The sequence below is a fragment of the Cavia porcellus genome, unplaced genomic scaffold (assembly GCF_034190915.1).
Source record: "Cavia porcellus strain 051 isolate PalLab524CR breed Dunkin Hartley unplaced genomic scaffold, mCavPor4.1 scaffold_8, whole genome shotgun sequence".
Lineage (NCBI taxonomy): Eukaryota > Metazoa > Chordata > Mammalia > Rodentia > Caviidae > Cavia > Cavia porcellus.
The window spans coordinates 83,419,819-83,491,907 of record NW_026947491.1 but is presented as its reverse complement, the minus strand read 5'-3'; the positions used below and the strand labels follow the sequence as shown (position 1 = coordinate 83,491,907).

Below are 72,089 nucleotides of genomic sequence, written 5' to 3'. Positions count from 1 at the left end.
TGGGATTGTTTTGGACGGAGATCAGAGCTAAGCACATCTTTGGGCAGCCTTGCTCATAATAGCGGCACACAGAGCAAACAGGCTTTTCTCGCTCATCAGCTCTCCATTCCGGTCAGGCCGGAGGTAAAAAGTCTCCCAGTGCTGCTTTTCAGTGTGGAAGCAAACATTACTGCAGAGCACTTTATCTTCTGATTTTATTTTTTCCTGGAACAATTCTGTACTAAGAAAAGTCTGCTTTCCAAGAAACACAATAATAGCTTGAGAACGCTTGCAGTATGTGGTGCTCAAAGAAAACGAAGGGATAAACAAAGCCAGGAATGAGCTCTCTTGGCCTAGTTTAAGGTGAAGCATTTGTTGACTGCGCTGCCTAATTGTCTTATGTGGATCAGTAGCCCACTTAGCAGAAATTTTGTTTACATAATGGTCTGCTTAAGACAAGGGCTATTAAGACTAACATTAAAGCTGTGCTCCTTGCTAAACGTGCCTGATTATCCCTATTCCCTCTGGCTGAGTCCAGGCCATGGAGAAAGCCATGATGAAGACACAGAGGGTATCTGCTCACAATGAGACTTTACCACAATATAAACTAGAATCTATGCCGGGGTACAAAACAGTCATCACTCATTAATTCAACAGTGGCTGATTGGCTGCTTAGTATAGGTGTTAGCCAGTTTTCCATCTTTATAACTAGGACCTGAGACAGATGAACTTACAAAGAGAAAAGGTTCACTCTGGCTCATAGTTCCAGGGGTGTTAGTCCATGGTAAACTGGCCTCATAGGCCCGGCCTGTGATGAGCAGCACATCCTGGCAGAATCAGAGAGTGTGTGATGGAGCAAAACCACTCACTTCGTATCTGGAAAGTGGAAAAGAAAAAAAGGGGGATGGGGAAGGGTTCCCATCTTTATCGTCAAAGGCACGGCCCATGACCAAATTTGTGGTAGGCCTCACTTCTTAAAGTTTCCTTCACCTCCCAGGAGACCAAGCTGGAGGCCAAGCCTTTAACACAGGATTGTTCGGGGAATATTTGTTTGGGGAACATTCTGGATCTAAATTATAACAGTATGTGCCAGAAACTAGTGTCAGCCCTGTGTGAAAGACACACGCTTCTTCCTTACAGTGTTGGCTGTTATGTGAGAAGACAGTGTGAAAAAATAATCATGCACATCAATATAAAACCACAGTCACAGTAAGTATAGGGCATCATTATGGTTTATATCTCTGTAGATGTCACCCAAGGGTCTCCTGCACTCGTAGGAAGTCCTTTTAGAAGGACTTTTGGAAGGACTGGATTGTGGGGACCTACAGATGAATGTTAAGGGGAAGCGTAGACTGGATGCATGGACTGCATGCGTTTAACTCCCTCCTCTGTCTCTGCTTCCTGCCACCATATTGGAAGCTGCTTTGCTCTGCCCAGGCCCTTCCATCAAGCTGCTTCTGCCATGGACACAGTCAGCTATGGAAACTTCAAACTGTGAGCCAGAATAAACCTCCTTTAAGCTGCAATGTCATATTCTTTGCCCTAGCAAGGAGCAAAGTGACTAAACCAGGCATCACAACAGAGCTGTGAAAGCCTACAGTAAGGGCTCCACCTCAGTGTTGCTGGTGTTTAGATCAGAAGGATGAGCCACAGTTATGAGGAAAGGAGGGAAAGGAATACGCTTTAGCCAGAGAGAAGAAGAGCATACACTCAGGGCTGAAGTTCAGAGGTAAAGGAGAAGGGGAAAGCGTGCAGAGCGACTCTGGACAAGTGACCAGGACCATGCAGATCCTTCGGTTTGACTTTTCATGCTAAGAACAATTTCAACTATCAACGCTCTACAGCTTGGCAGTTCTACAAATAGGTATTTACCAATAGAAACAAACATTCTGTCCATAAAACACTTGAATGTAAATGTTCAAAGCAGCCTTAAAATAACCCTAAACTGAATCCAAATTCAAATGTCCATCAACAGGAGAATATATAAATTAATTGCATATATTCATATAATATTTACACTCAATAATTAAAAAGAAAAAACTATTATAATGCATTTACTATCACAGAAGAATCTTTACAACATTACATTAAGTAAAATTTGTCCGTTCTGTGGGACTGTAATTGCATGAGACCCACAAAAGACAAATTAATTTATGATAGTAAAAATCACAAGGGGCTGCCTCTAGGGATGTGGAAGAGGCAGAGAATGATAAGAAAGGAGGATCAATAAAATTTTTGAGCAGTGGAGCACTCTATAACTTGTTTGTTATGGTCATTTCAGTAGGTATCCCAATTGTTGAGATCCATCAAATAGTACCGAATATCTGTACAGTTTATTACTGGTATATGCTATATCAAAGCCTTACAAAAGCAAAATATACGTATGCAAGTGTTGTAAGTACAAAGGCATCAGATTTGCAAGAGGATCCCTACTTGTGATGTGGAGAAAGACTGGAAGGGGTTACACAGACTTCTGGGAGGATGGCAGAGTGATAAACAGCAGAGAAAAAGGCTCTCCAAGATGTGGCGTCCAGGCTAAAAGAAAGCAATGTGAGGAAGCAAACTAGTATGGAAGTGGATCCTCAGAACCTAGAAGGATCTGGAGTGCTGAAGCCCATGGGAAGAGGGAAGAGAGAGACACTTCCTCTCTGAGCCTTGACCCGCTGTGTAGGAGGGTTGACTAGAACCTGCAGATGCACAGGAACCACCAGTGGCACAGAGCCCTCCACAGAGAAACACATCAGTGGAACTGATCAATGGACACAGTCTGCAGTGGCTGGTGAATTATCCGATTTCAGCGTCCCCTAGGAGAGGGCCATTGGTTGGTAGCCATCTTGGAGAAGGGTGGACAGAGTTTGAATTTAGAACAGCTGTTGGCTGGCTCCATCTAGTGGCTGCCAGTGTCAGGCTGAGGCTTCCAAGTTCAAATATGTATGAGGTCAAGGAACCAAGTTCAACGGACAGGCAGCCAAAACTGGTTTTCCACATACTGATGAAAACTAGGCCCATATCCTTCACCATGCACTAAACTAAAATTGACATGGATCAAAGATCTAAATATTAAAACAGAGACCATAAATCTGCTGGAAATAGAAAAGGTAGAATTCTTGAAGACATAGTTATAGGCAAAGACTTTATCGAAAAAAAAAAAAACCTGATTGCACAGTAAATATCACAAAGAATCCACACCTGGGTGAATCCCTGCCCATCAGCTTTCTACCATCAGAAGAACCTTGGTGAGCTGCTCGGGACGGGAGAAACCTAGCCCGTGGCCTCTCTGCCATCCTGGGAACCTTGGCCAGCAGGAACCCAGGTGCCTGGCCCATTTCCCTACACCATGGAATGAGCAGCTTGTGTGGGAAGCACCCAGGACTCATCAACCGTCTCATCTGGATAAACCCAGGTAAATCCACTCTAACAAGAGGAAGTACTTTGCATAGAAACCACTAACTTACCATTACTTCTGCTTTATAACTATAGACTTTGCTTCTATAGTCTAAAGTACAAAATCAATAGTTACCACAGTTTAGGGGCTGGGGATTTAGCTCAGCGACATAAGCATCTGCCTTGCAAGCAGGCAGTCGTGAGTTCCCTGGTACCAATAAAAGACAAAAAAAAAATAGTTACCACAGTTTATCAATTTCTAAATTGTTCTTGATGCTATCATTATTGCTAATTGTACTACAATAGTTAGGATGTCATATCTGCTGTAATCAGTTGCTCTCCCTTGTGTAACATATTATTGGGAAGCTCTAGGATAATAACCCCACCACAGCCCTACATCAAAATATGGGCCTGAGCCCAACAGAAACCAACAGAATTCCATCTTAGTTAATTAGGAAGGTTCTGTTCTACACAGAAAGTATCCTTGGAGAACAAACTTTTCCGAGAGAAGCCTTGATACCAGTGATATTGTTACCTACCACCAAAACTCACAAGGATCATCACAAAAAACAAAATAAAGATTTTTTGAAATAGAAAATGCTAAGATGAAGGAAAATGCAATTTCAGACCTCCAGCCCACCCAGAACAAGTCCAAGAGACATAAACATAATTGGAAGCCACACACCTGAAATGTCTGAATTGATACCACCTGAAGTAAAAACAACACCAAGAGGCTGTAGAGGAAATTAGACCAGAAATAATCTCTCAGGTAAAAAAAAAAAAATGACAAGCATAATAAAGAATCGCTGAGCATATCTAAAGATGACACAGATTTTTAAAAAGAGGAGCATAGGAAAATGATAGAAACCCTTTATACACATATAAAAATTAGAATGTGTGAAACTGATTCAAAGGAATATCCAGGAAATTAAAAATTTCATTGAAAGCTGGAAAAACTGCTTGAACAAAACTGAAGATACACTTTCAAACCTTGAAGACAGGATTGCAGCTAGCAATCACGAAAGGTGTTAAAATAACAAGGAACCAGGAAATAATAATTCAACAGATGCAAGATGATGCAAAGGAAAACAATATAAGACTGATACATGTTAACAAAAAAGCAGGAGTCAATACAAAAGACATAAAAAGACTATTTGCAGAAGTAACAGCAGAAAATTTCCCAAACATGGGAAAAGAATCTGACATACAAGTAAGTATGACATATGGAAATCCAATTAGCCATAACCAAAATAAATCTATACCCAGATATATAATAATCAAGATCCCAGAAATTTAGCACTAGAAGAAAATATTAAGAGCTGTTAGAGAAAAGAAACAGATCACCTATAAAGGAAAGCCCATCAGAATCATGGCAGACTTGTCAACATAAACTATCAAACCAAAACAGCTTGGAGTGAAGTATTTCAAGTCCTGAAAGAAAACAACTCCTAACTCAGATTGATGTACCCTGCAAAACTATCTTTCAAAATTAATGAAGAACTAAGATACTTCCATGACAAAGAACAACTGATGAAACTCATGCCCACTAAAGCAAACCCACAAAGAGTACTGAAAGATATTCTAGAAAGTGATAAAAGTGACCCCAGTTTCACTAACAACAGAAACCATCAAACAGAGCAAGCAATTAAACAGAGGAGAAATTTAGAGAACAGCAGGAAGATAATGTGCCAAACACAACTCAATACTTATCAGTAAAACCATTAAAGTCAATAGCTTGAAATCACCAATCAAAAGAAATAAAAGAGTGGCAAAGTAGATCAAGAAACAAAATCCAACAAGATGCTGTGCACAAGAAACACATTTAACTCAAAAGGAAAGCAAGGCAGGAGGCATCACAACTCCTGACTTGAAACTATACTTCAAAGCTACTGTGATAAAATCAGCATAGTACTGATCCAAAAAACAGACCTGTAAATCAGTGGGACAGAATAAAAGATGCAGATACAACTCCAAATACACTTGGCTGCCTTATCTTTATCAAAAGGCCAAACATGTTCACTAAAAGCAAAATATTTTCTTTAATAAATGGTCCTGGAAAAACTGGCTTTCCACATGCCAAAGACTAAAACTAGACCCATGCTTATCACCATGTCCTAAACTAAAGTCAAAATAGGTCATAGATCTAAATATTAAAACACAAACACTAAATCTATTGGAAGACAAGGTAGGTAGAAATCTTGACGACATAGGAGTAGGCCAAGAGTTCATGGAAAAAAAGTGTCATGGGAAGTACTTCAAAGAGTGAACAACTGGAATTTCATCTTATTAAAAAAAATTTTTGCACATCAAAAGAAATCACTATCAGACTGAAAAGAAAATCTATGAATTGAGAAAAAATTTTAAACAACTGCCCCTTGGACAAAGGACTTCCATCTAGAATATATCAAGAACTGAAAAAAATCAATGCCCCAAAATTCAAAGACCCAGTCCAAAAGTGGTCATCTGAGATGAATATACAATTCTCAGATGAAGAAATACAAATGGAAAATAAAGATACAGAGAAATTTTTAACATCATTGGCCATTTAAGAAATGCAGATTAAAACAACGCAGATTTCATCTCAACCCATAAAAAATGGTTATCATAAAAAAAATCATCCAATAATATAGATGCTAGCCAGCTGAGGGAAAAAGGAACCCTTTTCCTGTTTGGTGGGAGTGTAGACTCATGCCATCATTGTGGAAATCAGTGTGGAGATTTCTCAAAAAAACAGGATTAGAAGTCCCATTCGACCCAAATATTCCCCTTCGGGGCATTTTCCCAGAAGAATTGAAAACATCATACACGGGGCTGGGGATTTAGCTCAGTGGCATAAGCACCTGCCTTGCAAGCAGGAGGTCGTGAGTTCAATCCCTGGTACCGATAAAAAGGAAAAAGACAAAAAAAAAAAAAAAAAAAAAAAAAAAAAAAGAAAAGAAAACGTCATACACAGCAACAAGTGTACCTATGTTTATAGCAGCACAATTTTCATTAACTAAATCTTGGAAACAACCCAAATGCCTATCAACAGAAGAATCAATAAAAAAGAGGTGATATTTTTAAAAAATAGAGTACTACTCAGTTATAATGAAACACGAACTCAAGGCTTTTATAAATGGCAAATTGATGCAACCAGAGACCACACTCGCAAATGAAAAAAATCATACTCACATGTGTAAACATCATATTGTTTTCTAGTGTAAGAAACTGAAAGAGTAAATAAGATCCAAAAGTTACAATGGATATTGTGAAAGGAAAGGAACTGCTCAAAAGGAAAAAACAACTGGGATGGGAGAAAGGAGAAAAGAAGGAAGGAGAAATATACATATATATATGCTAGCTAAGACAATTGTGCTACTCATTCTGTCAGCTCATTGAAAGAAACCGTTAATGCTTGTGTTGTTTGATTAATTTTGCTTTCCTATCTCTGGTAATCTGAGCAACTATTTTGAAGACAACAATATGCAATATAATAACCATTGTTAGTTTTCCATCATCTGACTTCGAATATTGTTTTTAATGCTCTTTAAAATAAAAAAGCATCAAAAACTCACAATGAGATCTCACATTATTAAAAAGCTTTTGCATAGCAAAAGGAACCACCATGTGAAAAGATAATCCACAGTACTGGAAAAAATTTTGCCAGCTGTTCCTCAGACAGAAGACTAATATATAGAATGTACTTAAAAACTCAAAAAAAAAATCAGACTTGTCTCCCAAAGGTAAAGACCCAATCCAAAAATGGACATCTGAAATGAATAAACACGTCTCAGATGAAGTAGAAATGGTAAATAAATATATGAAAAATATTTAGTATCACTGGTCATTTCATAGATGTGAATGAGTTCCATCTCACTCCAGAAAGAATGGCTATTATCAAGAAATCAACCAACAACAAATGTCAGTGGGGCTGTGAGGGAAAAGGAACCCTTCTGCACTGTCCGTGGGAGTGTATACTGATGCAACCACTGTGGAAACCACTGCACAGATTCCTCAAAAATTAAAACTAGGGGATCCATTCAACCTAGCTGTTCCTCCTCTTGGAATCTTCCAAAAAGAATTAAAAGATGACTTCCAGGACAACATGGTGGACAGATAAGAGCTGCTATGGAGGCTCTCTGAAATGGCCAGCTTAGAATCCAGGAATGGTGCAGTGTGAGGAGTCCTAAGCAAGGGGAGATATACCCTGTTGACCCAAGAATGAACTAAGCTGAGAGAAACCAACTGGAAATGCAATCCTGGTGCTATAACAGGAACAGATAAAGTCTCAGCGCGGAAGCTGAAACCCATGCCTCTGGAAGCCGTGATTTGAATTTCCTGCCGCCGTTGCTGTGTCTGAATCGGCACAGCAGGGAGACGCGCGAAAGCTCTGAGAGCAGGAATCAGCAAAAGGAGTTGAGAGCAGAACTGGCAAGGAGGCCTGCATCGACCTGCGGTGAGTGAGAGGAACAGGGACCCTTCCATAGACAAGGAGGCTCCAACAGAGGACATTCTTGGACGGGGCAGACTAGCCAGAACAGGATGCTGCAGTGACTTTAGTCACATATTCCACTCTCAAGCAGGATTGGTGGGGAGCACTTGGCCTGGGTGGCGGTACACCCTAGCAGTGAAGCCTTCAGTAGGTTGACCTGGAGGGGCAGACCCAGCAGAGGCTGCCCAAGTCTGTGTCTCCCTAGTACACTGCAGTGGGTGGGAACATTTAGCTGGCAGATTCAAACAAACTGTAACCGACAAAGAAAAAAAACTGGGCCTCCTATATATGCTTGTATAGAAGGAAAAAAAGTATGGGAAGAGGGAGCAACAAAGGGTCCTCAGTCCCCAATCCTGAGAACACTGATCCAGGAAAGGTGAATGCAAAGGAGAATGAGGACAGAAAACATGCAATATCAGACACGGCACCAATAGACATAAAGCGATATCTCCGGAGCCTCATAGACGAGTTCAAAAGTATTTAATGAAATAAAGCAAGATGTAAGTAGAATAGCTAGAGAAATGTTAAGCACTGCCCAAGAAAAAACAGATGGTGGAATAGAAGCACAGAAAAAAAGGGGAGAATTGTTTGATGGAGAAAGTAGAGAAAACATAGAATACACCAAGCAGGTTCAAAGAGATTACCAGGAAACTAAAAACTTTATCAAAAGCTGGCATAACAGCTTGAAAGAACCTAAGGATAGATTATCTGAACTGGAGGTCAGATTTATAAGGTGGGAGCATGAAATGAAAAACTTCTTAAAAATAACAAGGAAGCAAACAGCAATAATACAAAGGCTAGAAGATGATAAGAGGATCTATAACTTAAGAATTAAGAACATAAAGAAGAAGTAGGGACACAAACAAATGGACTACAAAAACTATTCACAGAAATAATCCAAGAGAACTTCCCTAATTTAGCAAAAGGTAAAGATACTCAGATGTATGAGGCATATAAGACCCCAGCCACCTACAACCCAAACAGAGCTACATCCAAGCATAATCAAAATTCCAGAAATCCAATATAAGAACAGAATATTAAAAGCCGTCAGAGACAAGAAACAGATCACTTACAAGGGAACACCCATCAGAATTACAGCAGACTTCTCGGCACAAACCATCAAATCATGAAGAGCGTGGGGGAAAATAATTCAAGCTCTGAAAGATAATAACCTCCAGCCAAGATTGATATATCCTGCACAACTGTCCCTAGAAATTGACGGAAAAACAAGGTGCTTCCAGGATAAAGAGTAACTAGGGGAATTTGCAACCACCAATTCAACTCTACAGAGAATACTGCAGGATATTCTAAAAAAGAAAAATACCAAGATTCCAGAAACAGTGACAGAGAGGCCACGATGAATGGAGCAGAAAGTGAAATGAAGAAGACAAACTGACAACTAATGACAGGAAAAGAGCTCAACAGAAATGAGGCAGAGAAGGTTGGATGGTAGGAACAGCCATTTTGGAGAAAAGAAGACATCATAATAGCTAATGCTGATTTAATATCATCTTGTTTTGAAGTCCCATCAAGCTTTTGTTCTTCTGTCCCCATCAGTCTTAACATGTTGTATGTTATTGGATTCTATTATATGTGATAATATAAATAAAAACTTTTATAGACAAGGAGATTATACAGAAACCATTGTTCATTTTCTGTTAGTTGGTTCTCAATATCCTGTAATACTGCCATTCCCTTGAACGGTTTTACATTGTCTTGATATGTTCGATGCTACAGTATACAAAGTTATACTCAAAGATTTCAAGGAAAGAGACACTATGGTAACTACTTTTATGTCGGGATTATCTTGTGGTGAAACACTATTTTGTTTAAATGGTTATGTTTTGACCTGTGCTGTTTTGTTGTTATGCCCTCTTTTATCTCAATCTCCTTTTTTTATTATTTACTTTATTTTTATCCTTTTAAGGGAAAAATAAATTAAAAAATAGCAGGATATATTATAGTAACACACTTTGATTTCCTATTAACTTGATTTGAAACCCTGTATTGCTCTCACCATCTTGTTTTGACTGATTTCCCTCTATTCTGTTTTGCTTGATAGTACCAAGTTCAAAAGTATAGGCAACAACTGTGAAGACAATAAGATTCATTATGATGCCCATTCTGGTTGACTATTATCTTCTTTTGAAGTCCTGTAATATCTCCAATGTTTTGGTTTTATTGGTTTTGTTCTTTACTGTTTTGTTCAATTTTATTATAACTGATGATATAGGCAATTCTTTTTAAGCTAGCAAGAGGCATTATGGTAACCATTGTTGATCACCTTGTATTTTGTTTTTACATTATATATTATGGCCATCCTTTGGATTTGACTGACTCTGTTCTGTTATGTCACATTTGGTTTTACTCTCTTCAAAAAAAGGTAATAAGAACTGTGGGAGTAATAAAACCCAAAATGTGTAATTGTCATTGTACAAAAGAAAGGAAAAGAAGGTGCTCTAAAGGACATAACTATATATATGCATATATATTTAAATGTATAGGATAGATAACCATATTACTGAGTTTTGTTGGATCATTGATCAGAACTGTTTGCAGTCTCATTGTTTGAATGTCCACTTTATATGCTTTAATTTTGTAACTTGACCAACTATTTCTAAGATGACAATATGTAATCTATTAACTAGTGATTTCCTACTGTTTATTTTTTCTGAAATTCTGTATAAATTGTACCCTTTTTCTGTTTTTTTTCTTTTTCTCTTTAAATAAAATTTAAAAAAAAAACAATTAAAAGCTGAAATACAGACATATATGCACAGCCGTATATATAGTAACAGTTTGTAACAGCTAAATCTTGGAAATGGTTCAAATGCCCATCAACCATTGAGTGGAAAAAGATTTAGTTTCTTATACAATGAAGTACTACTCTGCCATACAGAAGGAAAACCTTGAGACATTTCTAACTAAATGGCCACACTCTGAGACACTCTTAAGTGAAATAAATTGGACACACATCTTCAAATATCACATGATTTCTGTCATACAAGAAACCAAAACTTAAAATAAGGACCAAAGTATCAAATACACATTGGGAAATGGGAAGAAAATTTTTAAATGAGAAGAGAAACCAGGGAGCGATAAGGAGGAAAGAAAAGAAAGAAAAAAATAGAAGGAAAAATGTAAACAAAGCTTTTGTAAATAAGAAGGGAAAGAGGGATTGAAAGTAGAGAAGAGGATGAGGAGAAAAGGAAGAATCAAGCTCTATCATGTCAGGTACAAACTTCCTATGATGAATGTTACCATTTTGCATGCCTAAAACGTACCAATAAAATTAAAAAGCAAAAACAAAAGAGGAAGGGCTAGTATAGCAGTGGGTTGGTGGCCCTTCTCCTTTGTGTGAATATTTAGGACATCAATAGACGTCTGCCCATCTTCCTTTTTAAATCCTTAGTATATGTGTTGATACATAATCATGGGGACCTGGAACACACACATGTCACATCTTGCTCATTTTTACTCATCTTTAATAAAGAAGACTCCGACTCTTCTCACCAACCTCCCTGTGAAGTATGCAAAACAGCCGTCCAAGGACCCCCAAGGGAATTGCACTACAGGAAAAAAAAAAAAAAGCTGGGGAGCCGGAGTTAACAGAATCAAGGAAGTCACAGACAAGAAAACAGATGCACATGTTTATTTTAAATATTTCGACTCTGTGAGATACTTCCTTAGGTTCTTTCCCCACAGCTACAGTTGTCTTCTGAAATTAAGCAATCTAGTGGGCTGGAACTGGTTGGTGCAATACAAAGTCAAAGATTTCCTTTTATCTGTACTTGGAATCAATACAACTAAAGTGAGATAAGCTAGTGTCGGGTTGTCTTAAAAAGTACGTGGGCCACGCTAGAGTGATAAAGAAGATTTGAGCATAGGAGAGCTGAGTTATAGAATTATGTGTAGAACCCTGAAGGGTTTATCCTAGGCACCCATGTTTTTGAGAAAAGAAAAAAAAAAAAAAACAAGAAAAACAGCAATAACTAAACCCTTTAGCTACATTTGCTCTTAGCTGACTTAAAAACCACAAATTTTGGAGGTGACGCAGCTGGGCAATACATGACTTGTCTCTCCCTAGTTTAGCTGCAGATAACATCGCTGACGTGTGAGTTAAGCTGATAATGGTTGCCTAGGTTACTTTTCCAGCATTTGAAGCCGCTTGTGCTGAAAACACTGTCCTCAGTTGGTTCTGCGGACGTCCAGTGGGTGACTGGAATGAGATTAAAAGGCTTCATCCTGTGCCTGTCCCTTTTGCTCACTGACCTCTGGGCTGCCTTTCACTCACCTCTGCACGTAGGCTTGTTGATAGTTTGAGAAATGTTTTGTCCAGAAGTAAAATGTTGTGTATGTTTAACTTGAACTAGACTTGCTTAGACTCTCTTTCTCTCTTTCTCCTTTAAAACTGAACAAAGCCACCTGCTGCCATGATCAGAGATGCCAGACCATGAAAATGGCAAGAAAAGGTGGCATCTGAGTACCTCAAAGATCTCCACCCACTCCCAAAAGAGAGATGAATCTTCTACCTCTTTATTTAACCTATCTTTTCCTTTTTCCTTTTTTTTTTTTTTTTTTTTTGTATTTTTGAGACAATGTCTCTGCATGCAGTTAAGGCTGATCTTGAGCTCACTTTGCAGCCCAGGTTGTTCTCAAACTCACAGTGATCCTCCTGCCTCGGCCCCCCAAGTGCTGGGATTACAGGTATGCACCAGCACTCCTGGCTTCCCCTCTTATTTCTAGCCGATATCTGTAACTCCTCAATCTTTCAGGGACCAAAAAGGTGATTTAAGAGCAAAGGTCCCACCCTCCTATTCTTTGGCCACTGAATAAAGCCTTCATTTTTCCCAACCTTTATCCCTTAGCATTGTTCTTTCCATGGGATGAGCTTCTGGACCTGATTTCTACAAAGCTGGAAAGGCACCTGCTTGTGGAAACTCTTTAAAAAATGTCACAAGGTCTGTGTTTTGTAGCTGGAAGGGATTCTCTGCTTTTCAGCGCACAGAGTTCACAGATGATGTTCAGAGCTAGTCACCAAATTGCCCTGGTGTATCCGTACTGGCGTTACATTGTCACTGTGCCAGTGCAGCTGATGGAGAGTTCTATAACTTGCTTTGTGTGCTACATTCATCGCTCCACTAAATCTTTATAAAACTCTGGCAAACAGCAATTGCTACTTCCTCTTCCAGAAGGATAAGTTGGGGCTCAGAGAGTGAAACCAAGAAAGTGAATTCTCGCCAGTCAATGTTTAAGTTTCTCCTCTTCTAAAGGAAACTACCGAGCGACCCACTCCAGGACCCCTCCTATCTCTCAGCAGCTATTTCTATTCCCCAGTGAAGTTTACTACTCTAAAAAGAGTAATAATAAATAAAGCAACTACTGGAGGGGCTGCTCCCAGCTATCTTGCAGTTGGAGGAGTGGCCTGACATGAAAGTTTGCTCTGAGCAATGGAAAGTGAGCAGAAGTGACAGGAGCTCCCACAGGGCCATGAAAAGCTAGCACACAGCTCTGCATTTTCCGCCTGCTCTCTCCCAGGCCTGCTGCCCACAGGGAGAAGCCTCGGCTCCTGAACAGCTCTGTGCAGCAGAGATGTTTTTCTCCACCATTCTGTCTGATCAGAGTTAGAATGCAATAGGACTGAAAAGTACATTTTATTTTGTCAAGGTGCCAGGGGGTTGGTGGTTCTCGTACGGTCACCTAATACAGGAAGGCCAAGGGACTCACGGAAAACCCCACAAATTAATTTATTTAATGTAAACTTATGGAGCACCTATGATGTGTGCCCAGTGCTGTGCTTGGCATTGGGTGTATAGCAGTGAATTAAGATGGCACTGGTTGAGGAGTGCACAAGGAGATAGATGGACATGACCAGCACCCATAGTGCAAACCCGAAGTTTGCTAACTCTAAACAGCTTCTATTTTCTGCTCCATGTTTCTTCTAAAATACTTAGAATGGAAATGCATAACGGTCCTGAAAGATTATTCCAAAAAATGTATCTTTCTTTGGCGCCACCATAAGAGTTATAGGATGGAGGCCATGCATGGGTCACAGGAGGACAACCAGACGCCAGCCTCTTCCTGTGAGTTGGCGCCATGCGCAGGCAAGGGGAGGGGGGACAACCAGTGCCAGCCCTCCCAGCTTGTGGGCTGAGAGACAAGAAGAGCAAGGTTTCCCCCCCACCCTGTAAGTGACTGGCTGACCTAGAGAAACACAGACTGCGTTGATATTGAAGTAAAATACAATTTAATGCTTGCAGCATTTAGTATGTTACTGACTTTACAGGTCTAAAGCTGTAATCTCATCATCTCCTGAGAGGATAACAATACACAGCATAACATCTGTAGGGCATCTCCTTCTGAAAGCAGTAGCCATAATTAATTCCCTATTATCTTGTTTTAAAGTCCTATATCATTTTCATTGTTTTGTTTGTTTTTGGTTTTATTTGTTTTGTCTTTTTTAACTTTGTTGTATCTGATGATGGCATGGGCAGCTATTTCAAAGATAACAAGATATATTATGGTAGCCATTTTGGATTTACTATCATCTTGTTTTAAAGTCCTGTATTGCATTCATTGTTTTGTTTTTATTGGTTCTATTCTGTTCTGTTTCTGTTTGCTTTTCCTGTGTCTGATAGTATGGGCAGCTATTGAAGACAACAAGAAGCATTATGGTAGTCATTGTTGATTTCCTATTATCTTGTTTTGAAGTCCTATATCACTTACACTATTTTGTTTTGATTGGCTTTATTCTATTTTATTTTGTTTGGTTTTATTCTTTTTAAAATAAAAGATCTTTTAAAGATATAGGATGGAAAAAAGGGGTAGGGATTATTAAGTTTTCTGTTTCCTAAGACCTAAGAAGGCCCAGTTATGGCAAAGTTCCCTTGATGGTTTAGCCTTACTCAAGGAGGACTGAAAAAACATTATTTTCATATATTCAATTTTCCAAGTTTTTAAGGATGCAACCCAAAACATATTTCCACCTATAGAGTCTGCCAAAAAAGTACATCAGGAAAATAAAAACTCATATAATTATTCTTAATACTAAATTTATTGAGACATAATGCAATTAATACAAGTTACCTTTGGCCTCTATAATTATAAGAGGTGTTCAAAGTATAAAAAGGCTATTTGCTTTCAGAGAGTTATCAGTATGGCGAACTGCCGAAATGTATATACATTTTTTTGTCAGACTCTGTATACTGTTGAAAATGGCACAAGTCCATTTCCCTGCTCTACTGAGCATTAGATAATCTTAACTCCTCCAGGTCTAAAATTTTATGAGCCTGTGGATCTTTTTCAGATAACTTGGATCCTGGTTAATTAGGGGCATTAATTCAACTGGACTCAAGGGTGCCTAGAGGATTGGCAAGGCGGCTTGGGCTGTGTCCATGAAGGTGTTGGCAGGAAAGATTGGCATGCGGTTCTGCACCCGAGGGGAAGACCTGCCCTGACCTGGGAGGTGCCATCCAATATGCCGGGGGCTGGATGGGATGGGAAATCAGAAGGGGGAAGCCCTCACCTTCTGGAGCAGGTACCTTTTTTGTAGCTGCTTTCTTCTGTGGGTATCAAACTCCAGATTCTTTAGACTTTGAATACAGACCTGTGCTAGAGTCTCTCCAGGAAGCTTCTAGATCTTCAACCTTGGACTGGAGATGCATCATTTGTCCTTTCTGTTCTGAGGCCTTTACCTTCTTGGACTGAGTAGTTGTTGGTTTCCTTGGTGTCTTCATTACTTTTCTTGTTGCTGATACAAAATACCTGAGACCCAGAGTTTTTAAAGGAAAGATTTATTTAGCTCACACTTTGTAGAAGTTTCTGCCCATAATCAGCCGGCTCCAAAGCAGGGTGGTATGGCAGACAGGCATCACAGAGGAGAAACAGTTTATGGTGGGCAGAAATCAGCAAAGCAACAAGGGGAGACCATGGCTCTTTCTGTCCCTTGTGCTTTATCCAGGCTACTTAGGGTGGGTGGCATTCACTCCTTTAATCCTAGTGCCCTTGATCCTAGTGTTGCACCATGAATCAATCCCACTGTCACTTACTCTCGATCCAGCCACCTCTGAAAAAGCCCCACCTATGGCTGCATGAGGCTTTGTGGGGGGCATCTAGACACAAGCATCAGTAGCATTCATAAAGTACTGAAATGTTGTCTGTTTGCACTGAAGTAGGTCATGGGTCCACTGCAGGAGCTCACGGATAGTCTGTCTTGGGTCTGAGCCATTGCTCTTGATATAGGCGTCAGAATACCACCGGGATCTCATACACTAGGGCGGGAATAGGGAGAATCCCCTCAGGAAGGTCTGCAATTGAATCTTTAAGAAGGAATAGACAAATAAAAAGTACAGAATGCAGTGATTAACACTGCTATCACCAGCACTGCACCAAAACCATAAATCTTTCAAAAAACAAAGCCATTAATCATCTTGAGTAGCCGTCCTTGATCTAAGTGATAATCTGGGTAAACATAAAGAGATGAGGGTTTCTTCTTTGCCTTAAGGCTAGGAAGAGTAAAAAGTGTGAGTCAGAACCGTCAAACCCATGAAAGTAATTCTCAGTTACATATGGTGCATGCTTGAGAAGTCACTTGGGAAATCATTTGGAACTAAAGGAAAAAAAATAGAAAATTACACATTTCTCTTCCCAACTATTCATTTCTTGTTGCTGGAGAGAAGGAAATATTTGACAAAGTGACAAGATAATGTAAATTCAGAGCAACAGTGGGATGGAAGAAGTGAGGGAAGAAATACTATTTAAACTGAGGTTATCCATCTGAAAGAGATCCCTGGGGGTTGCACAGATAGATGATCTAATATTAGGTACAAGTAGAAAAAAATTGTTTTGAACAACTGCTGCTTTTCTTAGGAAAAATGCAAGTCATTTGAGTCATTTTATTTCAGGCCATCTTGGGTAGGATGTTGGAAATTCGTATCAAAATGAATTTACCTTTTGTTGATGTAAATGAAGTTAGCTTTTGGCCACATAACTGAAAGGCAGATTTATTTGAAGTTGCTGGAGGACTGAGGTTGCTCTCCTGTGGTGAAATGGAACTGAAGCCCAAGTCAGATAAACTCAGGCCAAAAGGAAGCTGTCAGAAGGCTCATTTGATTTGGAGAGGACAAAGACCCTGCACACCCAGGCCTCCCGGAGGAGGAAGCAGAGATTCAAATGCTGGGGCTGGGGATTTAGCTCAGCAGCATAAGCGCCGGCCTTGCAAGCCTGTGGTCGTGAGTTTGATCCCTGGTGCCGGTAAAAATGCAAAAAAAAAAAAAAAAAAAAAAAAGAAACACCCAAATGCTACTGAGCTCACTGTCTTCAGTCTTGAAAGGGGATGAGGTTATGTACATTCAGGGAGAATCCTCCATGTTTTGCCACCTTTTAGACTGGCACTACCTAAAGGATTAACCTGCCTGTGTGCTGAATGAGAAGGAATTTGACCCAAGGTTTCAAGGTAACTAGGGCTACAAAATGAAGCTCAAATTTGTTCTGCTTTCAATTACCTACTAAGTATTTGTAGGCCCAACTGAAGCGTCACAGTTTTTAGCAAAAGATGCGCTTAAATTTCTGAGTGCCTTGGAAGAACACTTGTGAGTCTGAGGCCAGCCTGGACTACCTAATGAGAGCCTGTCTCAAGAAAAAAAAAAATTTGCAAGCAGGAAGTCCAATAATTTGTTGTCATTGCTGTTGTTGTTTGTTTGTTTTGGGGTGCTAGGGATCAAACTCATGACCTCACCACTTGCCAGGCAGACACTGTGCCACCTGGCTATGTCCTCCAACCTAAGGCCAATAATTTGAACAGAACTTCACCAAGAAAAGAAATATGAGTGACCATCAAGTACAAGAACAAAAACTCAACATAATTGGCCACTGGGAAAATTGAAAATAAAACTATGAGAGAGCACCACACAGCCACAGAAATAACTAAAACTGCAGGGCTGATGGTGCACACCTGTAGTCCCAGTACAGGAGGCTGAGGCAGGAGGATCACTGTGAGTTTGAGGCTATCCTGGACCATGTAGTGAGTTCAAGGTCAGTCTGAGCTACACAGTGAGACCCTGTCTCAAAAGAAAGAAAGAGAGAAAGAGAAAGAGAAAGAAAGAAAGAAAGAAATGATTATGCAGACAGTACATAACCTTTAATCTTATTTAAATGATAGAAAAATGTAATCAATAGTGATTACAGACTGGCCATTGTCTAGGGATAGGAGTTGTGGGAACTGATGGCAGAGAGGTATGAGAAACATTTTAGGATAATAAAAGTGTCCTGCATCTTAACTGGAGTGGTGGTTACATGGAAACCTATATTTATTGAATCTCTTCAAATGACACTATTAAACTGCGTGCATTTTATTTTCTATAAATTATATCTCAATAGTGTAGTTTAAAAAGCAACATTCAGCCTCTGCCTGCCAGGCACCGTCCCTGGAAGGCCCTTTTCTCTGTGCGCCCAGTGCAGGCAGAGAGAACCAGGAGATCTGCCTCTGCCACCAGAAGGCCCTTTCTTCTGTGCACCCAGTGCGGGTTGACAGACACATCCACCTCTGCCTGCTGTGCACCATCACCAAAAGCCACATCCTGCAGGTGGCCAGTGTGGGCAGAGAGAACCAGCAGATCTGCCTTCACCTTCAGGGAGCTGCCACCAGAAGGCTCCTTTCTGTAGGCAGCCAGAAGGAGCAGGGACACACAGCCAGGTAAGGCCTGTGCATCCGGAGGCCCTTGGTTCCTTCAGGCAGCCATCATCCACTAGCAGAACCAGACAAACACACCCCTGTGTGTCTGCCACCATCGTGGGAGTCCCAGTGTAGACACACAGGTAAGTAAAGCAGCCCTACCTCCATGCAACCCTGAGCATCAGTGAAGCCACAGGGTAGCTGCATACGTCTGGAGAAGCCTGCCTCACTCTCTGCTACCTCCCAGCAAATCTGGAATTAAAGGAACCCAGGTGGATGTTCCATCCCCCTACAGTGCTTAGGGGCAGCCAACACAAGAAGTGCCTGGAGCCCCACAACCAGCTTGTTGGGAAGAACCCAGGAAAATGTCAAGATGAAAGAGCAAAAGGCAAATTCAGACCTCTAGCCCACATCAAATAAGTCTAGGAGATACAGTCATGGAAGAAAACGGAAGTCACACACCTGAAATCTCTGAGAGGATAGCAACTGAGGTGAGGAAACAAGTTCATGAGATTGTAAAAGCAGTCAAATCAGAAGTAATGTCTCAGGTAAAAGAAGAAATCACAAACATACTGAAAGAGTTGTTCAGCAGGTCTAAAGAAGACAGAGACAATAAGGAGGAGCATAGGAAAATGAAGGAAACCTTGAATGAATGTAGTAAGGAATTACAATGCATGAGACAGATTCAAAGAGAGATGCAGGAAATCAAACATTCAACTGAAAGCTGGCAAAACTGCTTGAAAGAGACTGAAAATAGATAGGCTTTCTTTTTTTGTTTTTTTAAAATTTTATTTAAAGAGAGAACAAACAAAACAGAAAAAAGGTAGAAATAATACATAATTTCAAAGAAAAAATAAACAGTAAGAAATCACTAGTCGACAATTACATACTGTCCTATTACAAATAGTTGTTCAAGTTACAAAAGTGAAGCATATAAAGTGGACATTCAAACAGCAAGACTGCAAACAGTTCGAGCTTAGTAATATGGTTAACAATCCTATACACTTAAACATACATGCAGTTATCCATATCTTCATGTATGCTAATATTAAACAAATCAAAGCAGGCTAAAATCACTCTGAACAGAGAATAATAGTATTGCTGGATTTCACATCATGACACTACGGGATCAGCACTGGTATGGTAGTGTCTCTTTTTCTTCAAAGTATTTGTTCATTTCATCATGCGTTGTAAGATCAGTTCTCAAATTGTTTATAGGTTCTATGCATGCATAAGTCTCTACGCATATTTCCATCCTTTCTATATTAAAGGGAGAAACAAAACAAAGCAGGACAAAACAAAACATATTGGATAGATAGACTTTCAAACCTCGAAGATAGGATTGCAGCTAGTGATCATGAAAGGAAAGATCTCTTAAAAACCAACATGGAATCAGGAAAAAACAACCCAACAGCTGCAGGATGATGCAAAGAAGCATAACTTAGTGGGGCGTAGTGGCTCACGCCTGTAATCCCAGCACTTGGGAGGCTGAAGTGGGAGGATCTTTGGGAGTTCGAGACCAGCCTGGGCTACAAAGTGAGCTCAAGGCTAGCCTGAACTGCATAGCGAGACCCCATCTCAAAAAATACAAAAAAAAAAAAAGAAGCATAACTTAAAGAGTGATAGATGTAGGAGAACAAGCAGGGTCAACAAACATGAAATTAAAAGGATATTCACAGAAGTAATAGAAGAAAACTTCCCAAACATGGGAAATGGATCTGGCATGCAGATAAGTGAGGTATGTAGGAGTCCAACTAGCCATAAGCAAAGTAAATCTACACCCATATAATAATCAAGATCCCAGAAATTCAGCACAAGACTAGAATATTAAAAGCTATTAGAGAAAAGAGACAGATCACCTATCACCAATCAGAATCACAGCGGACTTATCAATACAAACATTTAGTCAAGAAGAGTTTGGAGTAAAGTGTTTCAAACCCCGAAAGAAAACAACTTCCAACCCAGAATTGATCTACCCTGCAAAACTATCTTTCAAAATTGATGGAAAAATAAGATACTTCCATGATAAAGAACAACTGAAGGAATTCATGACAACCAAACCAACCCTACAGAGAGTGCTAAAGGATATTCTAGAGAGAGATAAAGATGACCATGGTTTCAGGAACAGCAGGAGAGGAGGATCACCAAACAAGACAGGCAACTGAATGAAGGGAAAAAGTGGAGGGTCAACATCCGGAGGATAGCAGGGCAGACATAAACCAATGTATGCCAGTTGTAACCATTAATGTAGATGGCCTCAGGTCAGCAATAAAAAGAGACACAGGGAGAGTGGATCAGGAAACAAGATCCATCAGTACACTGTACACAAGAAACACATTTAACTGGAAAGGAAATTCATAGACTGAAAATCAAAGGAGAGAAAACAATTATATAATGTGACAGGAGACCCAAAAAAAAAAAGCAAGAGTAACTTGCCCATCAACCACAGAATGGATAAGAAATATATGGTATTTTCATGCAGTGGAAAGCTACCCAGCTATAAAGTAGAATAATCCAAGGCTCCTGTAGGTAAATGGACGTAACTGGAGATCATGTCTTATGGCCAAAACAGTTTGAACTCATACATGTGAACCCTCGTATAAGAAACAGAAGGAGTTAGTGGGATCCAAAAGCAAAACAGCTAACATGAGAGCAATGGGGAAGAAATACCTGGAGGGAAAAGTGGAAACTACTGTCAATTTCTTATTTTCTTATTTTGAACTCTTGAATTGTTTACACAATTTTGTTAGGTTTGGCTTTGTTCTGTCTTGTTTTGTTAGATTCTATGCTGTCAGATGGTAGGGGCAGCTATTTTTAATATAGTGGGATATATTATGGTAATCATGGTTTCCTATTATATTGCTTTGAAGTCATAATGCTTTCATTCGATTGGTTTTATTGTTTTGTTTTATTTTATTATGTGTGATCGTATGAATAGCTATTTTGAAGAAAACAAGACATTATGGTAGCCATTGCTGATTTACTATCCTCTTGCTTTGAAGTCCTACCATGCTTTTGTTCTTTTGTTTTGATTGGTTCTATCCTGTTGTGGTTTATTTTTTATTATGTGTGATGGTATAGACAAGTTTTTTGAGGAAAATAAGATATTATAGTACCCATTGTTCATTTCTTGTTATTTGGTTTTGAAGTCCTATAATGCTTTCATTCTCTTGAATGGTTGTATACTATGTTGTTATGTTTGATATTATTGTGTGTGAAGGTATGCTCAACAGTGTTAAAGAGAGACATTATGGTAGCTACTGCTGATGTCCGATTTTCTGGTTGTGAATTACTGTGTTACTTGCATTGTTCTGTTCTAATTTGCTTTGTTCTGCGCTTTTTTTGTTTTATTATCTTTAAAATAAAAAATGAACATATTAAAAAAAATTTTTTAAATAAAAAGCGACATTCCACAAAGCAACCATCCTAACTAATCTCCAGTAACTGCTTGTTTTCTGATCTTGAACAGTAGTACACAATTCATCAATTGACTACTAATTATCTTATTGTGGTCTCTAACTGTTAAGCAGGGCATGATGCCTGCATCTTTAATTGTTTGCCTTCTCCCAACCCATCCCCAGATAACTCTGCTGTGTGAGCAAGAAAACTGTTATGTGTGGTTTCAACCCATATGAAAGTTTTTGGTTACTGAGTTCATCAGGAAGAACTCATTCAGGCAGAGGTGGCTCATAAGTAAATTTCCTTCAAACATTGGGAAAGAAAACTCCAGTCTGGTTCCAGCTGGCAACCCACCACCCCATGTGTATCCAGCTCTGTGCTCAGCCACATGATGACCTAAACCCATGGACAAATCAATTAGGTGTCGGTGATTCCTATTGTGAAGGGAATGGCCATGGTATTTTCTGCTTCTCCCTGCAAGACAGAGTCTGTCCCCGTCACCCTCCTTGAATCCGAGCTGGCCTTGTGGAAGTGACACTGAGCTCGCTCCAGGATGAGGCCTCTAGAGACCTTGCAGCCCCCAAGCCTGAAGTCTTGGAAAGAGGAAGCCATGTCAATAAACCAGGTGTGGCTTGCGGAGAGAGGAGATGCACAGCCCCCTTTGGGACCCTAGCGGAGGGTTCCTCAGCCACCAGAAATACGGCAGATGCCCTCCAGAATAAGCCAGCCTCTTCGCCCTTGCTAATAGCCTCCTACACAAAGTTCCCTTAAAAGGCTGAACCTATCATCAAACCTTTAAAAGAAACGAAGATGAACCAGACAAGTAAAAATTTATTTTTTACTGGATGTAGTAATCATGAAATCAGGTAAAATAACTCTGAATGAATAACTAGAATGAGTAAGTAAATCATGCTGTGCTTTAGAAGTAAATGTTAGATTTAGGAACGATGCTCCTAAACATGCAGTGGGAGGCTGGAGCTGGTTCATACCCACTTGACAGATCCAATAGTTAAATTTTCAGGAATTTTGTGAGCCAACGGTTAAACTGTTGGTAACTTAAAATCAGCCACAGTTCTAGACATTTATACCATAGCAATTAGCAAACATGATTTAGAACCAGTTGTTGAACTTTTACCAGTGTATCACTGGGTACCTCTGTTGTTGGAGGCGAGTTTTATTGTATGTGCATGCATAAACACACATAAAAGATATGCTTCATGTTTAAGGAAGGCATTCTTTGGTTCTACCACAACCCATGACCTTGGGTGGCAAACCGATTGGTCTTTCTAGATCTCAGTTCTCATCCATGCTTAAAAATCATCCTTCAGACATCTTTCAGCTTTTATTTCCCATGATCTTATTTATGGTAATTATATCTGGATGAACAACTGAAAACTACCATGAAATCAATGCAAATTTCCACGCTATTGCCACATGTTTTGGGGTGATTTGGTCTCTTTCTAGAAGTGGCTTCTAGGTCCTTTTTGTCATGTATTCCTTTAGAAATGGCTCGACAATAAAAAGTATTCCCCCAAAAAAGCATTCTAGGTCCCTCTTGCCTCAAACAGTGAATTGGATAAGACAAGCAAAAATCAGTGTTAAAAACTGATGAAAAATAAGGGGTGTAGGGGTACACCCCTTCACTTGGGCCGAACAAAGAGAGGAAAGGATAAAACCAAGACTAAAAGTGCTTTCTGTGGGCCGCTGGGGGAGTCCCGATGGCAGGCTCCTGAGGTGTCTCATCTCTTTATGTTGTGTGCTTCTCACGGGAGCTCTCAAGAAGCTCCACATACGGGGCCCTGGGAGTTATTTGATGCTGTCCGTGGATCTTGTAACTGACAGGTGCCACTTGCTTCACCAGCCAACTTTGCCACATTTTTCCCTCCTGTGTCATTTCTGTCCTGAGCAAAGAATTGGTCAAGACAAGCATGACAAGAAGGAAGGTTTTACATTTATCTAATGTAGGAAAAGCATGCTCTGCAGAGCAAGTTTGGGCCAACTAAAGTAGGAAAATTACCTTCTGCAGGGTGAGAGCAGACCACCGTGCAAGAGAGAACATGGTGGCACAGAGCTCAAAGGCACCACTCCGTATCTGCCATTCCTCAGAGTGACATCAGGTCTAGTTTGTCCTACTGAAAACATACTCAAGTTCTCAAGAGAATTTAAAACAGCACTTTTGTTAATTCTGAGTTCAGGGACTGAGAAACTAGTCTACGCATAAGGCCCAGAGCTTTGCAATCACAGGCTACACCCACTTCCCCAGCCAGTCTGCCACACCGTAATCTCCTGCTTCAATACTGACCATGTGGCTCTAATACAAGATACTGACGTACACGTAAAACAGCAATGTACTGTGCTTTGGACTTTGGGTAAGGAAGAGGGGATAGAAAGGAAATCATCTGGGTAAGATATTTTGCCAGTTAGGAATGAGTTCTCATCGTCCAGCTGACAGTGCCTTGAATTCCTAGGTACTTCATAGTTTGCTGAAATGATGAACTGCCTGAAGAGAACATTAGAAAGATGATCTGTTCTTACTGAATTTGAAGAATCAAGTCTCTACTTGTGATTCCTGGACATAATTGTGAAACTCTGACTCACAGGAGTTCATTTATAAGCAACATTACAAGAATTTGAGTAATCGAATTGAGGAACAAGCTCAATTTCCTGCAGACAGGTAAGTGTGTATAAATATGAGGTTTCTTACTAAATTAGAACAAATGCTTCAGTGCAAAACTAGAAAGCACATGCAAAAAAAAAAAAAAAATGGGCCAGGGATTTAGCTCAGTGACATAAGCACTTGCCTGGCAAGTGTGAGGTCGTGAGTTTGATTTCCTGTACTGCAAAAAAAAAAAAAAAAAAAAAAAAATCACATTACACATCCTTTCTATTTCTTCCCAGCCACTCAACATATTCTTACTTTCAGAATATTAAAAACCACATTAAAAATAGTAGGGAGCTAATGGCTGAGCTCAATTGGGAAATATTTTCTTTGGCATTAGAATCCTTGCAAATTACTTTGGTATGAACATTAGCATGTTATTTTGAACTTTGGATGAAAAATAGCTCTTTTCCTAAAAACAGTAGAATCATTAACTTTTGCCCTTAGTAACTAAATTGGTTTGCGGGCTGACATTCAATTGGACTTATCTTTTGGAAAGTAAAAACTACACATCTACAACTGGAAAAAAATTCCCCGAGTAGGGTTTGCCTGAAATGCCTAGAGGCCATTCAAATTGAAGGGACACAAATCTTACTTTCTTCCCTTAAAATTAGTTGGAATGTAATTAAAGATGCCTCCTGGAATGTGTGGAAACCACATTTGCCATCTTGTCTGTTGATGTTATTTCCGTTCTGATGTTAGTAGCTGCTTAGCCTCAGGCAGGTAAAATCAGGGACAGACTGATGTAACACAGACTTTAATGAGCTGCTGAGACTACAGACCGTACACAGGAAAACATACACAGTTGGGACACTGAGAAAAGATGGCAGATAGATACCAACAGCTACAATGGCTCTCTGAGATAGCCAGCTTAAATTCCAGGAATGATGTGGTGTGGGGAGTCCTAAGCAGAGGGAGATATACTCTGCTGACCCAGGAACAAACTAAGCTGAGAGAAACCAATTGGAAATGCAATCCTGGTGCTATGATTGGAACACCTAAAAAACTCACAGCTTGAATACCCTGTGGCTGCCACACCTGAATTGGCACAGCTGGGATAGCCTGCTAGTTGCAACTCACTGGAGACACAAACGCTCTGAGAGCAGGAATCATCCGACTGAATTGAGAGCAGAGCTGGCAGGGAGCCCTACATCGACCTGTGGTGGGTGAGAGGGACGGGGACCCTCCCATAGTTAAAGAGGCTCCAACAGAGGACATTCTGAGACCGGGCAGACTGGCCAGAACAGGGTGCTGCAGTGACTTCAGGCACATATTCCCCTCTCAAGTGGGATTGGTGGGGAGGGCTTGACCTGGGTGACACCATGGGCTGAGGCCCAATAGGCTAGCCCAAAGCAAGTCCCTGCACCTGGCAGTGTACCCTAATGCAGTGAAGCCTTCAGTAGGTTGACCTGGAGGGGCGGGCCCAGCATAGGCTGCCTGGGTCTGTACCTCCTAGTACACTGCAGTGGGTGGGAACACCTAGCTGGTGTGATTCAAATAAACTGAAACTGACAAAGAAAGAAACTGGGCCTCCTGGGCGCCTGTATGGAAGGAACAAAAAATATGAGAAGAGGAGACAACAAGAAAGGGTCTTCGGTCCCCAATCCTGAGAACACTGATCCAGGAAAGGTAAATGCAAAGGAGAATGAGGACAGAAAACATGCAATATCAGGCATGGCATTAATAGACACAAAGCAATATCTTAGGGAGCTCATAGATGAGTTCAAAAGTGAAGTATTTAACTAAGTAAAGCAAGATATAAGTAGAATAGTTAAAGAAATGCTAAGCACCTCTCAAGAAAAAACAGATGGTAGAATGGAAGAACAAAAAAAGGGGGGGGGGAATTGCTTGATGGAGAAAATAGAGAAAACACAGAATACACGAAGCAGGTTCAAAGAGATTACCAAGAAACTAAAAACTCTATTGAAAGCTGGCACAACAGTTTGAAAGAAACTAAGGACAGATTATCTGAACTGGAGGACAGGTTTGCAATGTGGGAGCATGAAAGGAAAAACTTCTTAAAAATAACAAGGAAACAAGCAGTAACAATACAAAGGTTAAAAGATGATAAGAGGATCTATAACTTAAGAATTAAGAATGTAAAGGAAGAAGCAGGGATACAAACAAATGAACTGCAAAGGCTATTCACAGAAATAATCAAGGAGAACTTCCCAAATATAGGAAAAGGTAAAGATGCTCAGATGTATGAGTCATACAGAACTCCAGCCACCTACAATCCAAACAGAACTACACTCAGGCATATAATAATCAAAATTCCAGAAATCTAATATAAGAACAGACTATTAAAAGCTGTCAGAAACAAGAAACAGATCACTTACAAGGGAACACCCATCAGAATTACAGCAGACTTCTTGGCATAAACCATCAAATCACGAAGAGCATGGGGCGAAATAATCCAAGCTTTGAAAGACGATAACCTCCAGCCAAGACTGATATATCCTGCACAACTTTCCCTAGAAATTAATGGAGAAACAAAGTGCTTCCAGGATAAAGAGGAACTAGGGGAATTTGCAACCACCAATACAACGCTACAGAGAATACTGCAGGACATTCTAAAAGAGAAAAGTACCAGGATTCCAGAAATAGTGGCAGAGAGGCCACAATGAATGGAGCAGAAAGCAAAATGAAGAAGACAAACTGACAACTAATGACAGAAAAAGAGCTCAACGGAAATGAGGCAGAGAAGGTTGGATATAATTTCTAATATAGATGGTCTAAATACACTAACTTAAGGGAAAAAAGAGAGAATTGTAGTCAGAGTGGATCAAGAGATAGGGTCCACCAAGAGGCTCTTTATAGGAAATATAATTAGCCTGAAGAAGGTTATATGGACCAAAATCAAACATGAGAAAATGGAACTCAATGTGACAGGGAACCAGAGAATAATAGGGGTAACTAGACCAGTATTTATGGATAGGTTGAACAGACAGGCTTTAATAAATGATGAAATATAACTAGAAATCCAGCCCAAGAGTGAGAAAGTTCAGAAACACTTAGGTAAATAGCAGGTTGCCCCCTCAATACAAAACCGTGAGTGTTGGGGAGACCCAAAAACACACACTTCATTCTGGGGAGTAAAGAGGAGGAATAATCTTCAAAAAAAAAAAAACATCAGAAGATATAGCTAATAGTGTATCAGGAATTAAAACGCCTATTACTCACACCACTCTGCTTGGTTGGAACTTGCTCCATCCTAGTTTGTATACAAGCACTGGATCTGAGGGGCACAGACAGCTGTCCCAAAGATATCAGGACATAGTACAGTGGTCATCTTTAATTTCCTATTATGACTATTTAATTTAATTTCCATGTATGACTTACACTGATGTATCATGACTGATCTTAGTTAAATCTGACTTGTTTGATTGCTGCTTCTTATTGACAGATTTTATTCAAAACTGTAAGGTTGATAGTATCAAGTTGAGGAGTATAGACATATACTGAAAATGGCAATGATTCACTATGATATCCATTCTGATTTGATTACTACCTGTTTTTGTAGCTCTATACTATCTACAAAGTTGTATTTCTGTTAATCCTGTGATGTACTGATATGTTCAATTATACTTTATCTGATGATATAGCCAATTCTGTTGATGATAACAAGAAACAACACAGTGACCATGGTAGAACTCCTTATACAGCAGATTTGTATGTCTTTTTAGTTTTATATGTTTATAGGAAAAAGTTTAGTTCTGTCCTGCTTTGTTCTGTTTCTCCCTCTAATATAGAAAGGATAGAAATACACGTTAAGAATCATGCTTACGTAAAACCTATAAACAGTTTATGAGAACTGATCTGATGACACATGATGAAATGAACAAAAACTTTGAAGGAAAGAAAGTGGCACTGCAGTACCCAATCCTGATTCCGGAGTGTTATGAGGTGAAATCCAGCAATATTATTAATCTTTGTTCAGAAGGATTTCAATTTAATAAGTTGTGTTAGGTCTCAACATAAATGAAGATATGGATAAGTGTGTACGTGTCTAAGTGTATAGGATTGATAGCCATAATGCTTAGTTTTTGTTGGACAGTTGAACAGAATTGTTTGCAGTCTCCCTGGTGGAATTCCCATTTATATGTTCCACTTGTGTACCTTGAGCAACTATTTATAGGGGGACAATATGTATACATCAGCTAGTGATTTATTACTGTTTATTTCTTTTCTTTGACAGTATGTACTATTTCTGCCCGTTTTCTATTTTGTTTTGTCTTTCTTTAAATAAAAACACACACACACACACACACACACACACAGTCACAAACCTCTCCAGTTTGCAGAGCTACATCTGTGCTCTCCATTCCAAATCCCATTGAAGGAATCCTTAGGCTGACATCCTCTGTACTGGGGTGGTTTCTTCTACAGAACTATATTCAGATGCTACGGAGCAAAGACTGTGGCTTGTACCAGAGACACTGTGATACACATAATCAGACAGGGTCCTTAAACATCACACAATTATAGACAAGCAGGGGATGTGGACATTTATCAAATAATCAAGTGAAAAGATAACTAATCATTACCTTTCAGTGCTATGTAGAAACCTGCTGTGTTGCTTATGACAGAAACTGACCTTACCCCTCTAAAGAGGTGAAATTTTTTTTTTTTTTTTTGTATTTTTAGTGGTACCAGGGATGGCACTCACGACCACAGGCTTGCAAGGCAGGCGCTTATACCGCTGAGCTAAATCCCCAGCTCCAAGAGGTGAAATTTTAAGCTGTTACATAGATGGTGAAGCAGAGGAAGCACATCACAGTAAATTGCTACAAAGACAATAAAGGGGCCATGTACCTGTCAGAGACGACAGTTAAGCCACAACATGAAAGTTGTTACATTTCATATTTTTTAAGTGTGACATACACTAAAAGTGTCTGATCAAAATTTAAACATACTCCAGTCCCTGTCTACTACACTGATTTTTTTTGAAAGTTGATGTTTATACAAGCATAGAGAAAATGTTTTCATATTGTCACTAGAAGTATATAGTTTAAACTACAAATTTTATCCAGGCATCGGTGGCATACACCTGTAATCCAAGTATTTGGAGGTGGAGGCAGGAAGATCTCTACAGGTTCAGGGCCAGTGTCTTGGTTATTTTCTACTTGTCACTGAGACAAAATACCTGACGCCCAAAGCTGGGAAAGGAAAAGTTTATTTCTTACAGTTTTTGGAGGTTTCAGTCCATACTCAGTTGGCTCCGAAGCAGGGTAGCATGGCGGGCTGCAGTTCATGGCGGCTGCAAACAGCAAGGCAGAAACCTGCAAGAGAGAAACACACCTTCTCCCTGCCATTACATTGTATGCTGGCTCCACCCCTAGGTGGGTGGAGCACTGACACCACCAATCCAAACTCTAGACAATGAACCAATCACAGATGCACAGTGCAAACCCATGAGGCCTGGGGGCCACCGACATAAACCATGACAGCTAGCCTGGGTGAAATATTTTTCTCAAAAAAAAAAATAAAAAATAAAAACAAACTTTAGAAATGTATGTAGGATCTGGCGGTGGTGCCACATAACTGTAATACTGGCATTCTGGAAATCTAGGCCAGGAGTATCACAAGTATGAGCCCAACCTGGGAGTTAGGGAGACCCTATCTCAAAATAAAAAATAATTTTAAAAGATTTTCATCATTACATGCTTGCGGTATACAATTATATTCAGTGTGGGGAGATGGTTCATATACGTAACTCATCATAGTTCTTTTTTCATCCCTAAAAAACAATTTTTTTCCAGACAGGAGCTCACTAAATAGTTCAGGCTGTGCTTGAACTATGTAGCTCAGGCTGGCCTCAAACTCTCAGTGATCCTCCTGCCTCAGCCTGCTGACTACTAGAATCACAGGCGTACACTACCCGACCTGGTTGTCCATGAAAAAAATTTGCACAAGGGCTGAAAATACAGCTCAGTATAAAGACCCTGGGTTCAATCCCCAGGACCCTTGCACACATACGTACATACATACATGCATACACGCATGCATAAGAAATCATAAATGCTTTTTGATTCAACAGTTATACATGGCAGGAATTAATTTAAGAAAATATTCAGGAATGATCTATCAGGATGTTAGTAATAGCATTATTTACAACATGGAACAAACAGAAACAATGATAATGTCTAACAGCAGGAAGTTAATTAAATTATGACAATTCAGATTATAGAATAAGCATCCATTAAATCAGAGTATTTAACGATGTGGAAAAGATTCCTATTAAATGAAAAACACAAGTTACCAAACAGCATGCACAGCAAGCCCTATTTGATGCATTTATTTATTTAGCCATACTGGGGCTTAAACCCGGGACCTCATGCATGCTGGGCAAATGCTATACTACTGAGCTACATTCTCAGCCCTTTTATTTTTTATTTCCAAAATATATTCATGCAGAGAAACAAAACAAGGTACACAAAAATATTAATAACCTTCTCTTGGGTAGGGCAATTATTTTCCTATTTCATCTTTTTTAAAAGTAAGTGAACTACATTCATGGTTGGAAAACAATGTCATTAGAAAAACTAAGTAGCTCTGTAGGCATCAGTTCAGTAGGCATTAGGGTCTTAGTGAATGGTTATTTGTTCTTGGCCACCCACAAGTAGGAGCTCCTCATTAGGAGCTTTGTTTGATGGATAGATCAACAGGATGAAAATTGGTCTCCGACTATTCCAACATTTAATTTTACTACTGTCATTTCTCCTACTACCTACTCACAGCTAATGAATATCCAAATTCTCTGCTAATTAAATGCATTTAAATCACTGCCTTGGGGTGAGGGATGTAGAAATTGAACCCTGTGTGAGAGCGCCCTCTGGTGTCCCACCGGTAATACTTTTTTCAACTCCAGGGTGTTAACCTGACCTCCCCAATGGAGATTTCTCAGCTAGCTAACTTTATTCAAAAGAAAGGACCATTCTACTTATGCAATGTAAAAAACAAAAATTTAGTAGAGGAAATAAATGAATATTTCATTAAAATGTTGGTGATGGGGCTGGGGATTTAGCTCAGCGGCATAAGCCCCTGCCTTGCAAGCAGGCAGTCCTGAGTTCGATCCCCAGTACAGATAAAAAATAAATAAAATAAAATGTTGGTGATGGAACTAGGCGTGAATTTTTTTTCATTATTTAGTTTTTATTCACTACCATCAATTTAAGTCTGCAATCCAGCTAGACTGGGAGGGGAATAAGGAAAATATGGACGCTGCAGTGACAGTACAGAGACGATGGCGTACTGCGAGCACAAGGGGCAGCGAGGGTCTCCTTAAGCCAGGGAGGGATGGCCCGGTGGGCAGAACACAAGCAAGCCAAACACACACTACTGTCGTCCGCAGCCCAGAGGCGAGCTCAGCGCACATCTTGCGCTCCGGGACCCGAAGCTGTGCGCTCCTCCCTGAGCTTCACGACCTGCTGCACCTTCCCAAGGCCAGGTGCTTGCCGTGCAGCCAGACGGCCTGGACAGCGCAGGTGAGAACCTCTGAGCTGTTTGTGCGTGGTCCAGCACTCGCCATGGACAGGATGCCAGGACTCGTGTGCTTCCTGTGAAGTTCTCCTCATCGATTTCTCCCGGCAGATGGGCTTGTTGCCAGTGCCACTGCGGCGTTTGAAGTCACCACGGTGGCGCAGGCATCCTGGAATAGTTCTGTGAAAGCAAATCTTTCTCTGCAGCACTCAGAGCATGAAAGGTTTCCCCTGTCACTGGAGCTCTGTCTGTAAATAGCTCGAAGGAACGGTGGCAGGGACAAGCACTGGAACCGCTTCAGAGACGACGACTATTTCAGAAACTGGAATCCCAGCAAGTCCTTTGACCAAGCCCTGGCCCAGCCAAGGCCCCCTGCCGGAAGGTGAAATGCAGCCCCCACAAAGCGCCAGCCAGCCCAGCGTCAGCCGGAGGCCCTTGCCGCCTAGGCGCAGGCACTGGGCTGGACTTTGCAGTTCAGTCAAGCACAAGTCGGGTCCTGTGGCACAGTCGGACATGCCGTGCAGCTCCATGGCCTCACCTACACACCCAAGTGCAAGCCGGAGCTCCGTGTTGTTCCACCCACAAAAATACCGCCGCTCTCTGCAGGGGGCGAATAGAACCCCGGCAGGGACTAGGGACTGAGGAACCTTGCTTCCTGGCCGGAAGACGGTTTGCAGCTCTTCACGAAGATACAGTCGTCAAGCCCACCAGCTCCCACGCAAGCCCACGACAGGTTTGACGCCAGCACCCTGAGCACCTGCAAGCATCCCTTGCGCAGGACGTTCGTTTGGCAAGCTGGACGTGAAATACGACCTCCTGCTACAGCGGGAGGTCAGCACCGTGTACCTGGATAAACGGGCCACACAAGGCTCTCAGCCACGCTTGAGTGAGGAGGGGGCTGTCACTCGGCCACGCAGGCCCGCAGCAGCAAGGGCAGCGCTCTGGTGGGGACGAGGGGAACGAGCCGGCTGGTCCGGAAACGGGGTGGGGGTTTTGGCAGTGGTGGCTGCGTGGTCCTGCTGGGTGACCCAGAAGATGTACAGGAGTTGGGGCCAAAGGACAAGGAGGGCAAGAGGGGGTGTGCGCCCGGCTCGTGACAGAGGACAATGATGAGACAGACGACAGACGAGGGTGCTGGGGACGAAGGCTGTGCCCACGAGGAAGAGAACAGGTACTTGGCCTGTTCTCGAGTTTGTGTCCACACCAGTGTCTCCTGTCCACAGTCGCTCTCTGTAGCCAAATGCAGCTCTGGAAGACAAGTGCTTGCCCCAGAGCATTCCGTTATGTGTACGGTTGCGCAGGAGAAAGAGTACTGTTTTGGGGTATTTTTTTGGACAAAAGAATGAGCCTCCTTCCTCCCGTGAGATCTTTGAGAGGAGCATGTGGAGTCCAGCAGTGCAGGGAGCCCTGCCCTCACCAACGCCAAAGCCCTTTTCCATTGCCACAGGGCACAAGGCTCAGGGCCTCTCCTGCTCGGGGCCTTTCAGGGCCACTCTGCAGGCCCCGTGGAAAACACACCACGTTGTACCTTTCCCTCCTGCCCCTACCACCCTGCCGTTTATTATTAAAAATTAATCTTCGTATCACTAAAAAATTAAAACGATTTCAGCCTTCTGGGAGGCTGAGGCTGGAGGATCTCAAGTTCACACCTGGCCCAGGCAACTCATCAAGACCCTGTCTCAAAATAGAAAATAAAAAGTGGGCTGGGGATGTAGCTCAGTGTGAAGGATTTCAGTTCAACAACCCCCAGTACCTCAAAAATAAGTCAGTGTGATGGTGCAAGGGACAGGAGAAGCAGGGAGAAGTGATGTTTGTGACACAATATATTTAAGAAAACAAAAAATGAACAACACATGAAAACCAAAGCTCCTGGAACAACAGTGTTATACTTCCACTATGAGGTCAAAATTCATTCTCCACGCATTGACAGCTTACTGTGTGGCTTGGGCATCCTGGAGTTGAACAATCTGTTCAGATCTCTGTACCCAGAAGAAAAATTCCATCATTTTGTTTTTATTCTGTATCTTCATCTTTGTAAACTTTTGGGATATAAACCTGGAAAAAACCAACCAAAAAATAACCGAGAATTTTATCGGCAAGCCAGGTATGGTGGCTCATGCCTGTAATCCCAGCACTCAGGAGGCTGAGGCAGGAGGATTGTTGTGTTTGAGACCAGCCTGGGCTACAAAGTGAGCTCAAGGCCAGCCTGAACTGCATAGAGAGACCCTGTCTCAAAAAGACAAAAAGGAAAACAATAGAAAAATAATTTATCAACACACCTGGTTAATATTTCTGGCTATCAAGTTTTATCAAATCCATGTTGACCCTCTCATTAATATCAATGAACAGTAAATCACTTAAAAACATTCCTTTGGCTAACACAAGGCTGCCATTATACTTCCTTTATTTTTTCCTATTTGCTGTTCTCCACATTGTACTGGCCACATGGGCCATCAGGTAGATTGTCTTTACTAAAAGAACTGAATAATATATTGAGTAAGGACTTACTTTGTATATGTTTTTTGTTGTTACTTTTCTTAAGACAGAGTCTTGCTATGGAGTCCAGCTTGGTTTTACATATCGCAGCCTGGCCTGGATTCCCTACCAAAATTCAGAGCCCAGCCTCCCGATTTGCTAGGCAGAATCTAGATCATGCAGCCCTGAGAGCAAGGGTAATACTCCTTCAAGGGTTACTGTGCAATTTAGAAACTTATGGAAAGGGCCAGCAGATAGATACCAGAAACTGCTGAAAACGTGACGAAGTTAATTATTGCCTGGAACTAATGCAAGCACTGTAATATCTATTTCCTGGGTAGACTTCGTACGTTTATTCCTTATTTATTTATTTAGAGACCGGGTATCTATGTGGTTCAGGTCGGCCTTTAACTCACTATATAGCCCAGGCTGGCCTTGCATTAGCAGTGATCCTCCTGCCTCAGCCTCCCAAGTTTTCAGATTACAAGTGTGCATCACCATATTGTTTATAAATTTATTCTTAAAGGGAACTGAAAAATTCCTTCAGAAGAAGTACATTTTATCACTCACATTTATACTATAATGATGTTTGGCTGATGATACAGAATACCTAACCATACCAAACACGTGATAGACTTTAATATGTCAAAGGGAAAATAAAATGAAGCAGTTTCACTAAAAATAAATGTCAAATCAGACTTAATAAGGAAATACACACTTTAGTATTTGAAAAGACATTTTATTATTTTACTATCACCATGCAGTATTAGAATGCATTTTCTCCAAGGTACAGGATAACGTTTCTCTCTGATTGTCCCAAGAACCTCAATATCATCTGTCCTTTGGAGGATTCAGTTTCATACGACGTCTGTGATACCTTAAAAAAAGGAAAATACTTGCAGTATTATTTGAATAAGTTAACTACTCTTGATAAAAATCTTAAATGTTTATATTTTGTTGTTTTTATTAGAACTATTTGAAAAATCAATGAAATTTTATAAATATACTATTGAAAACCTCACATATTTCTTAACATTTGCCACATTCCTCCATCCTGGAAACTTCGGGGTTATGTGACGGGCAGTGAGCCCAGGACCTTTACATTCAGCTACATCCTCGGCACTTTTGAATATTTTTTTTCTGAGACAGGATCTCACCAAATTGCTAAAATCCTAGGACATTGTCGTCTTGGACTTTTGGCCCTCCTGCATCAGCCCGCCACAGTGCTGGGATTACACACATGGGACTACAATGGAATCACTGTTGTAGCTTGGCTTAACTGACGCCATCTCGAGCCCTGTATTTGACCCAGAAGAATGAAAAATTACCCTGGGTACCAATCCCATAAGAAAGGCAGAATGAGCTGTACCCACAAGAGAGAAAATTCAACCTGCTCAACAAAGAAGCAGGATACAGGTGTCAGCCAAAAATAATGTAGGGTTCCAGCTAACTTGTTTCCAACAGGGTGTCTTGTTTTGTGGTTTTCTGTTTTAAAAGCCCTGTAACTCTCCAGTTCATGGACACTTGTTTTGACTCTAAAACAAGGGTCTACAGGTGGTCACTGAGCTCAGCTAATAAAATTCCTAATTTATCAACGTGGCTTGCGTGGATTCCTATACTGTTCATGACACCACTTCATCACCACATTAAGCACTTTCAGCTCTTGACGATAATTTCAAAATAAACTAGATTACTGATTTTCAGTTAAAAACTAGTAATGGTAGCTGCATATGGTGTCACACAACTGTAATCTCAGCACTTTGGGAAGCTGAGACAGGAGGATTAGAAATTCAAGTCCAGCCCGGTCAATTTTCCAAGACCCTGTCTCAAAAAGAATACAAAGGGGTAGGAATGTAGTTCAGTGCAAATGTCCTGGGTTCAAGCCCCACCACCACAAAAAAACAGAAAAAAAAAAAAGATTTAATGATTTGTCTTTGTACTAAAGAAATATCACACCATAAAAAGGAATATGCACTATTAAAGTTTTAATTAATAAGGGATATTTTCCTCTGAACAGAAACCTCTTAAACCATAAATTCATGTTTTAGTAAAAAAGGAAAGCTGGGCACAGTGGGGCACGACTGTAAACAACAAGGCTGAGGCTGGAGAGTCTCAGGTCAAGGCCAGTCTGAACTACACAATGAGACCTTGTCGAAAAAACAAAGCAAAACCAAAAATAATTATAAGGTCCAACCTAAGCACGGGTGTGGTCAAATAAGAAGTATCACAATAGAATTAAACTAGAAATAAGTACAGATCATCTGGAAAATTTCAAAATATTTAGAAATTAATAACTACAAGTAATTGGTCAATAAAAACCAAACCAAACAACAAAAACAAAAAATTTCACAAGGGATAGTGAAAAGTATTTTGAACTGAACAAAATTTTTCTCAAATTTTTTTTTTTTTTTTTTTTTTGGTCTTTTTCATTTTTATCGGTACCGGAGATCGAACTCACAACTGCCTGCTTGCAAGGCAGGTGCTTATGCCGCTGACCTAAATTCCCCAGCCCCGAACTGAACACAACTTTAAAAACTAAAAATCTGTGAGATGCTACCAAAGTAGTGCTGACTGGAAATGTGTTAGCATTAAATGTTTTTTGGGGGTTTTTTTTGGTACTGAGGATCAAACTGATGATCTCACGCTTGCCAGGCAGGTGCTTACGCCAGTGAGCTAAAGTCCCGGCAGCGCTAAATGTTTAAAATAACTAAAAAACTAAAAGCTAAAGAAAGAACAAGAGGGGCTGGGGATTCAGCTCAGCAGCATAAGCGCCTGCCTTGCAAGCAGGCAGTTGTGAGTTCGATCCCTGGTACCGACAAAAAGGAAAAAGACCAAAAAAAAAAAAAAAAAAAGAAGAAGAAAGAAAGAAAGAACACAACTCAAATAGAAAACAGAACTAACAGAATCGGCCAGGCGTGGAGAGGCACACCTATCACCTATCACCCCAGCACCGGGCCAGCCTGGGCTACCCAGTGAGTTCAAGGCCAGGCTGAACTACCAGGGAGGCACTGTCTCAACAATGTAAAAGATAAAATAAAAACAAAAAACAGAATCAAACCCAAAAGTTTTTTCTTTGAAAAGATCAACAAAATTAACAATTACCAGGAATCAGAGAAGTAATATCATATTATAAAAATGTTAAAAAATGATAAGGAAATATCATAAATAATTACCTAAATGCAAATAAACTCAGTAATTTAGATGAAACACACAAATTCTTTGAGAGACACAAACTACTCAGGTGCCTTTAAGGAGAAACAAACGGAATAACTTTATTTGTCAACTAAAGTAATTAAATATGTAATTTAAAACTTTCTGACAAAGAAAATTCCAGACTCAAATGGCTTCCCTGGTGAATTCTGATTTAAGAAAGACCCAATACACTTTCTGTACACATTCCTCCAGAAAACTGGAGAGGAAGGTCTACTTCCAAACCATTTTATGATGCAAGCATTACCCAGAAACAAAAAACAAAGCCGTTATACAGCTGTGGCCCATTAGCCGCCATACACCAACATGTGACAATTCTACACACATTTTAGCAAACTGCATACAATATTAAAAGAATCAGACACCATGAGCAGAAATGGAAGACTGAATTAACATGGAAACATCACTTAAATATAATTCACCATCATAAAAAAGTAAAGAAGTGAGCCGTGATTGACAGCTAAGTTATTCACAAATACTATGGACAGTCAGACAGGACTGGGCGCTCGAGGATCAGGGCAGAAGACAAGTGTGGCTGGAGGCGCGTTGGCTGAACCTCAGGACAGAGAAATGCTTGCACCATCCATGACCCCTAAGGATGAGGAGCAGGCACTCATCACCGTGGGGGGCACCACAGCCTCCGGGGCCTCCCTTCAGGAAAGTCCTTGCTCCATGACTTGCCTGTTTGATCCCTATTTAACCAGTATTACCTAAGCAACTATACTTGTAATCTTATCGGTGGGCCATAGTTTGGTCCCACCTTGTCATTTTCCACTGGGTCAGTGTTACCTAAATTACTGTACTTGTAATCTAATTAGTTAACTAGAGTTTTGTCCTACCTTCTAACCACTGCACCTTGTGATTTTATTCTATCAAACTCCTTCGAGAAGTGGGATGCTCACCCCACTCAGGACTCTCTCCTGTCCCTCTTAGGCACAAAAGCTTTCTTTCTCTCAATAAATACTTCCTACTCTTAACCTCTGCTGTTCCTAGAATTCATTCTTCAATTTTAGAGAACAAGAACTTGGCAAATCAGACATCTAGCAGGTTAGGAATTAATTTCTCGTATATTCAGGTTATTTGGAGGTCTTATGTCATACACTGTATGTCAACAGGACCATCTAAGTAAGTGCAGAGGCAGCCATGGGGAACAACAAGAGATTCAAGAAGCCAAAGCATGCCTTTCCATGAGCCAGCCAGAGCTGGGAGACAAGAGCAATTCCCCCCAGCTCCCTGGTAAGCAACTGGCTGATTTGGAGGAACTCGGACTGAGATGATAGCAACTAAACTAAAAAATATAACTTAATGCTTGTATTGATTGACTTTGCAGGTAAAGTACCTAAAGCTGGTACTCTAATCTATTCGGAGGATAACAATATGTAGTATAGCAACTGTGGAGAATTTCCTTGTATCTTATTTTTGAAATCCAATGTTTTGTCCTGTTTTACTGTTTTGTTTTGTTTCTGTATCTGGGAACCTCAGCAACTATTTTGAAGGTAACAATATGTAATATAATGACGATTACTAAATTCCTATCATCTTGTTTTGAAAACCTATATAGCTGTTGTTTTTTGTTATTGCTGTCATCTTTTGGTTTGCTTCTTGATTTTTCTGTTTTTTTCTTTTTCTCTTTAAAATAAAATAAAATAAAATAAACAAGTGCAGGGAGAAAAAAATCCAACAAAATTCACCCATTCATGATTAAAAAAAAAAAAAGACAGTAGAGATTTCCTGAACCTGAAATAGAGCATCTACATAAAGCTTAATATATAGTAAATATCATTCTTTATGGTAAAAAGAATGATATTCACTCAGTGCACTCCCTCACTAAAACCAGGAAAAAGGCAACAATGTTTGCTCTGAACACTAATCAACCCTGTACTTCAGGTCCTAAGCAATAAAGCAAGAAAGAAAAACAAAAGGCAATTTAAAAAGAGGAACAGCAGCTGGCCCTGGTAGCACAAGCCTGTAATCCCAGAGCTTTGGAATGCTGTGGCAAGAGGATTGCAAGTTCACACTGAGCAAGCACAACTCTGTCTTACTGAGCCCCTGTCTCAAACTATACAATAAAGAAGTCTGAGATGTAGCTCAGTGTAAAGGCCTTGCATCAATCCAAATGCCACAAGACCAACCAACAAACCGAAATCCCTAAATGGGAAAGTACAGTATACCATTTTTCATGATACACTGAATGATCATTGTAAAGACATCATTTTTCCTGAAATTGACCTAAAGATGGAACATAATTCTCTTTCAAAAATAACAGCAGGCTTTTTACAGAAATTGAAAAACCTAACTAAAATGTATATGGAAACGTAGGCAACACAGGATTGCTAAGAAAAACTTAGCAAAGGTGGAGGATTTGCTTTACCTGATTTCAAGACTTGTTTAAAGACAGACACAAGATCAACACTGACTTTCAACAAAGATGCTAGGTTGACTCATGCAAAAGGGATAATGTTTTTAACCAGTGATCTTCAAACAAGATATACTATACCTGTGCAAAAAATAAAGTTCAACTTACACTTCACACCATACATAAAAAGCAGCCCAAATGAATTACAGACTTAAACATTAAAGCTAAAATTATAAATCTTACAGAAAAACTTCAGGAGAAAATTTAAGTGGTTTTGGGTTAGGCAAAGATTATTTAAGTGTAACAAAATCCCGACCTACAAAAGAATACATTGTGAATTAGACTTTGCCAAAATTAAAGCTTGTGAACTTCAAAAGCTATTTAGGAAATAGAAAAGCAAGCCACAGGCAAAAAGTGTTTACACAGCACATAGCTCATAAAGTCCTCTGATCTACTGTTGGGAGCAAAGCTGTCTGTACCTCCAGTATCTAGGATAAGGCCACTGCCTCTCATGAGAAGTGAGCAAAGCTCAGGGAGCTGATGCACACAGTGACTTGACCTTAGCTTGAGATAATATAGTTTTCTCTTGTTCCCACAATTTGCTGTTCTGCTAATAGATTAGTATTCTTCCTGTCCCAGATTCTATAAACTCTCCATAAATGTATTCATATGCTGATTGTATAAACAGATGTGTTGCAGGTGCTGGGAAGTTCACTTTCCCCCATCAGGAGAGAGGGCTTCACCTGACCTCAGCTTCTGTATTACTGATTCCTGTCCTTCTTCACCCACATCATCCTCCCCCCAAATTTCAAGAGTGTCACAGGATGGGACAATTGGTGCCTGAACGAGGACTTGGAGTACGAGGAGAACTTATCACTTAGGAGGTGAGGGGTCACCTTGGATTGCTGTGCAAGCAAAAAAATGCTCACAGGAATGACAGGAGAAGGGTTACTGACATCATCAGGTGTAAAACGTGAGTCCAATAGGCTCATGAAAGCCACAGTTGTACATAAGTATGCTTACTACATTATAAGATGCAAAACAGATCAAATGTAATTCAGGATATAAAGTTCATTCCTTATACATTAATATGCTTATAGCTTTGCTTAAAGTCAGAGAAATGCCAATTAAGACTACAGCTTGCTAGATTTCTAGAGTTTGTTCAGAGGAACTCTCATTGGTTTACAAAAAAAGAAATTGTGGGGCTGGGGATTTAGCTCAGTGGCCCAAGCAATGCCTGGTAAGTACAAGGTTGTAAATTCAATCCCTGGTACAAAAAACAAAAACTGTAAATTAACATACTTGGGAGAAGGTAGACAAACTGCTTACAACAAGGCTAAAGCAAAAACTAACCAGCACAAATCTACTTAGACCTCCACAGACTTTTAAAGGGTTATTTTACAAGGAGAAACCACTGCTTTCCACTTCTCTCCACTTCTCACAGACACCTGGGCGAGGGAGGGAACAGGGTCAGCAACAGGAGGCAGAAAACAGAGCTCCACCAAGCCTGGCCATGGTAAGGAAGGTGGGCGGAACCCACAAGCATGCTTTGGATTGTGTCAGCTGCAGCAGGCAACACAGGCTTCATGCTGGGATCACCCTTCTTACATTACAAAGGGCTGTGACATCTGAGGCAGCACGGCTGGCGACTGTTAGGGCAGGGGACTGTTAGGGCAGGGGACTGTTAGGGCCCAGGCAAAACAACTTAAGAGCAAGGTTTTGGGGTGGAGCCCCGGGTACCTGCAGAAGGATTCTACACAAGCGATATTATAAACCCAAATTATAGGAAATTTTATAGGGAGAACACTATTAGAATAAAAGGAAGGTCTAACTGTATGACAGAGGGTGTGGAGATGACCAGTATTCTTTTGAGGGAAGTTTGAAAAGAATAAAAACCAAAAAAAAAGAAAAGAAAAGAATAAAAACCTTTTAATTATAGATGGTTTTTTTTTTGGGGGGGGGTGCCAGGGATCAAACTCACAGCCTCACATTTGCCAAGCAGGCACAGCCCCAAGATGGAGGGTTTTTATGAGATCTCTGCTAACTGACCTAAAAAAATTCTGACTACTTATAATTACAAACTTCGAAAATTATTAAAGTTATTAATTTAATTTGGCCAAAATATGTATGTACTCTGATTTTACAATCAGGTTGTCTTACGTATTTTGTCTGTCTGTTCAATCCATAAACAGATTTTATTTGAGCTCAACAAATTTTTCTTCTTTTTTGCATTTTTGGATTTTTAAAGAATTTGTCTGATATGCTCCCACCAAAGTTGCCAGCTGGTCAAAATGATGTTAAGACAGGTTGTACAAATGTAATGCACACTGTTGTTTATGTATTATGACTTAGGGATCTGCCATTGTTCAAAAATAATGAGTTAAGTGTTTATGATCTCATTCTCATGAGTCATCAAAAATTGGTTATGATAATTAAACAAAAATTCCTTAGAGTGGGGAGAAACTGTTGGACAGAACTGTGACTGATGAATAAGGAAGCAGCTGCTTGGAAACATTATCTAGTCCTTGTTCATTAACGGGAAGCTCCAATAATCTTCATAGCCTTATGAAAGACACCCCAAATGATGTTGTTTAAAGTATATTACTGTAATGTGTTTACACTAATCATTAAAAGATTAAGTTTTTAGTATGAGATAATAAGGTTTTCTGATTTAACGGTGCTATACTACATACGTTAATAAAAAACAAAACTTTTCATATGGCTGACAACTGTTGCTAATCTCATGGTGTACTGAATGTATTTATGCCTCCAAAATATACAGGTCTTTTAAGATGTAAAACTGGGATTACTCATGATGATAAACCTTTTCTTTCAGATTTGGACATCTGCCTTTCTCCTGTGCTCCAGATATCTGTGATAAGAAATTCATGTCAAGCCAAAATGAGATCACCAGTCAATAATATTTTAGCAAAAAAGTAAGCAATATATATGTATGTGCCACTACATGTAGAAATTAAGCAGTCCAAACAATGTCACACACTTCAGTGACATCTCATTAAAGGACAAGTTAGGTAAAAAACTTCTTGGGTATCTGATAGATGATTACTTAAAAAGGATATTCCATGCCAATATGGGGATTTTAGTGTGTTACAAAAATATGATCATAATTGTCATGCTAGGATATTGTGTGAGGCTTTTGATCTCACTTTTTCTTTGTGAAACTATATAACTGTTGTCTGTTAACATTCTATAAGGATTCAACTACTAAACATCTATGGCTGATAAAAGATAATAGTTCTCTGGACTGGGGCTTTAGCTCAGTGATCTAAGTGTCTGCCTGCCAAGCGCAAGATCGTGAGTTCAATCCCCGGTACCAAAAGTAAATAAAATAAGTAAACAAACAAATAAAAAATAATAGTTCTTAAGCTATATTTTATCTTTCAAGGTTCAGGCCGGGGGTTTAGCTCAGTGGCATGAGTGCCTACTTGGCAAATGTGAGGCCATAAGTTCCATCCCGGTTCCAAAACAAACAAACAAAAGAAATCCATCTATATTTCAAGGTTGTTGATTTTCAGGTAAAAATTATTATAATTAAGCTGGCTGCTCCTATTGCAATGCTAATTTCATTAATCCTTTCCTCTTCAACAACTAAGGTTTGGAGATCAAACGATAACAAGATTGATAGGCTTAGAAGAAAACAGTCAATATTTTGGCCCTAGCCCTCAGAGGTCAAGGAGGACCCAGGATATGAAGAAACCTTTTCTGTGACATCCTACAACTCTGGTTAGCTTTCACAGAAAGCAACTTGGTCAAACAATGGCTGTGACTCATCCTGATGGCTGACACTGACATAAACTGAGAAGCAAATCCTGAGGAGACTTGACTGACCTTGATGGATAGCAAGAGGTTAAATTTTATTAACAGAGGTATCAATTTAAAATGGACATCCAGCAGAAAGGTATAATCAAGAGATATTTAAAACAATGTCATAATAATATGCTAACTACTGAAAGGGACTTCAATCACTAACTCCTTCTGGAAGTTTCTACTTATGCCAACAGTTAAACACCACCATGGGTCATTAATAATAAATCATAAGAAAAATCTATATACAAGCTCAGTAAACCCTTCAAATTCTTTACGTAAGATTAGCTAAAACTAGAGAGATTCATGACAATATCAGATTCCATCTATAGAAAAATCTAAGTGACAGTGGGTTAAAGTCACTATTCTAGTCCCATGAAAACAGTATATAGATTTGGCTTTCTCAAACCTGCTTACCATTTCTAATGTTCATGTTTTTATTACACAAGCTCTAATTTCTCAAAAATTTGTTCATTCTTGTGTAGAAGCTGCCACACTCCAAGTGCTCATATAGATAACACCAACAATAAATATGCTAGATTCCTTCTGCTGGGCTCCACTAGATTGACCCTGTAAAAAGAGCTGCTAACTGGTAAACTTTAACGGACTTCTGAGGGCCATTAGATTAGCTCTCTGGAGGGGGCCCTAACTGCAGTCTCCCTTCTCAGCTTGAAGCAGGTAAAATGGAAACTATGCATTTCCCCTAACCACAGTTAAGGATGGCTTTTCTTATTATAGACAGCTAAGATAGTTACATTTATTGCAGACAGTCAGACAGGGGTGGGCCTTCAGCACAAAGGACAATTATGACTAAAAACACACTCATCAAGGTCAGGCTTTAAGAAAAAGAACAATCTATTAAAAATCAATTAAGTAAACAAAAAGGGGCTTTTTCAAACAGGGAAGGTTATATCATAGCCTCCACTTCACAGATACAGAATAAAGGTTTTTCTTCTGCACAAAAGACTGAATTGTAGGCTGTTATATGGACCTTGCAAGATCATTGATCCACCCTGATTGACACATTTTGTAGTTCTGTTGCAGTTTTTTTCTTTTTTCTTTTATTTTATCCAAGAAATAAATGGATTTTTAAAGAAAGATTATTCATCCAGTCCACTAACCTATTCTCCAATAGTGCTTATGTCTGTGGTGTAGTGCACCATACTAAAATTGCCATTATATGCACTGGCCACAAAGACCCTTTTCATTTGTTTCATATTCTCCAAACTGTTACTCAGGCTCACCTTGTCCCCTGATTACCAGCATGTGTGCTCTCAATCCCAGCTGCCAGGTCTTTCACTAATGACAATGCACGGACAGACAAACTGCTGGTTAATGTGAATTTTACTCTCTCAGATATCATTCAACAGGCTTGTGCCTTCCATGCTACTTTTCATCAGTACGCTTCTGCCTTGGACACAGTTCCCTTTAACCCAGAAACAAGCTGGAAAGGTTGGCTGGGTCCAGGTTTCAGAGGACACTTCCCCAGGGTTACTGTTGCTTCCACCGGGACTAGTCAGGCGGCTAACGTGTCACTGCTCATTGCTCAGATGCTTTTGTACTCTTGATAGCCCGTGGGTGCTTATGGCTGAAAATGGCTCAAATTATTTGAGTACTGCTTTCTAAATGTTTTAAAACACTTTCCACATTTTCCTTACCATGAGACTTCACTATAATCCTTAAGATCAAAAAAAAAATCACTAGCTCAAACTTCAGCTACAAAACAGAAAAGTGAGAATCCTTCCCTATAAAAATTCACCGTAATAGACTTCATTTGGCACTAGATACTATTAACTTTTAAAATTTTACTCAGGATGGGACTACAGTAGCAGACAGACAATTCAATCAGGTAAAGGGAAGGAAGTTAGGAAGGGTCCTTTGAAGGGATCTTCACATTGGACAATGGTAGGGACCTGCCCCAGTACTCACATGGGGCCCAAGGATATGCCAGAGCTGTCTGGCTGTATCATGGTCCCAAACCCAGAAAAGGAGTTCGTTCCACCTTTCAAGAAGCTGATGCTCAGTCCTGCAGCAGTGATGCCTCAGAGACCATGTTGCAGTCAACAGAAGAGAATGGGGCCATACCCAACCTGGGGCCAATTAAAGAAATTGACACAGTGACTGGGCGTGGTGGCTCACACATGTAATCCCAGCACTGAGGCTGAGGTGGGAGGATCCGACCGTTGTGAGTTCCAGACCAGCCTGGGCTACAAAGTGAGCTGAAGGCCAGCCTGAACTGCACAGCGAGACCCTGTCTCAAAAAAAAAAAAAAAAAAAAGAAAAGAAAAGAAAAAGAAATTGACCCAGGATGCCCAAAAGATGGTAACCAAGAGGAGAAATACTAACAACCCTGTTATAGTTTTCTTGGCCATGCTTACCCTGGTCTCTCTGCAGGTAGGAAATTCCCATGTTATACCCTATTGGACATTCTTTCCTGATCTGTCCTTAGCTCATCTGTTTCCTTGGGAGGCTCCTGCTTCCATACCTCGTTTTACTAATCAACCCCAGCCTCTGGGTGGCTGCTCTGATGCTCATATTCTTCAAAACTATTCATCATTTAATTACACTGATCGAGCAGCTGCCCTTCCTCTTTGTCAGATCATCTTCCCTATGCTTATCTACTCTAGTTATAGAAAAAAACTGCCATTATTCATAATTCATCAGGAACAGACCATGATGAATTACTCCTCTTAAACAATTCTAGTGGGTCTCTAACAGCCACCAATTATTTATGTCCACTTACCTTGCGCCACACCACCATTTGATATGTGCCACTAGGTAAACTTGTGCCCTGGGTAGAATGCGGTACTCATCAAGTTAACAAGACTACCATTATAATGTGATTGTTATGGATTGGTCCTCACTATGTATAATGTTACAGGGCACTATCCTGTAGTCTGCACTTCATGTTTCTCAAAAATATCTCCAAAAGGATTTATGGCATTTGGCTGCTAGTTTCTCTCCCATTACTCTGTCTAGTGAGAGCCTCAAAGCATTAACCATGTAGGTACTAGAAAATATTGGTTCAGAGCCTACAACTATATCCTTATGTTCCTTTGGTGGGAACCATCAATATCATAAAGATGATTATTACGTTAGTTGCAACAATTATAATTTTACTTCCTGCATTACTACCTTAAATAAGGATAAAGATATTTTAATACCGTACTTCCCATCATTTGTTATGATTTCTATTGATATCTCTGCACCATGGTACAATGACTGAGATCTACAAGTCCTCAAAGAAACTGACAAGCAATAGACCTGCCCCAAGAGAATGGTGGGCTCATAATTTGGGAACTCTTTCTTCATCCTTCTTGCCGCTACTGTGGTGTCAACTGTAGCCCTCGCTTAGAGTGCACAAACTGCACTTTAATTTTTTTAAGAGCAGAATATATTTATTGAGAGAAAGAAAGCTTCTGTCTGAGAGAAGGAGAGACAGTAGGGGTCCCAAGTGGGTTGCTGCAGACCCCAAACTGCACATTTAATCAATCATCTGGCAAAAACCACAGCATATGCTTTAGAGAGCCAAAAAGATAGATTTAAAACTAGAAATACAAGTCAACGCCCTTGAGGCAACCATTTTAGATATAGGTAATAAAGTCAAAGCCTTTTGATATTGTTAAGGTCTACAATGCCTTGCTAAATTTAGCCACATATGAGTGACTGCTCTGCCACACCATTAAAACTCGGTGGAAATGAGGAAAAGTGGTGGCACACTTAAACACGACCAAGTCAGTGTTCTTACTACAGATTAAGTAGCTAAATCCATACTTGGACTGCTAGATGGATTTAATTCTTTTAATCTGGCATATCATGGAATCATAATATTGAGCACCATTATAGTTACTGTTGAATTAATAACTGTTAATTAGTCTTTTGCAGAATCTCCCAAAGACAAACTTTGCCCTTGCCTTAAGACAACATCATTGAAAGCTTCAACTACAAAACAGAAAAGGGCCAGACATTGGGAGCAAATCTCTTTATGTCTCCGGTATGTAGGACAAGGTCACTGCCTCTCGTGCATTTGGCAGGGCCCCATGAGAAGTGTGCAAAGCTCAGGGAGCTGATGCAGAGTGACTTGACCTTAGCTTAAGACAATACAGTTTTCTGTTGTTCCCACGATTTGCTGTTCTGCAATAGGTCAAATATTCTTCCTGTCCCAGATCCTAACAAGGCAGTGCCCTGAAGAACTGCCACCACAGCCAAGAATAAGAGAAAACACCTTCTCAAGAGAAACTAGGAAAGTAAATCGAGCTCCAGGACCCACAGGTCCACTGCTTTCAGAACTGTCCTCTACCAGCTGGTCCTTCAAAACCGCAGACCCTTCAAAACATGTTCCCATCCACATGAACGACACCACCTTCCTCCCAAAAATCCAGGCAGCAATGAGAGGCTCACCTCTTCCTTCTCTCTCCCTATTGCATTCCTACCAATAGTTAATTAGATTCCTAAACACCAACCCTCTTTTTATTTTCCTCCTTTTTATTCCCAGTGAAGATTCATTTTAGCTCTTCAACATTTTTAGCGCACTTTTATAAGTTTTATAAGTTTCCTAACAGAGTTCTTTAATCCCAATTTTTCCCTATCTTGCCTTGTCCCAAATATACAGCCTTCTTAACGATCTTCTAATGCACAAACATCAGTTCACTTCTAGAAACTCCTCAGCACAGAAGGCTTCACAGTACCCTTCCTACATCCCACTCATATCCTGGGCTCCATCTATCTGAATTCCACGCAGTTCTCCTTCATCTCACGTGCTGTCCCTTTTGCCTGCAGAGCTCTTCCTCATTCCCGGTCAGTATCTCTTCATCTTTGTTCAAGTGTCAGTCAGTCACACTTGAGTTTTCTTTCTTTCCTTTTTTTTGAGAGAGAGTCTCCCTATGTAGATCCTGCTGGCCTTGAACTCATCATACAGCCCAGGTTGGCCTTGAACTCATGGCAATCCTCCTGCTTCAGCCTCCCAAATGCTAGAATTATTGGCATGTGCCAGCACACCCAGCTAAGCTTAATCAATTACTCTACTACCTGCACTCCATGACAGCGATTGTGTTTTTGATCATCAGCACTTAGCAGAGCAGTTTAATGAAAATACATTCATTACTTCCATGAAAGTATCCTGCACAAATGTGCCAGCCCAGTAACAACTATGCAGTTACACAAGTGAGGAAGAGCAAAGTTTGCTCAAACAACAAAAAAGTGGCTGACAGTTTGATTTGGAAGAAGATAGATGTAAAAGAAAGATGATTCTGAGTCGGGAGTACAGCTCGGTGGAGACCACTTGCCTACCAGTGTAAGGTTTTCAGTTCAATCCTTAGCACCATTAAAAAAGAAAATCAAAACACAAAAATTAATTCTGACAGAGTACCTAAATAAATACATAACGGGGGGGGGGGACATATCTCAGTAGTACCCTGAGTTTTATTTTGAATACCAGGCGGGAAAAAAAAAACCCATAAAAACAAAAAACTTTTATGTAATACAATGTGAGCACTTACAAACAGGAGATTAATTTTAGTTTGTTTGTTTGTTTTACTTTAAAGAGAATAAAACAAAACAAAACAGAACAAAGTAGATTAGAGCAAAGCAATGCAAATAACACAGGATTTCAGAACAAGACCACAGAAAATCAACAGTAGCTACCATAATGTCTCTTATACTTGTAGTTTCTATAGGAACAAAGAATAATATATATTGTCCAGTTATTTGTTGAGCCCCAATTTTTGGGTGGAAATCTTTTTTTTTTTTTTTTTGAGACAGGATCTCACTATGTAACCCAAGCTAGCCTTGAACTCTTAGCAATCCTCCTGCTTCAGCCTCCCAAGTGTGTGGATTACTAGTGTGTGCCACCAAGCCGAATGTGAACCCCAATTTTTTTTTGCATTAATGGATAAATTGTTGAGGACAGAATCCATTATTCATCAGGAGGAACAAAAACAACACACTAAATGACAAACTATAAAGGAATTTTTAAAAGCTCTTGCAAAATTCATTGAAAGCATTAGTTAAATTTTCTCATTAAAATAAAGGAACTAGATTAGCCAGGGATATAGTTCAGTGGCACAAGCCACCTTCTTGGCAAGCGTGAGGTTGTGAGTTCAATTCCCAGTACCAAAAAAAAAAGGAAGATTGTATTCTAAATTTGTTGACAGAGGAAATAGGCCAAGCATGGTGGTGCATGCCTGTAAACTCAGAATTTGGGAGGCTAAGACAGGAGGATCATCACAAATTCCTACTGAGTTCAAGGCCAGCCTGTACTACATGGTGAGAGCCTGCCTCAGGATATCCCAGTACTCAGGAGGATGAGGCAGGAGGATTGCTGCACGTTTGAGGGCAGATTGGGTTACAAAGTGAGTTCAAAGCCAGCCTGAACTGCACAGCAAAACCCTATCTCAAAAAACAAAATAAAAATAAAAAATTCAGCCTGGCGTGGTGGCATATGCTGGTAATCCCAGCACTCAGGAGGCTGAGGCAGGAATCATTGCAAGTTAAAGACCAGCCTGGGCTACAAAGTAAGCTGAAATGAATGATGAGACCCTGTCTCAAAAAGACAAATAAATAAATAAATTTTAAAAAAATAAAAATTCATTGAAAGTGTTTGTTAAATTCTCTCATTAAAACAAAGGAAATAGACCAGGTATGGTGGCATACACCTGTACTCCCAGCACTTGGAAGGCTGCCACAGGAGGATCACCACAAGTTCGAGGCCAACCTGTGCTACCTAGTGAGTTCAAGGCCAACCTGAACTACACAGTGAGACCCTATCTCAAAAATCAATAATAATAATAATAAACAAAATAAAGGAAAAATAAACTGTTTCATTTTAACTACAGTATACACGGATTTAAAAGTATAAAGAAAAACAAGGAAAAAAGTATAATATAGTATGTGATCATGTACAGCTTCATTTCCCCAGGCAATACCATTTTAGATGTTGCTAATACAAGAAAAGTTTCCTTCAGCGTGTGTAGTGGACACTTGTTACAGTTTGTGTCTAGGTGGACCCCAAGCCTCATACAGTCCTGGAGGCAGCTGAATCTAGCGTTTGTGATTGGTTCGCTGTCTAGTGCTGAAATTAGCGGTGAGAATGGTGCACCCACCCAGGGCAGAGCTGACACACGGTATAAGGGAGGGAAGGAGGCGTGTTTTGTCCTTATTTGCCTTTTTTGCTCTTGCTGTTTGTGGCTGCCATGAACAGTTACCCCTCAGCCACACCACTTTGCCTTGGAGCCAACTGAGTATGGACTCAAACCTCAAAAAACTAAGCTAAATAAACTTTCTCTTCCCTAATTTTGGGCGTCAAGTATTTTTGTCTCAACAATGAGAGAAAAATAACCAAGACAGAACTGAAGACAGAAAATGAGACTTACTGTCCACGAGGATACCAACGATGCTTCGTTGTAAAGAACATTTTGCTAAGCTGTTCTATCATGGGTCCTTGCTCAAGGCATTCGTTTTCTTCTAATCTGGTTTTCAGCACTTGATCATGTGTTTCTTCAATATTTTGGACAGGATCTGGCTGAGGGATAGGCTACAAAATAATCAGCAACAAACAACATCAGAATACACAGATGTCAGCCAGCACGTGACTGAGTGGACAATAAAACGAGCACCACACTCAGTATTCTCCGGGTCCTGCGGGGGAGGTGAGTTATCACAGCAGTGCTTGCAGCTGTATGATTCAATAGAGTTAGAAACGCTTTTCTTCTCATAACAAATTTTTTATTTCTTTTGCAGTAAAATTCTTACTATTATTTCTCCCCAATAATAAAGTAGTCGTTACTTCAGTTTCTATCTCAAAAAGTCTAAATTAGGCCCATTATTATCATTTGACATAAAAGTTGACAATCTACCTGCACCATCAAGGTAAGATGCGATGAAAACCCTTGCACCAGGGGCTGGGGATTTAGCTCAGTGGCATAAGCACCTGCCTTGCAAGCAGGCAGTCGTGAGTTCGATCCCCGGTACCGATAAAAAGGAAAAAGACCAAAAAAGAAAACCCTTGCACTGGTTCAGTGTGGCAGTCTTATCTAGCACATACATAGGTCTGGGAGTGAGCCCCACAATATAAACAAACACATGAACAAACAAAAAAGTGCTAAAGAACATAACATTTCTTATATTCTATAGAAACAAAAAAAGCTTTCTGTTTTCACTCTGGGTGACCGAAATGCTATGGAATAATGCTTTATGGTAAATTTGAGTAATTTTCCCCCCAAAGACATTAATTGGTAAAAAACTTCACCTCTCCAAATATGTGATACAACAGTGGCTCATACAGCCTCTAAGAATCATTACCTTGAAGGGTCAAGTTACTTACTTTTTTGACAGAATCTTGCTATGCAGTTCAGGCTAGCCTTAGGCTCACTTTGTAACTCAGACTGGTCTTGAACTTGCAATGATCCTCCTGCCTCAGTTTCCCAAGTGCCAGAATTATAGGAGTGTGCCACTACACCAGGCTTTTTGTTTTGTTTCATTTGTTTTGTTTGAAACAGGGTCTTGCTATGCTGTTTAAGCTAGCTTTGACCTATATAGCCAAAGCTGTCCTCAAACTCACATCAATCCTCCTGCCTCAGCCTCCCAAATGCTGGAATTACAAGCACATATCACCACATCTGGTTTATTTTAAATATAAATAATATGTGCCAGATGTGATGGTACACACCTTTAATCCCAGCACTTGGGGAACTGAGGCAGGAGGATCACTGCAAGTTCGAGGCCAGCCCAAGTTACACATTGAGTTTAAGGCTAGCATAAACTACACAGTGAAAGACTGTATGTCTCAAATAAAATTAATGTATTAATAATAACATTCAATATTACAGTCATGATAATGAAAATAACATACCAATGATTATGTAACTGTAGCACTGCCTTGTTTTACAAATAACTGTACATAGTATAGTACAATGAAAACCTAACTTTACAACCAGATATGAAACATTCAAACATAGAAGGCTTCTTTATGTCTATACAGTCTTGCTGACAACTGCAATACCTGACCACTGTATTAAACATTATAATGTATCCACCATTTGTTCATGAAAAATGATGACTTCTTTAAACGGCAATGTATAAACTGGGTGTGGCACACACAGCTGTCAGCCTAGCACTTGGGTGTCAGAGGCAGAAGGGTGGCTATGAGTCCAAGGTACGCTGTTATAACCTGTGTCTAGATGCAGTCACAGCTGGGGCTTTTTCAGCGGCGGCTGAATCCACAGTGTGTGCCTAACTCACAGTGCAATGCTAGGACTGAGGGTGGATGATGACCAAATCAGCCGACGACTGGTTTCAGTATCCTGGATACAATATAAGGGACAGAAAGAAGCTTCTCTTCTCCCTACTCTGTGCCCACCATAAGTGTTTCTCCTCTGCAAGGCCTGCCTGCCATGCCACCCTGCCTTTCAGCCAACCTATTAGGAACTGAAACCTCTACAAGCTGTGAGAAACAAATCTTTTCCCTTTGGGTGATGAGTATTTTGTCTCATTAATGAGAAAAATAACAAAGACATAAGCCTAGGCTATTCATAAATTTGACTGTATACCAAGACCCTAACCCAAATAAAAGGCAATGCATATGCAAAAAGAGATGACACAATTAAACAAGCACTTCAGAAATGCAGAGTAACAGAGATGGGTAAGAAGTGCAAAGAGTCCTATCACAGACACAGCAATTCTACTAGGGGTCAGGAAGATGAGTTGTCAGTGGTATCACACACCTGTAATCCAACTACTCAGGGGGCTGAGGCAGGAGGATCATAAATTGGAGACAGGCCTAGGCAACTTAGTGAGATGATCTCAAAATAAAAACCAAAAAGGGCTAGGATGTACCTCAGTGGTATGCTGCTCTTCAGTTTGATTCCCTGAACCCACATTAAACAAAACTAAACAAAGTAATGGAATGTAGGCAAGATCACATGAGAGGTAATTTTTAAAAATAAACCTCAAGAAGATGATTTTTTTTTTCTTAGTTCTGGGAATTGAACTCAGGACCTTGTACTTGCCAGGCAGGCACTATGCCACTGAGCTACAGCCCCAGCCCAACAAGATAAAGGCCTTCCAAGTTGCATCAGTAAGGAAGGACCTAGTTGTATAGTACTCCCTCCTAGGGTAGGAGAGAATAAGGCAGAAGGTACGTACGTGCATGTGTGTCTGTGTGTGGTGCTGGGGATCAGGCTCAGGGCCTTCTGCACACTCTGCATGTGCACAACGTCTCTGCCCAGCCCAAGCAGGACAATGAAACGTCAGGAACACACACTCATTCTGATTCTGCCACTCAGCAGTTCTGTGGTCTTGAGCAAGTCACACTTCTCCCTTTCTATAAAATCACTGGAGAAGTATCTACCTCACAAGGGTCTGAAGATTAAGTAAAATGATGTAGACAGTACTAAGCTTTCCTGTCCCAGGGCAGTTTAGTAAGCGGTAGGTAGCTATTAACATTTCTTATAAAACTCTAAACAGGAAAAGTGATATAAATTATTTTTAAAAAGAAGAGCTCCTCAGAAATTTAAAGTAGTTATCTTAAAAGACCATCCCTTGATAAAGTGAAGTAATAGTATCTTTGTGCACTGCTATTGTATGCTGGCAGGCACTAAGGAAACATGGACTTTGAGCTGTGAAAGTTCAGAATCAAAATGGAGTCCCTTGCATCAAGCCCTAACAAAGAGTCCTAAGAGGAAGAGGAGGAAGAGGAAGTAGTGTAGTAACAAACACAGCCGGGAGGTTCTGAAACAGTGCGTCTCATGAGTATTTTGCCTGATACCCTGAACTAACACAAGACCCTGCCAGTGACTGCAATCCTGCACAAAAAGCGACACACATCATGTGAACACCTGCTCCCTTGTTGATCCCTGCAGTTGTTCCGCCTTTAGAAACGTCCCCTTGGCTCCACGTTCTGAGCATGCAGTTTACTATGGCAACCACATTCTCACTGCAATACTCTGCTATCTCAAACTATCTTTGGAGAATCTATCCCTAATGTTATTTAGGTTTGCTAAACCAGTTGCTAAAAATCAAATGTCTAAAACAATAAAAAGCAGGCATATTGGGGCTGGGAATTTAGCTCAGCTGCATAAGTGCCTGCCTTGCAAGCATGTGGGCGTGAGTTAGATCCCTGGTACTGATCAAAAAAAAGCAGGCATACTGGCACATGCCTATAATCCCAGCATTCTGGGTGGCTGAGGCAGGAGGACAAACAAATTTAAACCTTGCCCAGGCAATTTAGCAAGACCCTATCAAGATTAAAGAAAAAAAAAAATCCACAGAGCTGGGGATGTAGCTCAATGTGCGGGCCTAAACAAAATCTATCAAAAAGTCACTTTCAAGCATGATAAATGTCCACCATCTCTCCCTAGGCCAAAGCGGGCTTGACTCTTAATTTGGCACAGACTCTTTTTCTCTCAAATGTTTCCAGGTGCGAAGATAAAAGACACTGGAATTAATAGATTCTTTGAAGTCCAGACCAAAAGCCGCTGGCAGATTCAGAACTTTTTTCTCTGTAGTACTCCTTGATCAAACTTCAAAGAAAGGGTAGGTAAATGTTTCAGTACAATGAAACAAACAAACAAAACTGAACATCAACTTTGAATTAGAACTGTCACCTTGAATTTCTCTTTAAGAATTCAAGAACTTAACTTTTGAAATTTCCCACTAAATCAACTACTAAAAGACATACAATTTTCCCTTTATTTTTCTAAAGCATTTATTTTCTCCCTAGTGTAAATCCTTTATTTTCCTAAATGATAAACCCTAAATTTTAGAAAAACATTTTAGAATTTTAGTACTTTAATAAAATATAGGGGCTGGGGATTTAGCTCAGCGGCATAAGTACCTGCCTTGTAAGCAGGCGGTCGTGAGTTCGATACCCGGTACCGATAAAAATGAAAAAGACAAATAAATAAATAAATAAATAAATAAATAAAAAAAATATGCATGTGGGAGAAGGAAGATTTTTTTTTTTTCTTTTTGGTCTTTTTGACACAGAGTCTTTATGTAGTTCAGGCTGGCCTTGAGCTCACTTTGTAGCCTAGGCTGGTCTTGAACTTGCAATGATCCTCCTGCCTCAGCCTCGAGAGTGCTGGGATTATAGGCAGAGGAAGATTTTCTTGCAAGATATTTTAGATTCAACAATGCTGGAGAGTGTGCTAAGGAAGTGAGCCCAAAACTTTCAAGGAAGAATGGAAGGGTGGAAGAGAAATGACTAGGAGATGACAGCAACAGAAAAAGAAAGAAAGTGGATGATGTGGTTCATAACACAAGTTCCAAAGCTGGAAACTGTTAGACAGTAGGGAAATCACCTGAATATGACCTTAATGAACTAGTACATTCAACGTTAAAAGAAACTGGGAGAGAACACAGCAATTACTGAAAAAGACTGCCGAAGGCAATGTCCCCAAGGTACATAGTCGATCTCTATCAGAGCTGGAAGTGAAAGCAACACTCTGGAAAGGCTAAGGTTATGAGAGAATTTGTCTGTGATAGTAAGCTCTAAAATTGCAGTGGGAAAGTTTTGTTGCTGTTGTTGTTTTGTAAGTGGGAAACATTTGAGAGTTGGAACGGATAGAAAAGTCAGATTTGCAGATGTGAAAAGTCAAACGGGGAAAAGAGCCTGGAAATTCAAAATACAAGCTAACAGCTTTGGGCTTCTTGGAACAACCACTGTAACAGCGGACGGAGCACATAACCAAATATGCAAGAGAACAACAGAGACACAATGCAGAATGAGCTGGAGGGTTACAGCGCAAAGGCAGTGACTCAGGTCTGTTTTCGGAGACTTTACCCAAAGAAATGAAACAGAAGAGGTCCTTGGATTAGCACCTATGAGGGGGAGTAGGATATACAGCAGCAGGACAAAGTGCTGAAAACAGTAAACAGTGGACACAGAGCTCGGTGGTCGACACTTGCCTGGCAGGTGTGAGATCCGGGCTCAATCCCCAGTACCCCCAAAAAGAAGAAAATAGAATAAAAACTAGCCAAAGGACAGCAATCCAGCAAAATCAACAAGCACACTGGCCCTAGCGATTTGTAAAACTCGGTCCCACTACATGCATCGTTCTCTACTTGTCTTCTTCTCATAAAGCAAACCAGATATTACCAAGTATGGTAGACGAAGGCTTTGAGAAACAAGAGAAGGCATCTTAAATACAAAATAAGACAAAGATCAAACCAAAGTAACTGTTACAAAAACAAAATCTCTTCTAGCTGCTGCCTGAAAAAAAAGGAAAGAAAAATAAACTGGGCAGTTTAAAATGTACCTGTTTTGGCTCATTAGCTATAGCTAAATTACACAATAGTGCACCTGTCTAATCCTAGCACCTGGGAAGCTAAACAAGAGGATCACCACAAGTTCAAGGCCAGGCTAGGCTCCACAGTGAGTTCAAGGCCAGGTCAACATACACAATGACACACTGAGATCCTGTTTTAGAAAAAAAAAAGTTAAAAATTCACCAACTATTAAAGCATTATCAGAAAAATAAATAAATAAATAAATAAAAGGACGCTCAGAACCAAGAGTACAAAGTTTTAAAAGTATTCTGAAATACAAGTGTTTTCAGCTGGGTATGGAGGTTCACGCCTGTTATCTCAACGCTTGGGAAGCTGAGGCAGAAGGAGCACCATAAGGTCAAGGCCAGCCTGGGCTATGTAGTGAGTTCAAACCCAGCCTGAACTATACAGTGAAACTCTACTCAAAAAAAACAAAAACCAACAAACAAAAGTAAATAAAATAAAATACAAGCTTTTCATAATTTATTAGATTATAATATAGGAAGTATGGGATAATATACTTTATAGTTTGAAACAGTGATACCTCAGTTCACAAACTTAATTCTTCCCAAGATTCTGGTCGCAAATTGAATTGGTCACAAACCAAATTAAATTCAATGGTTAGGTTCACTGCTGACCTTATAGGGAAATTTGATTTGATTTGCAACCAAGTCCATTTAGCATCATAGAAAGAATTAAATCCATGAACCAAGGTATCACTGTACTAGATGCATCTAACCAGAAGCCTACCAAAAGTTTTAGACCAGAAATATGATGGCATAGCTATGTTTAAATGGTTCTGTTTTGTTTTTGTCTTTTTGAGATAGGGCTTCCCTGTGCAATTCAGGCTGGTTTTGAACTCACTTTGTAGCCCAGGTTGGCCCCGAACTCTCAGTGGTCCTCCTGCCTCAGTGTCCAGAGTGCTAGGATTACAGGAATGCACCACCATGCCCAGCATTTAGTTTACTCTATAAAAGAAGAAAACAAATAATGAAAGAAGGCAAGTCAAGTATGGTGGTGCATGGCACTCAATAAGGAAAGAGAATCATGACTTCAAGGTTAGCCTTGGCTACATAATGAGTTCAAGGCTGGCCTGAACTACACATATCAAGTCTGTAGTGAAAAAAGAAAGAAAAAAAGAAGAAAAGAAAGAAGAATTATAACAGTAAAGCAAGAAAAAAAAAAAAAGGAATCAGCATGGTGGCACTCACTTGTAATCTCAACACTTGTGAGGCTGAGCCAGGATTCTTGGGAGTTTAAAACAAGCCTGGGCTTCAAAGTGACTCAAGGATAGCCTGAACTGCATAGTGAGACCCTCTCAAAAAGACAAAAAAAAAAAAAGAGAGAGAGAGAGAGAGAGAGAAATAAGCAAGTAATTCCTTTCCCTTTATATACTGTGAGGAAATAAGAACATTTCTAAGAGCGAATTAAAAATTTTTATACGTACTCTTGTGTGTTCATATGGAATGTCCACAGAAGGGTGGTAGCACACGATTGTCCTGCCGTCAGACGTCAAAGCAAGCTCTACTTTGCTGGAAAACAATGTTTTAGACATAGAGTTATACTGCATTCAAAGTGGAATGATTATTCTTAGAGCTAAAATCGATTAATTACAAATTGCTAAGAAGAATATGCTATATTACTGGACTGGAAAGCCCTAAAACTAGTGATGGTAAACCTCTTAGAGATCAAGGGCCCAAACTGCAGCCCAAAACCCACTTATTTATCACAAAGTGCCAACACTGGCCCTGTGAGCGCTGCTATCTGACACTCAGCTGCTGGGGCAATGCTGGGGCAGCTCCGCATGCGTGCCAACAGAGAGGGGTCTGCATGCCCAGGGGGTGCCACAGGTTCACAACCACTGCCATAATATATCAGCCACAATATGTCAGCTTAACTACCACCACAACAAGTAACTAACGATTAGATTTTACCTAATGGAGGGTAAGGCATTACATTGTTTCACCATGTTTCACCACTGAATATCCAGTGAGGCATGGTGGCATGTATAAATCCAGTTATTTAAGAGGCTGATGCAAGGGGACAACAAGGTAGAGCCCAGCCACCACAACTCAGTGAGACCCTGTCTCAAAATAAATATAAAAAGGGCTGGGGATCTAGCTCAGTGGCACAGTGCTCCTGGGTTGGGAGGAAGGAAGGAAGGAAGGAAGGAAGGAAGGAAGGAAGGAAGGAAAGAAGGGAGGAAGGAAGGGAGGGAGGAAGGAAGGAAAGAAGGAAGGAAGGAGAAACAGAAAAAAGGAGGGAAGGAGGGAGAAAGAAAGGAAAGGAAAAGGAAGAGGAAAAGGGAGGAATGAAAGAGAAGAAATGAAAGGACTGATTCACTGTCATGATGACATCAATTTTTGTTTGGTCGTGTCAATAGGGCTTGAACCTAGTGCCAATCAACTCAGCTCTAGCCCTAGTCCTTTTTAAAGATCTTGTTGGGAGACAGGGTGCTCTAGCCTCCCAGAGTGCTAGGATTATGCAACATGACTACAACTTTTAACTATCAACTGGTTTTTGATGATGTTTTACATAATGCAAAACAATTACATAACTCAACTTTTCGAGTTTAAAAAATTACCTAGTCCAAACTGAATGCAGATACATCTGGGTGAATGGTTTGGGGATGACAATGCGCAGGGTGTGTGTACGCTGCCCTGACTGATGGGTTCTGAAATTTTGTTTTCTTCTCTTTGACATGAAATGGATTTTTAAAAAAAGAAAAGAAAAAATACATTTACTTAGACCAGTGTGTGGAGCACAGTATGCCCTCTATAAACACAGGTGATTATTTTTAACAATTAAAAAATAAAATCACTAGTCCAGCCAGGTGTGGTAACACACACCTGTGATCCTAGCACTTGGGAAACTGGGGCAGGAGGATCTCTGTGAGTTCAAGGCCAGCCTGAGCTACTTAATGAGATGAAGACCAGCCTCACTACATGGTGAGATACTGTCTCAAAAAACAAAACAAAATAAGTTACCTAGTCCAATTTCATTACTAGCAATCTTAGTATACATTAAATGTACAACTAAAACTAAAGTGGAGCCAGGCAGGGTGGCGCAGCCTATACTCTCAGTACTTGGGAGGCTGAGGCAGAAAGGTTGCTACAAGTTCTGAGGCTCGCTTAGACTATCTGAACCTCATAGAGAGGCCCTATCTCAAAAAGCAAACAAAAAACAAAAACACCACAAAATTAATGTCAAAAGAAAACATATTTTTTCTAAAACTTGCAATAAAAGTACATGCTTTGGTAGCATGTATACTAAAATTTGCAATAAAAATCCAACAACTTAAATAAACATTCTAATTTCTGTACATCAGTTTCCTGTAGAGAAAAAAGTTTTCCCAATTTCCAGCATAGTGACTTGAATTGAATAAGTATCAAATAAATGGTGTTGAACTAAATATTTATAATTTAGAATTATTCAGTATCAAACAAAAGATAACTACTTAAACTAATAGATATGCACCCTAACAGAAAACTATGAAAACTAATTAACTTTTCCAAAAAGCTAAAGCATGCTTCAAGAAAAGATAGCATGTCTAAAAGTATGCCATTTTTACAACAAATTAAACATTCACTGAAATACAATAAAAATGATTTTTATTTAAAACATTTATAATCCAAACACTGAGTAAAAATAAGACTATTGAAATCATTTTTAAAAACAAAATTACAGAAAGACTAGTCAGAAAACTAAGCAGAAAAGAAAAATCATTTCAGACACAGCTAAGACTATTAATAACTTGTCCCACTGAATTTTAATACATACCAATTATAGTCATCTGGAAGAGAAGAATACGTAGACTTACAGCAAACATGAGGTAAAGCTCCATCTGTAAAACCCCAAGCAGCAAAACGGACGGGTGAATCTGAGCATCTACTCTCTTACCAACTAAAGCTAGTTTACTCATTTAACCACCATGTACTGTTTTCTATGAAAGAGGTGTCGACTAGGTGCCAGGGATTCCACAGCATATAAGACTGAGAGTCCTGCCTTCAAAAGGAACCCCAAGAAGTCAGCCAACACAGGGGTGCACCTGCTTAGGATGGGGAGGCACGCGCTGAGCTCCGCGCACCGAGAAAGGCCCGGCCTGCCCAGCGGTGCACCGTGCCCCGGTGCTCCACGGAGGGAGGCAGGTGGCCTGCGCTCAGTGAGGGTGAGTTCAGTGTTCCTGGGGGAAACTACAGGTAGAAGCAGCTTCTCAAACAAAGTACGGCATCTGCTCAACCAGATCCAAAAAGAAAGTACGGCATCTGCTGGCAAACAGAATTGGACAAGAACCAAATCAAATTCCCCCTAAGATCAACACGGAACCTAAACATGGGAATTTGATTTGGTTCTTGTCCAATTCAATTTGTGACAAGAACTGTAGAGAGAATTAAATTCGTGAATTGAGGTACCATTGTATTGAGGTATTCCGAGCTTTCCAAGAAACAACACTGGATGTACTTGGACATTCTAAAGCACATGATTTATAAAGAGTATTAAGTGATAAAACACAGAGCTAACTTCTTTTTTTTTGAGACTGGGTCTAACTTTGTAGTGCAGGGTGACCACCAACTTACTATATAGGCCAGGCTGGCCTTGAACTCACGGAGATTTGCCTGTTTCAGCGTCCCAAGTACTGGAATTACAGGAATGCATCACTATGCAAGGTCTATACTTTCCTTTTAAAAAATGCTTACAAGGCTGGGCGTATGCCACCTGCCTGTAATCTCTGCATTCTGGAGGCTGAGGCAGGAAGATCACCATCCGATCAAGTCCAGACTAGAATACATAGCAAAACTCTGTCTCAAAAATAAATAAATTAATTAAAAGAGTCATAATTACTTTAAATGTTTGCAAAAGGTCCATTTATGTTTTTTTAAAAATGTATGCCCTTTTAAACATAAAGGAAAAAAATTTAGAGGTAGCTCATGAGACTTAAAAGTAAATTCTAGGCTGTGCTGTGCATGGTGGTGCACGCCTGTGAGTCCAGCATTTGGGAGGGGGACTTCATGAGTTTGAGGCCAGCTTGGGTGACATACCAAGTTCAAGGTCAGCCTGAACTACATAACTGTCTCAAAAAGAAAAAAAAAAAAACTCTAAATGCCTATATGTTGAAAGCTCAGAGCCTGAAAAGGAGGGAGGGGGAAGTGGGCGGGCAGGGGCAGGGATGGAAGGCTTGCTATAGAGGATGATTTTGCAAACTCTTCAACGCTCTATTGATAAGAAGTATTTAGTGGACAAAACAGTTTTCTTTACCTCAAGTGCTCCCAAATAACATAATTATTTCTTTTTTGTCCTAGTTTTCAAACAACTCTTTTCCTCCTAACTCAATAAACAAACTTTCAATTACAAATAAGTAGGAAACATGAAGAAAGAAATCAAAGTCAGGCAGAAATATATAAAAAAGTAGTTTAACATAACTATGCAAAAAACAAACCTACTGCTTTATTACCACGTCTATGTTAGAAACAGAACACAAGGCAGGGTGGTGCACACCCGTAATCCCGGCACTTGGAAAGCTGAGTAGGATTGTAAGAGTTTAAGGCCAGCCTGGCTACGTAGTAAGTTCAAGGCCAGCCTGAACTACACAGTAAGCCCTGTCTCCAAAACAAATAACAAGAAAAAAAGAATGGATTTTATAGCAGGAAAAGAAAAATGAACATAGCTGATTGGTTACTTATATGGGACCACTGTTTGCTCATCAAACATATTAATAAGCTTGCAAGAAAAAAGACAGTTCATTAGAATTACATTTCTTTAAATAAATACGTAGAAAATAAAATGTAACAAAAATATATCAAAATATTGGGCCGGGGATTTAGTTCAGCGGCACAAGCACCTGCCTGGCAAGCATTAGGTTGTGAGTTCAATCCCCAACACCAAAAAAAAAAAAAAAAAAAAAAAATCAAAGTATTGCTAATGATCATCTCTGGAAGATAGGACTGTGAATTTACCCTTTATTTGCAAATTTTAAGTAGTAAAAAGTAGTAAGTGCCCAGGCATAGTGACACACTCTGGGAGGCTGAGGCAAGAGGATCACAAGTTTGAGGTCAGAATAGGGAACTCAGCAACTTAGTTAGAACTTGTTTCAAAAAAATAAAAAAGAAAGAAAGAAAGAAAAAGAAAAGAAGAAAGGGCTGTATATATACATCAATTCAAAGGACTTGGGTTCAATTCCCAGTACTAAAGAAAAACAACAACAACAAAACTATAAGTACACTATGTATAGATGTTTCAAATAAAAGTTACCATCTTCCAGTCCCTCACCTAAATTCCACTTGTAACTTACACACATAACCAGTTTTTAGTCCACATCTTTTACTCTTGATTTATGCAGTCCGCAATACCCATAGCAGATCATTTTTTAACACAAAAACAAAATATATGATTAGATACTATTTTCTGAATACTTCCTTTCATACCTTTATTGATATTTCTGTGTTGGTAAAATATTTAGTTAAGATGTAGCATAATTTATCTACACCCCAATTTAAAAGGCATATGCAATTAACTAAATGCTTTATATATATTTTTAAATGCTTTATATTTTTGTTTGGATTTTGTTTGTTTGTTTTTATGGTACTAGGCACTGAATTTAGGTCCTTGTACAAGCTAGACAAATGCTCTACCACTGAACTACACCCTCAGGCTAAATACATTGATTGTTCTGTAATATCTGAAAATGTTTAAAACTCTTTTCAAACATTAAAAATAACCTCACTTACTTTGGATTGGAAATAAATGTTTCAAGAGAGCGCTCTTTGATATGGCCCATTTCACTGCTACTGCTGCCGCCGCCATAATATATCAAGAAGCTTATCAGGTGGTGTGAAAAAACATGGGGAAGAAACTGCCTTTAAAATCTGCTTCTAGGCACCAATTTTCATTCCTGCTTAAGAAATAAAGAAAAATCAGCACTCATTATGGTAAATTTAAATATCAGGAGACTAAGAGAGAAATTATTACCTAACACTACAGTCACCTAAAGCAAAGCTTTTAAAAGCCACAAATTTCCACAAAATTTAATAGGCCAAAGAGCAAGAGCATCAAAAGATGAAAAATCCCAGAACTATGTTCATGCAAATGATTCAGTAGCCAATGCATTTTTCCACTTACTACTCAGTAAGTAATGGAATTAATCAGTAAATATGGAATTAATCTTAGAGGGGCTGGGGATTTAGCTCAGAGGCATAAGCGCCTGCCTTGCAAGCAGGCAGTCGTGAGTTCAATCCCTGGTACCAATAAAAACGAGAAAGACAAAAAGAAAAAAATTAGCAATTAATCTTAGAAACAATCAGTCACACATGGTACACAAAGCAACTGCCCTCTAATGCTAATGGTCTGTGTACAATTTCCCAGTAGACACAAGATCTTATCACATCACTTAACAGTAATACCTGTTTTTTAGTAATATTGTTTTTGACTAAATGAAATATTAAACAAGAAGGCCTATTCGTCCTGATTTTCTTTTTTTGGTACCAAGGATCGAACCCATGACCCTGCACTTGCCAGGCAGGTGCTTGTGCCACTAAGCTAAACCTCCAGCCCCAAGAAGGCTTGTTTTTGACCTATTAAATATTTTTTAGAGGGATACATGAATTTCACCATCTTATATGCGTCTAAAGTTTTAAAGTTTCCAAGTTGCTTTAGTCATTATTTCATTATACTTTCATATTAAATCCACACAATGTACTCTTTATTTCGAATCATAAAAAAAACCGAAAGTTCAGAATTTAAAGGACTTGCTTCCAAAGACATTAGAGTTGGTCACTTACAAACTGGTGGGCAAATCATTAAATAACGCTCCATTTCTTTAAAGGTAAAATGAGAAAAACAAGCACAACCTCTATTTGTTATTGAGAATAAATGACATATAACTACTCTACCTTCTTTTTAAGTGGCCTCAATGACTATTCATGGCTTTCCCCTGACCGGATAGTAATGAAAGGGAACCTGGACACAGGTCCTTTTATACGCGAGGGTATTCATGCTCATTCCTGATATTTGTCAGTACCTTAGCAAAGCTGCCCCAGAGTTCCTAGTAGTATGTTATTTACAGTTGACGGCACTCTTTCAAATACATGATGTGCTATTTCATTAAGTCTGGGAAGCAGATATTTTTGTCTTTCAGAGGACATGCACAGGCTTACAGTGGTCAAATGATTTACTTGCTCACCATTCCATTGCTTATCAGATAGGATGTGCAAGACCCAAACCTACGTCTTGTAACCACGAACCCAATTACAAAACATTCTGGTAGACAGCAGGTTCCCTAGGCCAGCACACCCAGTCCAGGGCCAAAATTTTTATCCCTGGGGCAAATCCCCTGGCTCCCAATTCAAATACCAAGGAAAAATGCACAGAGAGCCTCAGAGGGTCTGAAGTTTTAGCAACAGGTTCCCAGGAGCACACAGATCTAGTACACAGAGACGGGGTCTAAAAACTTCAACCTGGAATGGTCCCGAGAGCCACAAGGCCAGGCAACTCAGCGGGACACCCTCCTGGGCATGATGATGCGCGACCACAGGCCGGCCCTTCGGCAGCACGGAAGGAACCTGGCTGTGCCAGCAGCGCTGCCCTGAGCTAACGACTGGCGGAAGACTTCACCAACTGCGGTTAAGCCGCTGGGCCTGCCGGGTTCCTAGGGACTCCTCCATATCATACAATAAAGAGGTCAGCGGTTATCCTGACAGCTACTCACCACTAGGCTGCCATCTTGCCCGCATCCGGGTCCTGCGAGGCACCTTCCCGCGCGCCCTTCTGGCCCGCGAGGCACCCTGGGAATCGTAGTCTTCGCGGGGAAGCAGCAGGCAGGGAAAGTCCACGGGCAAGGGCGCTGCGGTCTCCCACTGTGGTTATAGTCGCTTGGTCCCATCGCCGCCGACAGCACCCAGAAAAACTTTAAAAAAATTTTAAGAATAGCCGGGCGTGATGGCACACTCCTGTAATCCCACCACGTGGGAGGCTGAGGCTGGGCGACAGTTGCAAGTTCAAAACCAGCCTGGGCTACAAAACGAGCGCAAGGCCAGCCTGCACTGCATAGCTGGATAGCGAGACCCCGTCTCAAAAAAAAAAAAAAAAAAAAAAAAAAGACAAATAAATAAATAAAAGTTTATATTAATATTCAGAAACATCCTGGATTATTCCTTGGTGGATGAACTGGGGTTTCCCTGGGGAAGGAGGCATTCCTGAGAGGTGGGAGCCCTCTGACATTTGAAGTGGGGAGCTATAGAACCTCCTATGCCCCTGGGTGGAGAGAAAGGAAGACGCTGCAGGTGCCCTCAAGTAGACTGATGGAGCCATGCACGAATCGGGGACAACCGGCAGATTTGGAGTTTTGAGACAGGTGAAAATGAATACTTCTGTTTGGGGGCCATTGAAGTTGGGGGTTCTTCTGAGATATCCAAGTGGAGATGAATGAGGCAAGTCTGTAGATATTGTACATGTTTGGTAGTAGAGGTTGGGAGAAATTTAAAGATACATCGCTATAGATATAATTTATATGTCTCTGTGATTCTAATATTTTTAAAACTTTATTGAAAAATTCAAACATAAAAAGAAAGGTACTTGGGAGGCTGAGGAGGATCACAAGTTCTAGGCCAGCCAGGGTGACATAGTGAGATTTGTCTCAAAAAATGAAAAGGAGCAGCTAGGGATTTAGCTCTATTGCATAAGAGCCTGCCTGGCAAGCAAATGGTCGTGAGTTCAAATCCCAATACCAAAAAAAAAAAAATTAAAAGGACCAGGTGTAGCTCAGTGGTAGAATACTTCTTGGTTCTAGCCTCAGTATCACAAAATAAATGGAATAGTATAATAAGCCAGGGCCAAGGATGTAGCTCAGTGGCATACCACCTGCCTGGCAAGCTCAAGGCCCTGAGTTCAGTTCCCAATACCTGCCCCAACCCTCAAAAACTATAATAAGCCAGCAGGTGCTCCTCATTCAAATTCAATAATTATTAACTAATGGCCAGTTTTGTTTCATCCGTACTTTTAACATGAATTTTCTTCTATATTATTTTAAAGCATATAATTTCGTCTACAAATATCTCAGTAAAAATGCTTAAAAATAAGGATTGCTTTCTTTTATTATAACTACACTATGTGCTTCTTAAAAATTGGCAATGATTACTCAGCATTTTAAAATATCCAGTCAACACATAACTTCTCATTTGATTCATAAAGATCACAGTTTCCCTTTAGTTTGCTTGTTTGACTCAGGATCCAAATTAGATCCACATATTTCAGATACTTTGTCTTTTTAATGAATAAATTCCTCCTTCATTTCTCTCCTTCCCACTCCAACCTTTTCTCCTTGACTTATTTGTTGACTAAACCAGGTTGTTTCTTTCAGAGTCCCAGAAACCTGAATTTTGGGGGAAGACTTTAATTTTTCTTTTTTTGAGATGGTCTCTATGGATAGTTGAGGCTGGCCTCGAATTTGTTGTATAGCGTAGGCTGTCCTCAAACTAGCAGGGATCCTGTCTACCTGACCTTCCAAGTACTGGGGTCACAGTGGAGTATGCCACCATACCCAACTGCTTTGTTTTTTTTCAGCCTGCTTTTTGCCCTCTTGAATTCCCATCTTCTCTGTCCAGGCCTGTAGATGCCTAAAGAGCATATTAGTAAATTATTAGTAAATCCAACCCACAGTAGGTTTAGAGTTGTGTTCTCTAAGCAGCATTCTTAATAATGGACACAGCATTTTTATCTCCATCTGCTGAATCCTGTATGTATCTTTCAACTAATTATACTTCTAGGAAAGAAAAAAAGGACACTGTTTAGCTGGGTGTGGTGGCACACACCTGTAATCTCAGCACATGCGTGGCAGGCTGATCCCTGCAAATTCGAGGCCAGCCTAGATGACATAGTGAGATGCTCTCTCAAAAAATAACAAGAAATTTTAAAAAAAAAGATGGCATTTATTTCTTCTCCTGCAAAAGACCTGCATTCTTGAATAGTGAACATTTGAGTGTTGAGAGTTATTGGTACTGAAAGAGAGACTATCAAGTAAAAGTAACCTTTATTCAAGGGACATGGAGAGAACCCCATGAACAGCAGTGGCCTGGTGTTCTCTGCCAGAACGTGGGGAATACAATATACATATAACCTCTGACGGGGGTAATGCTTAGGGCGGGCATTGACGACGCACAGGAGCTGATTGGAATTTTCTGTGCACACAAACAGGAAAGGGATTTGCAATTAAGGCTTGGGAAGAAGCAGGAAGTGGTAAGCATTCCTGCTTTGGCCTTCCACCATATTAGACCACCACCGTAACTGTACAGTTATTTATTGTAGGGTAAGAACCTTTCATTCCAGTCATTTTATTGTTAGGAAAACGGCAAAGTCTCTGTCTTGCTACTTTCTACTGAAAGGGGGCGCCGTATTGGGTTTTAGGAAGGTTGATGATGGTTAGGGACAATGGTTGATGCCCATGCAGAAGCTGGTTAACAGGTGTTTCAGCCAGGACAACTTCATCATTGGTGAATGCCCACATCTTAGACTGAAAAAACAAAGAGACAAGGTGTGACGAGGAGGCAGGCCACTGTCATATTTAAGGATCCAGGTGAGGTAAAAGGAAAGGTGTCTTTGATTTAAATATGCCATTCCATCAGGACCACAGTGAGGCAGAATTCTGAAAAATAAGTGTCGGGGGGCTGGGGATTTAGCTCAGCGGCATAAGCGCCTGCCTTGCAAGCAGGCAGTCATGAGTTCAATCCCCAGTACCGCTAAAAAGGAAAAAGACAAAAAAAACAAAACAAAAAATAAGTGTGGGGTTAGGAGGAGTGAAGTTAGGAGAGGTGATTATCCCCCATCTGAAAGGGTAAAAGTTAAAAGTGTAGGTAGGTAGGGCTTGTCTTTGGTCCAGGAGTTGAGCTGGAAAGAATAAGAAGCATGAGAAATACAAGGCCTGATTGAATCATATTTGGGAAATTACAGAGTAGAGGAGAGGAGGGCCATGGCTGTGTCACTATAAGGGAGACAAGAGCCCAGGCCTATAGGGATCTCACAGTTGACTAAACAGCTGAGGGTAGAGAAAACTAAGACAGTTGTCACATAGAACAACATGAAGATGACCTTACACATGACGCAGGAGTCTTTAGGAACTACTGTCAAGACTCCTAGTGTAAAAAATAATTAATTAATAGAATATAAGGAATTAGGAACCAAACTGGATAACAAAACATGACTTAGCCTGAGAGTTGTGGCTGTGAGGTCTGGGTGAGACAGAGACGGGTGGGAGATAGAAGTTGAGATGGCCACTCAGGGTGTTAGATTCAGGGATGGGAGGCCACTGCTTGAGTGATGTGGAACCAGGATGGCAGCCCAGCAACTTTGACCACTGTTGGGGTTGACAAGAAGACCAGGCAGGGGCCGCTCCAACTTAGTTGTAGTCCTTGGGATGATTTCCTGTAACAGGACTTTAGGAAGTACATCAGCAGTCTCCCTGATTGTGGGAAAGGCTTTTATCCATCCTGAAAAAGTATAAACAAAGGTGAGAAGATATTTGAGAGTTTTGTGGCAGGGCATGTGTAGAAAATCTAACTGCCAGTCCTGACCAGGAGTGTGTCCACAAAATTGATGAATAGGAAAGGAAGAGGGTGCTGTGTGTCCCCGAGGAGAGGTTTTACTATAGAGATGACAGGTGTAAGTTGTTGAGATCTCAGCGTGTCTGGGTCAGTCTGCATAAACACAAAGGAATAACAAAGGCATTTTAAAGAACGATGTAAACTGAGTGGTGGAGGGAGGGAGGCATATGAGAAAGGATGGTATAAGGATGTGGCACCACTGGGTGGACTGGGGTAATGACATTATTGATTACCCCAAGGTCCTGCCCTAGATGATAAGACCCATCAGGCTTAAATACTGGGAGAATGGGAATATTATGAGCTGAATGTGTACATTTAAGAAAACAATTGTCAAAAAGGTGCTTAATTACCAGGTTTAAGTATCTGTAAATGTTTGGGAGCTATGGGATATTGAGGAATGCAAGGAAATTGCCCACACACGTCTGCCAGATGGTTGGCCGCTCAGTGACCACAGCCTTCTCAGCCTCAGTCTCTACTCCCACTTCAGGAACAGGCTGGCACTGAGGGATTAGCTATTCATGTTCCTTTTATACTCTCTGACCTGTCTGAGATTAGCCATAAATTAGGTTCCTATTCTGTATTTTTATTTCTTTTTTTTTTTTGTCTTTTTCATTTTTATCAGTACTGGGGATGGAACTCATGACCGCCTGCTTGCAAGGCAGGTGCTTATGCCGCTGAGCTAAATCTCCAGCCCCTGTATTCTTATTTCAAGAGATCTCTATTAATTCATGGGAAGCCATTAATAAAGTTATAATCATAAGTACCCTGTTGATTCTATTATTTGACTCCTGCACACTTGATTCTTTGCCTTTGTCTCCGTTAGACTTAAAGCTGCGCTCCTACCTAAGATAAAAACCAGATGTCTTGTGACTGTGGCGGCTATCCTGCATGTGAGCCGCAGCAAGATGGCTGCTGAAAACCAAGCATGAGACCAGAGGGGAAAATGCCAACACAGGGGAAGGGGACCAAGGACTGTCCAGTTGGAATAGATGGCTCACGTGGAGGGGATTGAGAAGATGGAGACTGGGGAGAGACACTAAGGGAAGAATTAGAGGCCACTGGGGATGAAGAATGGGGAGAGGATGGCGCAGGGGGCACAGAGAAGGCTGAGAAGGCTGCGGGGTTTGGTATGAGAGACGCAGGGGAGCAGCTGTAAAGACATGAACTGCATCATCTAAGGGGTCTGGTGGGGAGGGAGGGAGAGATCCTGGGGGAGCAGAGCGAGCCAGGAGTATTTGGGCCATCACAGAAGACAGAGTGAGAGGAGGACGCGTCCTCAGAGTAAAAAAGGCCTAAAGATGAGGGGTTTCTGCCAACTCACCGCCATTGTGACAGAAGCATAAATACAGGATCAGCTTTTTGGTTTGTAGAGCCCTGAGGCCAAGAGCACCAAGGTCATGGGCCAGGCACCCCAGAGGTGTGTTTCTCGGGGGACAGGAAGTGGTCCCCATGACCGAATTATAAGTGAGCTGAGAGAACAACTTCCCCTCTGGACATAAGAACTTTAGCTCTCTGCCAAGGAACGGGGAAGCTGTCCTGGGTCACACTTAGCAAAAGAGGTCATCACCAGTTTTCAAAGTGTGACACGGAAAGTCCCAATACCCGTTCTCCTCCCGGTAACTGGTATCCATTTTCAGGGATGGCAGGATGGGTCTCTGCAGCAAGCTTGCTAAGAAATGGAAACAGAAAACCTGGCGGGCAGCCCACCTGCACGGAGTGAGGAAGGTCACTGTTGCCTGTGGATTAGCGGCTGCAAGTGAACAGTCCCAGAGGAAGAAAAGGGGGCTCTCAGGCAGGGGACTCACACTGGGGGGGTTCCCAGGAGCCACTCCCTCTGCCATCTGAGTCACATGGGCACCGTTAGGAAAGAGTTTTTGGCATGATGAAAGAGAGAACATAAAGTAAAAGTAGTCTTTATTCCAAAGACGTGGAGAGAAGTCCATGACCACCAGCGATCTGGCTTTCTCTGGCCGGAACACGGGGCATGGGATATGCATATAACCTCTGACTGGGGGTGGTGCCTAGTGTGGGCATTGATAACTGGAGAGGAGCTGATTGGAATTTTCTTCTCATGCAAACAGGATGGGAAGTTGCAATTAAGGCTGAGGAAGTGTTAGTCATTCTCGCTTTGGCCTTGTGCCTCGTTAGACTGAAAGAGTTTTGGCCCAGACAGGACACTGTAGCCGGTGAAGCCTTAGAGGTGGAACCAAGGAGCTCCTATCTCCCCCACCCCTAGGAATTTACCTATGCTGCCAAACAAAGACCAATGGGCTACCTGTGCATCCCTAATGCCCCCTTAGGTTCCACCCCAAACCGAGGTTACTTAT

At 40.5% G+C, this 72,089-nt stretch overlaps 1 protein-coding gene across 1 annotated transcript; it reads right to left on the bottom strand.

The window, feature by feature from the left end:
* Positions 1-35,239: 35,239 nt before the first annotated feature.
* On the bottom strand, positions 35,240-66,029 carry Mrpl42 (mitochondrial ribosomal protein L42). Its single transcript, XM_003475888.5, has 6 exons — positions 65,877-66,029; positions 63,901-64,064; positions 60,956-61,019; positions 58,623-58,707; positions 51,283-51,443; positions 35,240-35,398 (listed from the first exon to the last, which is right to left on the bottom strand). The coding sequence occupies exons 2-6, from the start codon at positions 63,974-63,976 to the stop codon at positions 35,353-35,355; spliced, it is 432 nt and encodes a 143-aa protein (XP_003475936.2). The 5' UTR covers positions 63,977-64,064; positions 65,877-66,029; the 3' UTR covers positions 35,240-35,352.
* Positions 66,030-72,089: the final 6,060 nt, after the last annotated feature.

Bases quoted from the DNA above. Each gene is read 5' to 3' on its own strand.
- Mrpl42 (XM_003475888.5), bottom strand. From the start codon at position 63,976: ATGGCGGCGGCAGCAGTAGCAGTGAAATGGGCCATATCAAAGAGCGCT. The intron at 51,444-58,622 runs GTACGTATAAAA...ATTATTTTGTAG, and splicing joins TTCCATATGAACACACAAGA to CCTATCCCTCAGCCAGATCC. The intron at 35,399-51,282 runs GTAAGTCTCATT...CCTTTTTTTAAG, and splicing joins CGTTGGTATCCTCGTGGACA to GTATCACAGACGTCGTATGA.